The 72089-nt window shown below is 42.6% G+C and overlaps 2 protein-coding genes and 1 long non-coding RNA gene across 7 annotated transcripts; 1 reads left to right on the top strand and 2 right to left on the bottom strand.

The window, feature by feature from the left end:
* Nucleotides 1-17637: 17637 nt before the first annotated feature.
* Nucleotides 17638-33166, bottom strand: ankrd49 (ankyrin repeat domain 49). Of its 5 annotated transcripts, none has more exons than XM_036933476.1 (4): nt 33063-33166; nt 32066-32893; nt 22383-22632; nt 17638-20876 (listed from the first exon to the last, which is right to left on the bottom strand). In XM_036933476.1, the coding sequence occupies exons 3-4, from the start codon at nt 22590-22592 to the stop codon at nt 20409-20411; spliced, it is 678 nt and encodes a 225-aa protein (XP_036789371.1). In that variant the 5' UTR covers nt 22593-22632; nt 32066-32893; nt 33063-33166; the 3' UTR covers nt 17638-20408. The 5 variants fall into 5 exon arrangements, with proteins under 5 accessions (XP_036789371.1, XP_036789372.1, XP_036789370.1 ...); XM_036933477.1 differs by lacking the exons at nt 32066-32893; nt 33063-33166 and adding exons at nt 30300-30352; nt 31207-31227 and having other exon boundaries at nt 22383-22635; XM_036933475.1 differs by lacking the exons at nt 32066-32893; nt 33063-33166 and adding an exon at nt 31207-31325.
* A 4492-nt stretch (nt 33167-37658) lies between these two features.
* Nucleotides 37659-45823, bottom strand: LOC118936719. The gene is made up of 3 exons (XR_005034190.1): nt 45443-45823; nt 41985-42150; nt 37659-38075 (listed from the first exon to the last, which is right to left on the bottom strand). It is a non-coding gene; the product is annotated as an uncharacterized LOC118936719 (long non-coding RNA).
* A 30-nt stretch (nt 45824-45853) lies between these two features.
* On the top strand, nt 45854-49382 carry LOC110533159 (probable G-protein coupled receptor 83). The gene is made up of 4 exons (XM_036933470.1): nt 45854-46515; nt 46869-46994; nt 47698-47831; nt 48303-49382. Exons 1-4 carry the CDS (start codon nt 46078-46080, stop codon nt 49003-49005), a joined length of 1401 nt encoding a protein of 466 aa, XP_036789365.1. The 5' UTR covers nt 45854-46077; the 3' UTR covers nt 49006-49382.
* Nucleotides 49383-72089: the final 22707 nt, after the last annotated feature.

Below are 72089 nucleotides of genomic sequence, written 5' to 3'. Positions count from 1 at the left end.
GACGATGATGTTAATGATAACACACCACATATTGTTCTATTCAGATTTTCTGGACTCCAGAAACATCCCTACAACACCCAAGAAACACTGAACACAAGAAAGCTTGACACTGTTAGAGTTTGAGGCTGTAGTGTGTGTGTGTATTTCTAGTGCTGAGAAGATGTTATAGGGTCTCCCAACACCCAGTCCTGGAGAGTGCATGCTTTCGTTCCAGCCCAGCACTAATTCACCTGATCAAACTAGACCTGACTGAAAGACCATGGTTAGTTCATTACTTAAAATGGGTGTGTTAGTGCTGGGCCGGAGCAAAAGCCTGCACCCCAGGAGCGGCGCTAGAGAGACCCTGGGTTAGAGTGGGGGGGGGGGGGGGGGGGGGGGGGACGCCACCATCAATGTGTTGTGAAGTTTCTTTTTGGACTACCTGAGACACTATAGTCAGCATGGTGCTTTTCCGCTCCCTTCAAAATTGACACTACAAGACAGCAGTTGAATACTGCTTTTGCCTAAAATATACCAAGTATATTATTGTTGTTGGCATCATTCTTTTAATTTTGATGCTGTTGCACATGGGTTTTCTTAAAAGCGGTTTAAAGAGGCGCATTAGCCCGTGCAGAGTTCCGTATTTAACTTGGGTGTGTTCTATGTTACTAAGTGATTTTTGGAAGAGTGAGCATAGCTGAATACTATGCCACGTTATATATATCTTCTTTTTTTTTTTTTACATGCATTGTTGTTGCGTCGTTTGTTGATCGTTTTGTCTTTTCAGACTGACCAGTGTAGCAGACTTTTTTAAAGCTACTCTAGTCTCTATGGTTCATTGCAGTTAGATGATGGGCCGCTTGTAGCTCTAGTCCAGGGTGTTAGTGTGGCTTGCTGACTCTTAGGCCGGCATTCAATCCGATCATTGGTAGATTTGCGTTATAGCGCGCTTGACATGTGAAAGGTAATTTCCCGATTACGCCAACACGTGCAGAGTGGAACATTGCCTTTTAAAAAATGCATTGCCGACGAAGCGCGGTCGGGTTGAATCACGGCAGGAGCCTTCTCAGCTTCAGCAAGTCGCACTAACGCCCCGGACCAGAGCTAGGTTTCTTTGTAGGTTAATCAGAGCGCCAAGTAACCCGACATCTTGTCTTATTGGAATAAAACCCACACAACGCCTCTCGACAGATATGTTAAATACATTAAACTAATCACATATAATCTTACATTGTTTCACGCTATCATCTTGCCAGTTTCAGTGTACATAAAAAAAAGATCATTACGTAAACTGGTTAGTTTGTGCTATCCGTAGCTTTTATTTGTTCATTTGCGAGTTGGTATTGTACATAGGCCTATGGTTTTGTAAATATTCACAGAAACACATAAAGGGGAAAAAACTACACAATGGCTCGGTTTGTTTGTGTTATGTTTTATATGAGTCTGATGAAAAGTTCAAGTCATATTTCTGAAATATGAATCTTTCAATGTACTAACAATGAGTGCGTCCCAATAATATATTCTTTCTCCTGAAGTGTACACTTGTTTACTACTTACCACAAATCTAAATACATTGAATTGGTGGATGAATGGGCTAGTGGGTGTTTACACAATATTTATTTTCAAATTTAGTTTAATCATGAAGGAAAGTGAACAGGTGCACACTTTGAGAAGAAGAGATAATTGGGACACATTCCAAAATGTTAAGTGTTTTATTTTTCCACACCATACAGTTCACTAACTAGACCACCAGATGGGAGTGTTGCCCTGGAATCAAACAGAACTAGACCTCCATTCATAAAGCATCTGAGTGCTGAGCAAGAATCAGGTCCCCCCCAGTCTTTTTTTTTTTTTTACTCATATTTCAAACTGGGAACATTGCCTTTAATTGTCTATCGTGCTACAAAGCTGAATTTCCGCGATATGGATTGAATGGAGCCCTTTGAAACATATACAGTTAGATTTATAAATATTATTAGTTAAGAATGTTTGGTAAGGTTGTCAACAAAAGTTGCAACCTGGATAAGAACTGGCAGGTCGCTCCTGCCACCTGTAAGGCCTTTTCTTTTTTATATATGTTTTTACCCATAAACTCCTAAGTGCTGCCCACTGAGCTTTCATCCAACCAATTACATTAGATCTGCCCATGAGGCTGAGCTTCCCTCAGAACAAGATTGAAAAACATTTCCTAAACGAAAGAAAACCTAATGGAACAGGGAGGGACCTAACCTGAATTTGACCAATATAAACTCTTGTTTTGCTCTGTTTTCTTCCGTTTGGTTCTTAAACGGTCAACTGTTTCCGTAATGAATATACGCCCCCAGGATTCAATCCAAGACCTGTTATAGAGCAGCAGGATTGAAACTCCTACTTCGCTAGACTCATTCTCGTCATCAGGAAAATTATATTTATGGGGGTAAAATAAGGTAGTAAAAAGAAATGTAGCTAGTTGTGCTAGAAATGCTGTAAATACTACTTATATTATGTCATTTTTAAATGCGTACCCAATTGAGAAAAGGCCAAATTAATATTTCCTCCATTCCTTGTGTCTTCTCTCCTCACCTCCTCAAAAGCATTGGAGGGTTTGATTCTTCTCAGCCATTGCAGTCTGTACAGAGCCTAGCAAGCTGTTCAGAAAGGCAGCCCAATTCTGATTCCTCCCCCCGCTAATTGGTCTTTTGATGATCTGATGTAATTGGTCAAAAGTCTAATTAGTGGGAAAAAAAAGATCAGAATTGGGCTGCCTGTGTGAACACAGCCTAATTGTTTAAGAAAGGCTGTTCAACTGGCTTAACCTAACCCCATTTCCTTTATCTAGTCCCTTACCCTCAATTGCAAGTGGTCATGACATTCTATCGAATCTTCCCTTGTAATGAGTGCTTATGACGTTCCACAGAATCTTGACTTCTTTCAGTTTCTCAAATTTCTGTAAGAGCTCCAAAGCTAAAAAAAATACCAACATTACTACAAATTTACCAGCTTAAGTCAACTTGTCACTTGATTACTGCACATACTTGAAGTTAGAAACAAACATACATATTTTCAGTAGATGTGACCACCACTGCTTTTCCACATTTTCTAACCGTCGTTTCTATTGTACCTTCTGAAATATTGCCCTTTGTTACGAATTTATGACGTTTTATGCACCCTACTATCCATAATCAAGTAGCCTGCATCTACTGCTACATAACTCTGACATGACTACACTCAAACAGGCACACAACCCGTATCTATGTGTAACAATTGACTAGATTTAAAACATAAAATTAGCCTACTGTAGTACCACTCGTCCTGTCCATTTAAAATTACTACAACGACTATGCAGTGCCAGTCGAACATCATTTCACTCGACACTCGCCCCCTGGTGTTTACTACTGTATCTTGCTCTACGTTGACTTGCAGATGGAATCTATATGGAATATGCTGCTACAGGATGCTTCAGTTTTTGTTCTAGTATTTGCTTAGTCATACAACAGCTACAACTACCACAAAGAGCTTACAGATTGATGTAGAACATCTGTGTTTTTGTAATGATCATTATGTGCAGTCATCACCCCCCCAGGCAAATACATGCGGAAAACACACAAAGCAGAGATATTACCATTGCTATCTTGGCTGCACGGAGAGCAGTGTCCTGGCCCCTCAAATCTTTGTTCGGTTTGAGAGCATCACTGCCAATAAATCAATCAGAAAACTCACTTGCATCAAGGTATTTTTATTTGTTTTTACCCCCTTTTTCTCCCCAATTTCCAATGTTGCCTCATCGTTACAACTCCCCAACGGGCTCGGGAGACGAAGGTCGAGTCACGCGTCCCCCGAAACGGCAAACCGTGCTTCTAAACACCAGTCAGCTTAACCCGGGAAAATCAGCCGCACCAATGTGTCGGAGGAAACACCATTCCCCTGACGACCGAGGTCAGCCTGCAGGCGCCCGGCCCACCACAACGAGTCGCTGAGCGCAATGAGCCAAGTAAAGCCCACCACTCTGGCCAAACCCTCCCTTAACACGGACAAGGCAGGGCCAATTGTGCGCCGCCCGACAGGACTACCGATCACGGCCAGATGTGATACAGCCTAGGATTGAACCCGGGTCTGCAGTGACGCCTCTATTCTTTGGGTTAGATCAGGGATTCCCAAACTCAGGCCTCGGGACACCAAGGGGAGCACATTTTAGTTTTTTCAAATAATCAACTACTCATCAAGCTTTGATCATTTGAATCAGCTGTGTAGTCAACATAGAGAAGCTAACTTACTATTTATCTAACTTATCAAACTCGATTTTTGTACTCTGTGGCATTGTGTTGTGTGACAAAACTGCACATTTGAGTGGCTGTTTATTGTCCTTAGCACAAGGTGCACCTGTGTAATGATCATGCTGTTTAATCAGCTTCCTGATATGCCACACCTGTCAGGTGGATGGCAAAGGAGAAATGCTCACTATCAGGGATGTAAACAAATTTGTGCACAAAATGAGAGAAATAAGCTTTTTGGGAGTATGGAACATTTCTGGGATCTTTTATTTCAGCTCATGAAACATATTACATGTTGCATTTATATTTTTGGTCAGTGTAGATTGTTTTATACATAAGTTAGGGCCTCTATAAGCTACAATATGAGGTCCTAAACCTGGCATGAAAGTGCATCCTTGTAGCTGTGTGGGCTAATATAGTGAAAATGTTTGCCTTGGGGTAAGTTGAGCCAATGACCACCATACCGCATCCAAATTATGCTTAAATTTGGTCAGTTTTATGCAACGGGTCATGCATATGAATTCAAGTTAGTGCATTTTTATTGTTACAGAGCAGACACCAATCAAATGTATTTCTAAAGCCCTTTTTACATCAACAGGTGTCACAAAGTGCTATACAGAAACCCAGCCTAAAACCCCAAGCAGCAAGCAATGCAGATGTAGAAGCACACAATCATGCCTTGTGGATACAAACTTAAAACAAGCAAGCAGGGGTGTAGCCCCTGTATGTTGTATTGTACATTTTTTTTGGGGGGGGGGGGGGGTATATTATTTTATACAAAGTTGTTGGATGCATTTGCAGTTTAGGTAGCCGTTTCAGATTTTTTTGTGCCCAATAGAAATGAATGGTAAATAATGCAGTATCATTTTGGAGCCACTTCTATGATATTTGACACTCTAATTTCCCTCACTCATTATCATTCACGATTCAATCAAGATTATCCATAATCATGATAGCACCCACATTGTAGAAGTGTTTAGAAACATATTATATTCTTATTTACAATAAAATGACAATACATTATTTACTATTCATTTCTATTGGGCACAAAATTATCTGAAACACAACCAAAACAAACGGCAAATGCATCCAACAAGTTTGTAGTCACAAGCTTGATGTAATCATTGCATGCTAGGAATATGGGAACAAATACACTTTTGACTACTTTATTTATAAAAAAAATCTTTAGGGGTGTCAATCATTTTGACCCCTACTTTTTTTAGATGGTTTTTATTTCTTGTCAAATACTGCAACTTTTTCTCTACACCCCATAGCAATATACAGTGGGGCAAGAACGTATTTAGTCAGCCACCAATTGTGCAAGTTCTCCCACTTAAAAAGATGAGAGGCCTGTAATTTTCATCATAGGTACACTTCAACTATGACAGACAAAATGAAAAAAAAAATCCAGAAAATCACATTGTAGGATTTTTAATGAATTTATTTGCAAATTATGGTGGAAAATAAGTATTTGGTCAATACAAAAGTTTCTCAATACTTTGTTATATACCCTTTGTTGGCAATGACAGAGGTCAAACGTTTTCTGTAAGTCTTCACAAGGTTTTCACACACTGTTGCTGGTATTTTGGCCCATTCCTCCATGCAGATCTCCTCTAGAGCAGTGATGTTTTGGGGCTGTTGCTGGGCAACACGGACTTTCAACTCCCTCCAAAGATTTTCTATGGGGTTGAGATCTGGAGACTGGCTAGGCCACTCCAGGACCTTGAAATGCTTCTTACGAAGCCACTCCTTCGTTGCCCGGGCGGTGTGTTTGGGATCATTGTCATGCTGAAAGACCCAGCCACGTTTCATCTTCAATGTCCTTGCTGATGGAAGGAGGTTTTCACTCAAAATCTCACGATACATGGCCCCATTCATTCTTTCCTTTACACGGATCAGTCGTCCTGGTCCCTTTGCAGAAAAACAGCCCCAAAGCATGATGTTTCCACCCCCATGCTTCACAGTAGGTATGGTGTTCTTTGGATGCAACTCAGCATTCTTTGTCCTCCAAACACGACGAGTTGAGTTTTAACCAAAAAGTTATATTTTGGTTTCATCTGACCATATGACATTCTCCCAATCTTCTTCTGGATCATCCAAATGCTCTCTAGGAAACTTCAGACGGGCCTGGACATGTACTGGCTTAAGCAGGGGGACACGTCTGGCACTGCAGGATTTGAGTCCCTGGCGGCGTAGTGTGTTACTGATGGTAGGCTTTGTTACTTTGGTCCCAGCTCTCTGCAGGTCATTCACTAGGTCCCCCCGTGTGGTTCTGGGATTTTTGCTCACCGTTCTTGTGATCATTTTGACCCCACGGGTGAGATCTTGTGTGGAGCCCCAGATCGAGGGAGATTATCAGTGGTCTTGTATATCTTCCATTTCTTAATAATTGCTCCCACAGTTGATTTCTTCAAACCAAGCTGCTTACCTATTGCAGATTCAGTCTTCCCAGCCTGTTGCAGGTCTACAATTTTGTTTCTGGTGTCCTTTGACAGCTCTTTGGTCTTGGCCATAGTGGAGTTTGGAGTGTGACTATTTGAGATTGTGGACAGGTGTCTTTTAAACTGATAACAAGTTCATACAGGTGCCATTAATACAGGTAACGAGTGGAGTACAGAGGAGCCTCAAAGAAGAAGTTACAGGTCTGAGAGAGTCAGAAAGCTGGCTTGTTTGTAGGTGACCAAATACTTATTTTCCACCATAATTTACAAATAAATTCATAAAAGATCCTAAGATGTGATTTTCTGGATTTTTTTTCTCATTGTCTGTCATAGTTGAAGTGTACCTATGATGAAAATTACAGGCCTCTCTCATCTTTTTAAGTGGGAGAACTGGCACAATTGGTGGATGACTAAATATTGCCCCACTGTATATAGAATTGCAACAAAACAAAAAAGGACTGATGTGGATATGCAGACCCGCGAGAAACTGTGGCCCCTCACAATGAGTAAAAAAATGGTGGCCCCCACCTCCATCAAAGTTGCCCTTCCTTTATATAAGTAATCTAGGGACAAACCCTGAGTGTTAGTGTCAACTTAAGTGTGATGGTGCAATGCATCGGATTCTTGTTAATTCAATGTGTCAATGTTTAAAATAACAGATTACCAAAATAAATTCATAGAATTGTGAGCTGGAACCTACAAGATAGTGCTACACCATTGCTTGCCCCCCAAGACCCCATTCGGTACATAGCCACAGACTCAGATCTCTACCTCCCCCCCCCCCCCCCTAGAGGCCAAAGATATTAGACCTCCATCCCCCCTAGACTCTCACTCCTCAGTCTCCAGCCTTCCATCTACCCCGCCTCCCAACTATCCATCAATCTGTTGCCACCCAGCCTCCAAACAGCCATCAGCCTTCCATTCCCTAGCCATCCAGCCTCCTATTTAACCTCCAGTCTTTCATTCCCCAGCCACCCATCCTCATCCACCCCACCATGTTGCCTCCAGACAGTCACCTATGTACCCATCCATCCATCCATCCATACTCCCACCCACACACCCAGTCTTCTAGGCCACTCAGCTGTCATCCCCACAATAACAGGGCTTTAACTTCAGCATTTCTCAAACTCACATCAGCAGGAAATCACTGCAGATGCGTAGGGCTGTGTAGTTTGGCAAGTGTGCGATTATATCCAAATTGACCATGCTCACTATGAGAAGGGAGGCATCCGTTTTGTGTGCTGCAGTCATGCACACACTTCTGAGTTCTCACTGCCCTCTAGTGGGTAGGTTCCAATACAACGTCTCACATGGGGTACATCTCAATACTTTCAAGTGGCATCCTCTCCTTCCATGGACATTTTTTATTTAACCTTTATTTAAATTAGGCAAGTCAGTTAAGAACCAATTCTACTTTACAAATGATGGCCTACAAGGTAGACACACACCCTCACGTAAAATACTATAACTAGCTTTGGGAAACAACATTAGGAGTCTGTGTATTTTTCTGGTGGGTGGCGATAGAAAATAAACCTAACTCATTAAGAGAGAGTGTGGTAAGCCGTGTTTTACATTCAGCATCACTACATCAAGGGAAATATAGTATTCCTTCTAACAAAGATATCTACATATATTTCAGGATGTTGTGCATCCTTGGAAATAACCAGTCATGTAAACGTAACTGTTTTGAAAAAGTAGTTTGTCCAAAAAAAGTGGTCTCTTGGCACAACTTACACCGGGTTAAGTTGAGCCTCTTTGGGGGTAAGTGGGTGATTGTGTCCCGTGACAGTGGGTGATGGTGCTGGTAGGTTGAAGTTTAATTCATGGAATGGGGGTGTGGTATATTGTACAGTGGGTTCTGAAATTATTGACAACCTTGATAAAGATGAGCAATAATACAATTCGTATCAAATAAATTAATAAAATACTGAGCTATATTGTGTGCTCCAAAAATGTGGCTTATTATTTTACAGTAATACAATTGCTCAGCAAGTTTGCTGCAATTCTACACATTTTGCTATGGGGTGGAGAGAGGATTTTGCAATTTTATAATTAATTTCATGCAATTCTACTCATTTTGCATTATGGCAGAGAGGAAAATTTGCTGTTTTACCGGGCCTTCCGCCAGTTGCCCATCCCTGACTTACACTGAGTGTACAAAACAATAGGAACCCCAGCCAGTTCTGGACCACTCAAACTGGTACACCTGACACCTACAATATCCCATTCAAAGGTACTTAAATATCTTGTCTTGCCCATTCTCCCTCTGAATGGCACACATATACAATCCATGTCTCAATTGTCTCAAGGCTTAAAAATCTTTAACCTGTGTCCTCCCATTCATCTACACTGATTGAAGTGGAATTAAAAATGGTGACATCAATAAGGGACCATAGCTTTCACCTGGTCAGTCTATGTCCTGGAAAGAGCAGGTGTTCCTAATGTGTTGTACACTCAGTGTATATGGATAATCAAAGTTGGATAACGACTATGGATGAACCGACGCAATTTCTTGAGGAAAATCCATTCGAAATAATATTAGAATATGCATAGGATGCGGCATCCAAATATAACATCCAGGGAAATGTTACATCTGTCAAACACTAAGAATTTAAAGATTGGCTATCACTGACAAGCATGACAATTCTTGCATTTTACAACTGAAACTTGTCACTTCTAGATCAACATGGTTATCCATGTTTTTCATCAATCTCACAGGAAGAAAAGCTATGCATTTAGCCGTCAGTGTGTAGTAGCCCGCTGTGCATGCTTACCATTCCCAGGCACATTTCAGTTGGTTCCCGAGACTTGTTGTGGTTGAGTTTGTGATGAGAAAAGTGCTCTGAATGTTTCCGAGAGAGTTTACCATAATTGGCAAACAGTTTCCCAAAGAAACGTCAGACTGGTTGTGTCCCAAATGGCACCCTATTCCATTTACAGTACACTACTCTTCCATCTACCCAGCCTCCCAACTATCCCTCCAACTATGTTGCCAAAGTAGTGCACTGTAAAGGGAATAGGGTGCCATTTTGGATGCACCGTATATTCCATCTCAGGTCTGCTGCATGTATGATAAGTGGATTATCTTTCCATACAGTATTTACCTCAGGGACATACATTCATTACGAGAGATTGATTCACCTGAGAAGTGGTGGAGTGTATCTCCGAGGCTCTCTGCTAGTACTACCCCCTAGGGGGCAGTGTGTCATAGAAATAGAAACCAAGATTCTGTGTCTAGCCTAGCGGGAGATTTGTCTTCAAGTCTGGGTGTGTTTCCCAAATGGCGCCGTATTGCCTATATAGTTCCCATGGACCCCGGTCAAAAGTAGTGCACTATAGGGTGGTATTTGGAACACATCCTGGGAGTATGGAGAGTTGGAGGTGGGGGTTTGGGATGTGGGGAGCTGGGTCTGTGATGCTTCACCTGCTGCCACACTGATTAAAAGGTTAAGTGACTAATCAGCAAATACGTTTACATGCACTTTAATAATTAGATATTCATTAGATATTAAGGCAGAGCACGGCAATAGTCATGTAAACACTTTAATCTGCTTATCTTAATCAGCGTAAGGTCAAAATCGAAGTACGCATAGGCCTATTAAAACACCTGGTTTTCTGAGCAATTTTTTTAACTATTAGAACTATTAAAATCGGCATCCATCTGTGCATTTGATCTGAGCATGTGCCAGCACCGGTAGTGCAAGTCTCCCTCGACGTTGAGTTCGGCAAAACTGAACAAGTGCATCTTCCAAATAGTTTTCACAAACAAACGTCATATGCCCGAACTCAGAATCAAACAGGCATAGCAAAATAACATGGTCACTGTGGTAGAACGGGTTTTTTTAAAAAGGCGTTTACCTGCATTCATCAGGTAGCCTGATTTCAGATGTGTCCATGTAAACAGGATTATTAGGGAAACCGTTCTTTTTGCAAAGCATGTAAACAGTTTAAAACAAACTATTATATTCAATCTGACTATCCCCAATAATCTTATTGTGGGCATGTACAGTGGGGCAAAAAAGTCAGCCACCAATTGTGCAAGTTCTCCCCCTTAAAAAGATGAGGCCTGTAATTTTCATCATAGGTACACTTCAACTATGGCAGACAAAATGAGAAAAAAAAATCCAGAAAATCACATCGTAGGATTTTTAATGAATTTATTTGCAAATTATGATGAAAGTCTTGTATAGTCATGTCTCGTAAAAACCTAACCGGCTATTATTATTCCCTGTGCTGAGACACAGCGGGGTGTGTGAGGCAGGACGGAGTAGCACTGTCTGTCTCTTTGCTATGTAGGAGAGGAGCAGGAGTATGTGTGAGGAGAGTGAAAGGTGTAGGTCCGGAGGGTGTGATACAATAGAGTGGGAGGGCGAATTATGTGAGTGAAGTGGGAGTGTGTGAGTGTGTTTGGTGAGAGTGGAGTGTGTGAGTGTTCTGTGAGAGTGGAGTGAGTGTGTGAACACTCTGGCAGAGAGGTGTGTATCAGGTGAATGAACAGTCTGGCAGAGAGGTGTGTATCAGGTGCGAGTGGAGCATGTGAAATGTGTTTGTGTGAGGTCAGGACTTCAGCGCTGTTGAGGTTAAGCACAGCACTCTTACCGAGGAATCTCAAATTCTGTTTGGTTTTATCTATAAAGCTATATTTTTCCTGGTAAATAAATAAAATAGGCAGTCAATTGCAGCCATTATCACTCTAAGGGGTAGGCAAAATACTGTCCATGTCGAGAGAGGGAGAGAGAGGAGGTACATTTTTGTATAGACATCACATCAGCACCATTATCCCAGAAACCCTAGACCCACTTCAATTTGCATACCGCACCAACAGATGATGCCATCTCTATTTCACTCAACACTGCCCTTTCCCACCTGGACAAAAGGAACACCTATTTGAGAACACTATTCATTGACTACAGCTCAGCGTTCAACACCACAGTGCCCTCAAAGCTCATCACTAAGCTAAGGACCCTTGAACTAAACACCTCCCTCTGCAACTGTATCCTGGACTTCCTGACGGGCCGCCCCCAGGTGGTAAGGGTAGGTAACAACACATCCGACACACTGATCCTCAACACAGGGGCCCCTCAAGGGTGCGTGCTTAGTCCCCTCCTGTACTCCCTGTTCACTCATGACTGCATGGCCAGGCACAACTCCAACACCATCATTACATTTTCAGATGACAACAGTGATAGGTCTGATCACCAACAACAATGACACAGCCTGAGACCTGACCGTATGGTGCCAGGACAAGAACCTCTCAACATAATCAAGACAAAAAGAGATGATTGTGAACTACGGGAAAAGGAGGACCGAGCAAGCCCCCATTCTGTTCGACGGGGCTGCAGTAGAGCAGGTTGAGAGCTTCAAGTTCCTTGGTGTCAACATCACCAACAAACTGTCATGGTCCAAACACACTAAGACAGTTGTGAAGATGACAATGCCCCCTCAGAAAACTGAAAAGATTTGGCATGGGTCCTCAGATCCTCAAAAGGTTTTACAGCTGCAACATCGAGAGCATCCTGACTGGTATGGTAACAGCTCGCCTCCGACCGCAAGGCACTACAGAGGGTAGTGGGAACAGCCCAGTATATCACCGAGGCCCCAAGCTTCCTGCCATCCCGGACCTCTATGCCAGGCGGTGTCAGAGGAAGGCCCTAAAATTGTCAAAGACTCCAGCCACCCTAGTCATAGACTGTTCCCTCTGCTACCACACAGCAACCAGAGTGCCAAGTCGAGGTCCAGAAGGCTTCTTAACAGCTTCTACCCCCAAGCCATAAGACTCCTGAACAGCTAATCAAAGGGCTACCCAGACCCCTCTTTTACACTGCTGCTACTCTGTTTACTATCTATGCATAGTCACTTTAACTCTACCTACATGTACATATCACCTCGATTAACTGGTGCCCCTGCACCGGTACCCCCCGTATATAGCCTCGCTACTGTTATTTTACTGCTGCTGTTTAATGATTTGTTTAATTAATGATGTATTACTTCAATTTTTTTACTTAACACTTTAAGGACTTGTAATTAAGCATTTCACTGTAAAGTCTACCTACACCTGTTGTATTTGGCGCATGTGATTGATTTCTGATCTTTTTCCCCCAATTATTGGCAAAAGAGCTGATCTGATGAAAAAGATCAGAACTGGGCTGCCTCTGTAAACGCAGCCAGAGTCAAATGTTCTGAAAAATTGGCTACATTGTTCCGTACTCCACGGGACGGTTGAGCTTACGTAGGCTATTGTGATTAGCAAGAACAAAAGAAACAAAAACAAATCCCAGGTCATAAACATATCTGATATGGGCAGAAAGCTTACATTCTTGTTAATCTAACGGCACTGTCCAATTTACAGTAGCTATTAGAGTGAAATAATATAATGCTATTGTTTGAGGAGAGTGCACAATTATGAACTTAAATGTATGAATAAACAAATTAGGCACATTTGGGCAGTCTGGACACAACATTTTGAATAGATATGCAAGATTTCACTGAATCACTAAAACATTGCACATAGTGCTGCCATCTAGTGGCCAAAGCCTAAATGGTCCCTGGGCTAGAATAATACATTATGGCCTCTCTTTTGCATTTCAAAGATGGTACAAAAAAAATACAAAATAAGTTTTTTTTCTCTATATTATCTTTTACCAGATAAAATGTGTTAAATTTTCCTACATTCCTTTCACATTTCCACAAACTTCAGTGTTTCCTTTCAGGTAGCCTAGTGGTTAGCGCATTGGACGAGTAACCGAAAGGTTGCAAGATCAAATCCCCAAGCTGACAAGGTAAAAATCGTTCTGCATCTGAACAAGGTAGTTAACCCACTGTTCCTAGGCCGTCATTGAAAATAAGAAAAATTGAAAATAATCATTTGACTTGCCTTGTTAAATAAACGTTACATTTTTAAAAAATGGTACCAAGAATATGCATATCCTTGCTTCAGGGCCTGAGCTACAGGCAGTTAAATTTGGGTTTGTCATTTTAGGCAAAAAGTTGCAGATCCATAAGAGGTTTTAAGCAATTGATAAGAAACTTACTGCCATTGTATACAACTGGGCAGTTAATGTACACCATTATCTCTATCTTACGTTCACTTCCCTCTTCAAATAGCATCACACTAAGCTGTGTTGAAACTCAGTTCTTTCATGAATGGCTCTTGAATTCATGTGAATAGAGTGGCATCAATGACTAGTGCATCTTTCATACCGCTCTGCTAAATCCCAGTAAGTGTCTTAAAAGCAGGCATTCATCGCTTGCTGAAATGACGCATACAAAAAAGTATCATATAAAATTTGTCACGTGCGCCCGAATACAACAGTGAAATGCTTACTTACAAGCCCTTAACCAACAATACAATTTTACAAAAAATACCACAAAATAAAAAAATGTATAAACAAAAGTAACAAATAATTAAAGAGCAGCAGTAAAATAACAATAGGCTATATATAGGGGGTACCAGTACAGAGTCAATGTGCGGGGTAGGTTGAATTATTAGTGACTATGCATTGAGAGTAGTAGCAGTGTAAAAGGGGGGGGATGCAAATAACCTGGGTAGCCATTTCATTAGATCACATGACCCCAGGTCAGATTTTAGATTGCATTTCTGAAAGTGCAGAGATTCATATCAGGGCCCATAATAATATAGTGTTTCAGAGTAGGAGTGTGAATCTAGGATCAGGTCCCCCTTGTCTGCATGTAATCTTATGCATTATGATCTATATTATTGTGTATGATTGAATGTATGGCACAGAGTGCCCATGTCCCGTGTTTTGCCCTGCAGCCACTTGCCTACTGATAGGATCAATGTTCCATTGTGGTCCTCTACCATGTTCTACCTTTCCCAACTCTAATTTCATGAGATCTGTCTCCATGGTAACGTCAGCTGGCCTATGTCCCTTGACACCCTTCAAAGTCCTTATCCAAACCACAGCAACGGAAGGGCACACACACACAAGTTTAAATACAAGTTCTCGCTCGGCTTGGGCAGTACACCATATAAATCGGGGTATTTGGAAATAGCCACGGGATGATTCTTCAATACCGTCAACAATTTGATGTTTTTTTAATACATTTGATTATTTGTAGCTACTTTTTAAGTAAATACCTGCAGTCAACTTCTGTGATACGTTACATAATTTGTGTGATATGTGACATTTTTCATTATGAAGCTTACCGGTACTCCCCCGTTCACATGGTGTTTGTTTACAAGCACACAATAACGAGACCGGAGCCTTGTGAGTCACTCACTGTTGTGCAGCACACGCAAAGTGATCTGTTGCCGCCACCACGTTTCACTGTAGGGATGGTGCCGGGTTTCTTCTAGATGTTATGCTTGGCATTCAGGCCAAAGAGTTCAATCTTGGTTTCATCAGACCAGAGAATCTTGTTTCTCATGGTCTGAGTGCGCTTTGGGTGCATTTTAGCAAACTCCAAGTGGGCTGTCGTGCCTTTTACGGAGGAGTGGCTTCCGTCTGGCCACTCTACGATAAAGACCTGATTGGTGGATTGCTGCAGAGATGGTCGTCCTTCTGGAAGGTTCTCCCATCTCCACAGAGGAACTCTGCAGCTCTGTCAGAGTGACCATCGGGTTCTTGGTCACCTCCCTGACCAAGGCCCTTCTCCCCCACTTGCTTTTGCCGGGCGGCCAGCTCTAGGAAGTCTTGGTGGTTCCAAACTTATTCCATTTAAGGCCATTGTGTTCTTGGGGACCTTCAATGCTGCGGAAATGTTTTTGGTACCGTTCCCCAGATCTGTGCCTCGACACAATCCTGTCTCAGAGCTCTAAGGACAATTCCTTCGACCTCATGGCTTGGTTTTTGAGCTGATATGCCCTGTCAACTGTGGGACCTTATATAGACAGATGTGTGCCTTTCCAAATCATGTCCAATCAATTGAATTTACCACGGGTGAGTTCCAATCAAGTTGAAGAAACATCAAGGATGATCAATGGAAACAGGATGCATCTGAAATCAAATTCGAGTCTCATTCAGGGTCTGAATACTTATGTAAATAAGGTATGTTTTTTTATTTGTAATACGTTTGGGGAGGGGTGGTAGGCTTGGGGGAAATTAAAATAAATAAAAAATATAAATGGGGATTGGAAATTTTCAGACAATTACATTGTGTGTTCTGTCAATCTGCAATATTGAAGCTGAACTACCGCAACAACAAAAAAACCATGTATATTCTCACACAGACCAAGTCTTTTCATTCAAGGGAAACCGTGTCATCATCCGCTCCCCTGACATTCCGCAATAATCCCACCTGTCGCCATGGACACCACAAGGAGAAAGATGGCTTTGAGAAAATAAGAATACAGGGTTCAGAGCAATTTCCTCTATTGCCCTGGGTGACAGCCACTGAGCCAGGAGCCACGATCAGGGGTTAACTTAAGAGAGGTGTGGGAGTATATAACATTAAAGGACACACTTTTCTTTTCCCCACTGAATGAAAGTGCGGGTCTGAAGAGTTGAAAGGGCTACGGCTGCCGCACTGCAGTTAGTGGTCCTCCTGTGATTACTCTTCAAAGCCTCCCGCAGCCTGTTTGAAGTCAAGGATCTACATGATGCTTTATCACTCAAGGACATTAGGAATCTGTGTGTGTAGGGTTTTTATGTTTGAATTCGAGATACAAGTTATGCCAAACAGATCTAGCTAGTGCCCATTAGTATCCTGCAACCTTCCATGGGCTCGGTGGTTTAGTCAAGCTTTGATCCTTTACTTAGGAAACCTTTGCGATGACTTCAACCAACACAGCTTGACTGCTTCCTTTGCATGTCGTGGCTAAGGGTTTGCCCCAAATGGCACCCTATTCCCTTTTAGTGGACTTTTTTTAGTGCACTATTCACTTTTAGTGCACAGAGCACCATATGGCTTGTCAAAAGTAATGCACTAAAAGAAAAGAGGTGCCATTTGGCACACAAGGCAAACTTTCTACTAGCGTAGTTTTGGATCTGCTACATTAGAAGAGTAGAACTTTAAAAAGGGATACAAATCTGTCCAGTTTTGATGTGCTGCTCCTTTGAGAACAGAAGGATCTCTTGCATCTCACGGTCAAAGCATATCGGTCTCAGTCAGTGAAGGAACCAGACGAGGTTGATGCACTATGACGATTGAATAAACAGAGATTTGAACAAAGATGTATTTGTTTTTCCACAGCGAGCATGCATGACAACTTGTCATTGAGCAGCAAAATGTTCAGACATTAAACAACAATCAAGCTCGATTTGTCGTCTTTTCAAGTGTTTCGGTTTTAACATGGATATTCAGCAGTTGCTTTCTGAATGAGCACCTTGAAGAAGTTGCAGGGCTTCTACTGTTAAGCATTTCAGTTGCATCTCTTGGTCAAACATGAGAAGTGTATTAGGGCTGTTAGTCCATCTGCTCTCGCTCCAATGTGAAGTATCCTTTAGGTACAGAACTAGGATCAGCCCCCCCCCCCCACCCTAACCTTAACCATTTATGGGGAATTACTTATTTTTTTAAACTGACCCAAGATCAGCATCTAGGGACAACTTCTCTGCTCTCACACAGAAACACACAGGTGTCAAATAGCCATTGTGTGTATCTGTGAAGCCTTACTTCAACAGCAACAGGGTTGTATACACTAGGCCCAAAATGGAAGAAAACTGACAAAAATAGGGATCTACTATCTTAACTCGTCCATCAAGAAACACTAGTTTTCTATTGCAAAACATTTTGGTACAGTGTGCCCTAATTAATATGACCCGGGGTCCGTTAGACTGCAACTGCTCGATTCCAAATCCATTTTCAGTCCCTATCCCCCTAGTGCCCAGGCATTTGAAAGGCTAATGTAGGTACAAACAATCCTTTTTACATAAATACCCAAGGGCTAGGTTTGGGTGTGTGCGTGTGTGTGTGGGAGGAAACAGGACAGTGTGAGTATTTTAACATGGCTGCGCCCACATATGTACCGCAGAACAGCAGACTCTCCCAGTTCCCATGACAACAGGTAAGTCACTCAGATCTTCTTTACTTGCTACTTTGTGCACGGCATGTACAATTATCATACTTAAAAAAAAAAAGACAGAACAATTATCTTGCGATTGAACAACAACATTTGCATAAATAAAATCAGCCTCGTCACAGACATTGACGGAGCAGTGGAAAGGTTTTGAAGACATTCTGCTTAAAGGGAGACTGACTGAACACAATGACTCTGCGTGTGTTTTTCTGGTGCTCATTATGAATACATAAGATTTGGGTCTTGGCGGTGTGGTTCGATGTGGGTGTGTTATGTTTGTGTTTTGTCCCTCCCGAGTCACCGTAGCAACAACGGTCACTCACTTCCTCCAAATAGTCAGAATTAATCTAAGATAAATCAAGAAATCTGTAATAAATTGACATTTTTGCCAATGTCTTAATAGCACAATTTTTCATCTAGCTAAGCTGTTTGGTGCAGTACTTCTCAAGTAAAAAAATGTGCATGAAAAACTAGTCGGTGCCTTGCATACAGTTTATTTGTCAATGAAGCTAGTAGTAGCTAGCATGCACATTAAGCTGCCAGGCCACGTTAGCTAAATAAGCTTATAAAGTCACTTGCGATAAGCGATGTGTGCGCTTCGTTGCTGTTTTGTTTTATTTACAACTTTCTCACTATCCAGTGTGTCTGTCTGACAGTGTTTGATAGCGAATCATGATACAAAACAGGTCACGGCGGGACACAAGACGCTCGCAAATGGAATTTTGACAAGTGGCAGTGCATCATCTCAATTCTCATTTTGCCCAAAAATGTGGCATACTCGAGTGATCACTATCAAAAACATCAGCAATTGGCCACCCCATTAAAGGGCTTAGAGGCCAAATGTTCTTTCAACAACATAACACTGGCGCCGTGTTGTCTTATGTAAACAGGTCTGTGGCGCTGCGTAATGGGCAAGGCTGTCTCAATAGCCGTGCTCGAGAGCATCAAATCCATGATGCATTGTGGTGACTGATCTACAAATAATAATGAGTAGTTATTTATGCTGCTAAATGATTTGTAGATCAGTCGGCAGTTGCTTGCACTGTCGTCTGCAAATGTCGAACAAGCCCAATGTCTCTAGGTTCTGGCTGCTATGATTGGATAGAGCGCAGTCAGCACAGCCGTTTCTCTGGGCATGACAATTCTACCATCTTGTGTTAGTGAGAAAGTGGGCAACATTGTAATCCAAGCCCAACCCTCATGTAAGTCATGACGAACTCCATTACACAAATCTCACAAAACTCTGTTTTGGAATATACTGGCTTATATGACCAAAATGATCCTACTTACACTTCAGTCAATTTTGGCACAAACAAATGTTTGGCTAATATTGATGCTACATAGGCTGTTTTTAACCTTTTTAATCTGAGAAGTTGGTTATTAGATTCAGTTGTGCTTTAACGTTTTGTGGGTAGCCTAATATGGTATCTTAGCAATTAGAAGTAAAACTGTCACACTCAAAGTTGACCCTCAGAGTAGGGTGAAGTTGCCCCTACACACTGATCTTGGGTCAATTTCGCATTTACCCCAATAATGGGTAAATTAGGATAGAGGAAGGGGAAGCTGATCCTAGCTCTGTACATAGGGGTAAGCGTCAACGCCGGAGCATCGACTCTCCTTCTGCTTACCTCTAGTGACATCTTGATGACCATACTTCTATCCTTTGTAGCACGGCTGGATAGTGACAGGTCTGACAACCCATTTTAGCGCAAAATCAAGGTGATTTTTTATCAAAAACAACCAGAAGTTACAAAAACATGGCAGGGCACTTTATCCCAAGCGAGTTTGAAGCTGGGCATAGACACACTTCAGACATCTTCCCATGGACATCCCAGAGGCAAAACAAACATTTGAAAATGAACGCGGTTCTGAATAATATCCTCAGGTTGTGTTTGGTAAGCGCTATCAAAATGGCGGCCATTATTTGTAAAGGGAGATGGGACATTCAAACGTCGCTAAAGATTTAGACTGATTTGATTTTTATTTCTACAGCGAGCACGGATGACACTTGGATGACTAACAAATTAGCTGTAGAATTAGCATAGAATTTGAATAAATCATGACACATCTAAAATGGCCACAACACTCAACAATCAATTCATTAAATGAGATGAATACACCCCCAATGCTCAGAGACCAATGAGAAACATTACTCCAGCACACACAATTTAGCCTGGAACCCAGACTGATCTGCTTCATTTCACAATATTAGTCATACCACCGCTGAAACCCATTTGAGCCTACATCTGTAATGACGGGCATTATTAAAAAAATAATAATTAAGTCAGCAATTGGATCACCTTCACCCAATCACAAGATGAACTAATCCAAAGTACAGTCTGACCATGTGGGTTTCCATGCTAAAAATCACCCATAGTATCTGAGGATGCTAATTGGATCACTTATTTTCAACCCATTCCAAGTACCCGGCTATTAGGGTCTGCATCCCAAATGGCACCCTATTCCCTTACACAGTGCACTAGTTTTGACCAGGACCCAAAAGTAGTGCACTATGTACAGAATATGTTGCCATTTGGGACTCAAGACAAAAAGCATACAGAGAATATATGAGATAAGCTGTCATCATATTGAGAATTGAGGTTTCCTCCCAGGACTGCAAAGAAAGACTATGTGGTGGTGTACGTGACTGTTCACAAGACACTTCTTGGAACACTGTCTTGTCTTCCATGAAGGCCCCTGGGTAGAGGGAAAGAAGAGCTGATGTACGTGTGTGTGTGTGAAGGGGAGGGGGGGGGGGGGTCACCGGGGAGACCGCACACTGTTACAGTCCTCAACCATCTCAAACAGGAAGTGATGCGGTCCACTTCGGCGTGCGATTTCACTAGCCGTCTCCCTGCTATTGCTCTGAAGCTCCGCCTTGATGTGGCGCTGCGATAGGAGGAACTCCAGTGTGTGGGCGGAGCCCGGTCCAGGGTAGGAGGCAGCTAGATGGAGCGCTGTGAGGCCGCCGTTCGTCTGGGCGTTCAACTCCGCCCCTTGGCGCAACAGGAGGGACGCAGTGGCAACTTGGCCCCAGCGACAGGCACTGTGTAGGGGCGTCCAGCCGTCGGCAGTGCGGGAGTTAACTTCGGTGCCCGCTGCCAACAGGGTAGAGGCCGTGGCGGCGTGACCTCCGTAGGCCGCACGGTGCAGCGGAGTATAGCCGTCCTCGTCCTGGCAATGCGCAAGCAAGGGGTCGACCGAGAGCAGCCGCTTCACCGTTGGCAGCTTAAAGTGGCAGAGAGAGAGAATATTTGCATTTTAACTGACCTTTATGGAACTCTTCAACATGTCATGAAATAGCCGAAAGGCAGATGCATTTCATGAAGAATCTAAAAGCAAGGCCAGAAAAATAGAGAGATAAAACCCCACCCTGGCCCCTGTTATTGCCTCTGGATCCACAGAGAGAGATGGAGATGTAAAGTTATTTCTGCACGGGTTTGACAGGGGGAACAAACAAGAGCTCTAGGGGATTATCTTTCTTCCCCCCTTCCTTCCATTTATTAAAATCTCCCTAACTCTTGATACCAGTGAGACACATCATGACACTCACCCACACACAAGGACACACAAAGTAATCAGAGGCTTTCTGTGCTGTTCTGTTCCAATCTTAAGCAGTGATCAGACGTCTAAACGGAGACGCATTCATTATACTCTCACAGCTCATTCACTGTTGATTTGAACAAACATTTCTAGAAATATTGGCCCATGATATCAAACTCTTCCAGTGACGTCTCATGGTAGGCTGTGGTAAGCAAAATAGGTCAACTTTGAGCACCGGATTTGCAACAGAAAGATGTTTGACGAGACGCCAATTTCACAACAATTTGGCCCTGGAGGACCAGCTCCAGGATGGTCGGTTCAACACCAAATCTTGTTGTACGCTTTTAATAAAAAAGCTTTTCACGTTCACAAGTCTCTCTGGGTAAATTGCAAATCAATAATTTCAAATTCATCCATACTCAACTACCCTACATTATAGTGACTTTACGTCTACATGTCCCTTCCCTTGATCTTGGACACATGCCTTGACAAGACCAAAGAGCCAGGAAGTTAGTCCAGGACATGGGAGCGAAGGTAAAAGTGCTGGGTCGTATTCACAACACATCAAAGAAATAAATAATGTTTTGACAAAAACTGGGAGGGACTACCTGAACTTATTTTAGTTGAAAAAAGTTAGTTGCAAAACGTTTTGCTTCAGTGTGCCATATGTCTGCAGCAGAGGGACAAGAGAGAGGCATGAGAAAACAAGTCCTGATCAGGAAAACAGATCGTTTCCCTATTTAAAAAGAAGATGGAGAAGAAGCTATGAAGGAAAAATACTGGAGTTTTGGTGCCGGTACAGCCAACTAGCGCAAAAATTATACTGCGATATTGCCAAAACCTTTTTTCGTCAAGAATAATATACCGATATTTAACTGTATCGACCCCCCCCCCCGACCCCCCCCGACCACTTCTTCACATGCACACACATACACACGTTCAGATGACTTTTAGTTTCCAACTGGTACTTTGGAGCCTGGTTGGTGCTCAGTGCAGGATAGGTGAGCAATATGTTAGGAACATCAAATCCCAATTAAACCACAGTATATCAAATCACAATACATATAGAATCGTCAGAATCGCAATACATATAAATCGGCACCTAAGTCTCATGACAACATTGTATCGTGAGTTCCCTGGTGATTCCCAACCCTAGTGAGAAGGTGTGTGTAGTTTGCATGTCACACTCACTCTGTTATTCTCTGCCGCCCACAGCATTAGCTCCTCCGGTCGGTCTTTCAGCTTCTCCTCCTTCTGCTGACACCACTCTTCACTCCTTTCCCCCTCCTCCTCTTCCTCTCCTTCGTCTCCCGGCCAGAGGCTGCATGCTCCGCGGGGGATCAGGTGGTCGTGGGTCTTCAGCAGTTCCAGCTGGTTAAAGCTCTCTGGGAACTCCTCCATCCTGTACTAACTGCCCATGCACACTCAGTCTACTCAGAATCTGCTGACATAGAGAGGAGATATTGGGTAATTGATATTAATTATCAACAACTTAATTCACTTAGGAGAGAGAGAGAACAATACATCAATATTTAAATGTAGTCTACTGCGAGAAAGACCGACAGCTACTTTTTATTAAGGGATGCGATTTGACTGATCAACACTATATACTGAACAAAAATATAAAACCGTAACATGTAAAGTGTTGGTCCCCTGTTTCACGAGCGGAAATAAAAGATCAGAGATTTCACGTTGAATAAATTAATGTGAAAAAAAAAATGGTATTTCAGAATGTGGACATACTCGATATTTGACACGATAAGGAGGATAATGACTCCAAGATGTCTGTATTATGTACGGTTCACAGATCATAGAGTATTACAGGAGGCATGTACATGTCTAAAAAAGGGCCTAAAATGGCCACTTTCATCATGAGTTCCACAAAAAATAGTTTGTGAAACAAAACTTCAAATGAAGTTACTTCCAATTAAGTTACTATGTGAGAATTGCCAGAACAATCGGAGTTACCAAAAATATTTTTAGAGACTACTCTGGTGTGGAATCACAATATTCATTCTAAGTCATTTGTCCCCTTTTGATGTTAGGGATAGGCCCCTGTAATCATGGAAATGTTGCATTGAGAGATGGGAAGTGGAGAGAGAAGATTGTACAGTCATTAAGCATTAGCAACTTGATTACTGAAGTAGTGTGTGAGAGAGAAAAAGATCAAGAGAGGAAAGAGAGGAGATACAACAACTTAGAGAGAGAACTCTGCACTTGACATAATTATGATTTTAGACCAAGATTACTGAAGGTGTGTGTGAGAATGAGAGAGAGCGAGGAGACAATACATCAATATACTTAAACAAATCAACAACTTAATTATGGTACTGTGAGAAAGACCAACTGCTAGAACAAAAAAAAAATATGGTCCTCGTGAGAAATTTCATGCCAGCGTAGCCTAAAATATTTTTGATATCTCCGGTTGTTCCCGGCAATTCTCACATAGAAACTTCATTGGGAGGAAGGAGGTCTGACAATTTTCGGGAACAAAATAAATATATATAAAAATGTAGTTTCATTGAGGGATATTATTTTTGACGATATCGTATTATATTATTTTTTACAATATCACAATATTATTTTTGAGCTAGTCAGCTGTACCTTCGAAACTTATTCTCCATCTTTTTAATAAGGGAGCCAATTTGACTGATCAAAACTAATTTTCTCATGGCTGTCTTGTCCCTCGGGAGCTGACATATGGTGAGCAATATGTTTGGAACATCTAATTGCAATAGAAATCACAGTATTGAATAGCAATACATACTGTATAGAATTGTGAGAATCGTAATATAGTGTCGGCACATAAGTATCGTGATAATAGTGTGAGGTCCCTGGCAATTTGTATCAAACTTGTTTTTATCATGATGAAAGTGGCACTTTTTAGACGTAAACTTGGCTCCTGTAAAGACCTATGATCTGTCAACTGTACATGATACAGACAACATTTTGGCGTCATGATACTCCATATTTTAGAGCATACTATAAGGAGTATGTCTTGATTCTGAAATTAAATTAATGTGAACAATTTTTTCAACATTAAAAATATTAATAGTAATATTTCAAAACTAGCTGTTTGATTTTGTTAAATTTGAAGACATTGTTTGGAACAATATACTCTACAAGTACATCTCATTTCCAGAGTGGGCTCTCTGCTAAAACTGAAGGTATGATCAATTTATGAGCAACCACCACACACTAGGGTCGAGGTCAAGTTATGGGAGAAGGAACAGTTTATTGACAGTTATTTTCCTGCCTAGCAACAGATATGTAATGTTTAGAGAGGAGGAGATTCCACCCCAATACATATATAGTGGGTCAAAAAAGTATTTAGTCAGCCACCAAATTGTGCAAGTTCTTCCACTTAAAAAGATGAGGCCTGTAATTTTCATCATAGGTACACTTCAACTATGAAAAAAATCCTGAAAATCACATTGTAGGATTTTTAATGAAGTTATTTGCAAATTAAGGTGGAAAATAAGTATTTGGTCAATAACAAAAGTTTATCTCAATACTTTGTTATGTACCCTTTGTTGGCAATGACAGAGGTCAAACGTTTTCTGTAAGTCTTGGCCCATTCCTCCATGCAGATCTCCTCTAGAGCAGTGATGTTTTGGGGCTGTTGCTGGGCAACACGGACTTTCAACTCCCTCCAAAGATTTTCTATGGGGTTGAGATCTGGAGACTGGCTAGGCCACTCCAGGACCTTGAAATGCTTCTTAGGAAGCCACTCCTTCGTTGCCCGGGCGGTGTGTTTGGGATCATTGTCATGCTGAAAGACCCAGCCACGTTTCATCTTCAATGCCCTTGCTGATGGAAGGAGGTTTTCACTCAAAATCTCACGATACATGGCCCCATTCATTCTTTCCTTTACACGGATCAGTCGTCCTGGTCCCTTTGCAGAAAAACAGCCCCAAAGCATGAGGTTTCCACCCCCATTCTTCACAGTAGGTATGGTGTTCTTTGGATGCAACTCAGCATTCTTTGTCCTCCAAACACGACGAGTTGAGTTTTTACCAAAAAGTTATATTTTGGTTTCATCTGACCATATGACATTCTCCCAGTCTTTTTCTGGATCATCCAAATGCTCTCCAGCAAACTTCAAACGGGCCTGGACATGTACTGGCTTAAGCAGGAGGACACATCTGGCACTGCAGGATTTGAGTCCCTGGCGGCGTAGTGAGTTACTGATGGTAGGCTTTGTTACTTTGGTCCCAGCTCTCTGCAGGTCCCCCCGTGTGGTTCTGGGATTTTTGCTCACCGTTCTTGTGATCATTTTGACCCCACGGGGTGAGATCTTGTGTGGAGCCCCAGATCGAGGGAGATTATCAGTGGTCTTGTATGTCTTCCATTTCCTAATAATTGCTCCCACAGTTGATTTCTTCAAACCAAGCTGCTTACCTATTACAGATTCAGTCTTCCCAGCCTGGCACAGGTCTACAATTTTGTTTCTTGTGTCCTTTGACAGCTCTTTGGTCTTGGCCAGAGTGGAGTTTTGAGTGTGACTGTTTGAGGTTGTGGACAGGTGTCTTTTAAACTGATAACAAGTTGAAACAGGTGCCATTAATACAGGTAACGAGTGGAGGACAGAGGAGCCTCTTAAAGAAGAAGTTACAGGTCTGTGAGAGCCAGAAATCTTGCTTGTTTGTAGGTGACCAAATACTTATTTTCCACCATAATTTGCAAATAAATTCATTAAAAATCCTCCAATGTGATTTTCTGGATTTTTGTCTTCTCATTTTGTCTGTCATAGTTGAAGTGTACCTATGATGAAAATTGCAGGCCTCTCATCTTTTTAAGTCGGAGAACTTGCACAATTGGTGGCTGACTAAATACTTTTTTGCCCCACTGTGTGTGTGTGTATATATCACCATTGGTGGAGCCATGTTTTTGTCTGTTCAACTGTTAGATCCTTTGGGGTGAATAAACTTGATTTAAGCTTTCATAGTGTCCGTCAAGTTCGTACTCTGATATTTAGAATCTAACAATGTCAAAAAATAGGCCAAATTAGGGTCGTTTTTAGATATTCATATTTATAATGTTGAACCCATTTCTGAATATTTGTATTTCAGAATCTAGACATAATCCATATTTGAGAGAACACTAAGGAGTATGATGACACCAAAATGCTGTCCGTCTCATCAACGGTTTCACAGATCATAGAGCAAGGGGTTGCACGTTTTGTTTTTGGCCCTAGCACATCACAGCTGATTAATAATAATACAATTAAAATGAAATACCTATAATAAACTAATCATCAAGCTTTGATCATTTGAATCAGCTGTGTAGTGTTAGGGCAAACACCAAAACGTGCACCCCTTGAGGCCCCAAGTTTGAGAAACGCTGTCATGGGGTCTTACTACAGGAGGCATAGGATTAAAAAGGGCCTAAAATTGACAGTTTTATCATGATTTCCCAAAATGTGACACTAGTTTAAAAAGCATGTCAAACATCCTTCCTCCTAAGAAGTTACTACGTGAGAATTGCCAGAACAATCTGAGATACAAAAAAATATTTTCACACTATGCTGGTGGGAAATCACCCGATTCATTCAAAGTCATTTGTCCCCTTTTGATGTTAGGGATAGACCATTGTAGTCATGGAAATGTTGCATTGAGAGATGGGAAGAAAAGATAGTCATTCAGCATTAACAACATGATTACTGAGCGAGACAGACACTAAAGATATAGCCTAGGCCATGTTTGGGTAATTTGTCCCTATATGATGTTATCATGGAAATGTACCAATAACATATTCAGGGTAGTCTAGTCTAAATATCTGAGTTTTTCCCAAATGAAGTCAAATGGAAATGAAAGCATATTATGTCAAAAAGCCTGGCCTATCAGATTAGGGTATTTTAGGGTCTAAATCATGAATCCCCATGTGAAGCTAGCCAGAAGGATTAGACACACAATACTGTGTGTGTTCGTAAATTCCCTCTAGCTATCTACTCGGATATCAGTGCACTCTCGTTCGAGCAGGGTTGCCACGTCAGCAGTTTTCCCATATTTGGGCAACTTTGAAAACTATGTCGCAGGTGAAAATGTATTGGACGCGGGTTTTGGGGCTACTTCTAACCTGTTGGGGCTAGGGGGCAGCATTTTCACTTTTGGATGAAAGGGGTTCCCAGAGTAAACTGCCTCCTACTCTTTCCCAGATGGGAATATATGCATATTATTATTATTACTGGTGGATAGAAAACACTCTGAAGTTTCTAAAACTGTTTGAATTATGTCTGTGAGTATAAGAGAACTCATATGGCAGACAAAAAAACCTGATAAGAAATCCAAACAGAGCACTCTCGTTCGAGCAGGGTTGCCACGTCAGCAGTTTCCCATATTTGGGCAACTTTGAAAACTATGTTGTGGGTGAAAATGTATTGGACGTGGGTTTTGGGGCTACTTCTAAGGTGCAGCGCGGCCGAAATGGCATTTCTCTTAAAATATATAGATATTTCACTGAGACCTGCTGCTGACTATCAGGCAGTGAGTTGCTGAGTGAGTGAGTGAGTGGTGGGGAGGGCTGTGCGTGAGAGAGCACTGCAGCAGGCAGCTGAGTGAGAGGAGACAGAGCAGCAAGCGCGCACGTCGTGACAACTTTTTACCAGTTGTCGGTAGGCCATTTAGATTGTCATTATGGAGACACCTATTTTTAAACATTAACACGCTAGAACTGATACGCATAAAAAAAATGGCGCCAAAGCACTGGATAAAGACTTTGGGAGCACAAAAAAGTTATTTTTCATGCCTTTCAAATCAAATTTTATTGGTCACATACACATTTTTTGCAGATGTTATAGCGGGTATAGAGAAATACTTACGTTCCTAGCTCCAACAGTTCAGTAGTATCTAACAATTCACAAAAATACAAACAAATCTAAAAGTAAAAGAATGGAATTAAGAAATATATAAATATTAGGAAGAGCAATGTCAGACTGGCATTGACAAATACAGAACAATAGAATACAATATATACATATGAGATGAGTAAAGCAGTATGTAAACATTATAGTGACTAGTGTTCCATTATTAAAGTGGCCATTGATTCCATGTCTATAATATATGGGGTAGCAGCCTCTAAGGTGCAGGGTTGAGTAGCCGGGTGGTAGCCGGCTAGTGATGGCTATTTAACAGTCTAATGGCCTTGAGATTGAAAAACAGCTTCTGTCTCTCAGTCCCATCTTTGATGCACCTGTACTGACCTTGCCTTCTAGCAGGGTGAACAGGCCTTGGCTGGGGTGGTTTATGTCCTTGATTATCATTTTGGCCTTCCTGTGACATCGGGTGCTGTAGGTGTCCTGGAGGGAAGGCAGTGTGCCCCCGGTGAGGCATTGGGCAGACTGCACCATCCTCTGGAGAGCCCTGTGGTTGCAGGCGGTGCAGTTTCCGTACCAGGCGGTGATACAGCCAGACAGGATGCTCTCAATTGTGCATCTGTAAAAGTTTGAGGGCCTTAGGGGCCAAGCCGAAGTTCTTCAGCCTGTTGAAGTTGAACAGGTGCTGTTGCGCCTTTGTCACCACACTGTCTGTGTGAGTGGACCATTTCAGATTGTCAGTGATATGTACGATGAGGAACTTGAAGCTTTCCACCTTCTCCACTGTGGTCCCGTCGATGTGAATAGGGGCGTTATTTTGCTGTCACCACTCCGCCAGGGCCCTCACCTCCTCCCTGTAGGCGGTCTCGTCATCGTTGGTAACCAGGCTTACTACCGAGTGTCATCTGCAAATTTGATGCTTGAGTTGGAGGCGTGCGTGGCCACACAGTCATGGTAGAACAGGGAGTACAGGAAGGATATGAGCACACACCCTTGTGGGGTCACTGTGTTGAGGATAAGCGAAGTGAAGATGTTGTTTCCTACCTTCACCACCTGGGGGCGGCCCATCAGGAACTCCAGGACCCAGTTGCACAGGGCAGGGTTCAAACCCAGGCCCCCCGAGGTTAATAATGAGCGTGGAGGGTACTATGGTGTTGAAGGCTGAGCTTTATTCAATGAACAGCATTCTTACATAGGTATTCCTCTTGACCAGATGGGAAAGGGCGGTGTACAATGCGATGGCAATTGCATTGTCTGTGGATCTATTGGGGCGGTCAGCAAATTGAAGTGGGTGTCAGGTAAGGCAGAGGTGATATGATTCTTAACTAGCCTCTCAAAGCACTTCATGATGACCGAAGTGAATGCTAAGGGGCAATAGTCATTTAGTTCAGTAACCTTTGCTTTCTTGTGTACAGGAACAATGGTGGACATCTTGAAGCAAGTGGGGACAGCACCTGAGATAGGGAGATTGAATATGTCCCTTAATACTCCAGCCAGCTGGTGTGAGCATGCTCTGAGGACATGGCTAGGGTTGCCATCCTGGCCAGCAGCCTTGGGAGGGTTAACACGCTTAAATGTCTAACCTCATAAGAACGAGAGCAGGCCGTGTCGATGGCACGGTTATTCTCAAAGCGGTGTAGAAGGTGTTTAACTTGTCCAGGAGCAAGGCGCCGGCATCCACGGTGATCGAGTGTTTTACCAGAGCGAGTACTACAATCAATGTGTTGATAGAACTTTGGTAGCATTTCCCTCAAATTTGGTTTGTTAAAATCCCCAGTTACAATTAATGCAGCCTCAGGATACATGGCTTCCAGTTTGCATAATGTCCAGTGTAGTTCCTTGAGGGTCGTTGTGGTATCAGCTTGAGGGGGAATATACACAGCTGTGACTATAATCAAAGAGAATTCTCTTGGGAGGTATATGGTCGCCATTTGATTGTGATGTACTCTAGGTCGGGTGAACAAAAGGACTTGGGTTTCTGTATGTTATCACACCATGGGTAGTTATTCATGAAATATACACCCCCGCCCTTCTTCTCTGATAGTTCTTTATTCCTGTCTGCGTACTGTACTGAGAACCCAGCTGGATGTATGGACGGGACAGTATATCCCAAGAGAGCCATGATTCCGTGAAACAAAGTATATTACAGTCCCTGATGCCTCTCTGGAAGGAGATCCTCGCCCTGAGCTTGTCTACTTTATTATCCAGAGACTGAACATTAGACAGTAATATACTCAGAATCAGTGGACTGTGTGCATGCCTCCTGAGTCAGGCTTCAAGTCCACTCCAAATACCTCTTCTCCACTTGCAGCGTCTTGGGGTAGCCTCTGGGATAAGTTCAATTTTCCTGGGGGGTACGAACAAAGGATCCAATTTGGGAAAGTTGTATTCCTGGTCATAATGCTGTTGAGTTATCGCCGCACTGATTTCCAAAATGTATTTCCAGCTGTATGTAATAACACAAAAAACATTCTGGGCTAATAATGTAAACTAAATACTACAAAGTTGCATAGGAGCTAGAAGCAGAGCTGCCAAGTCTGTCTGCGACATTTCGCCTTTTGGGCGGGTTTTGAGTGGTCATTGCACTACAAATATCAGTTACACCTGACAACCGTGCATCTGAGTATGCCAGAGCGCAGAATAACTAATGAATTTACAAATGCGGCATAAAAAAAAAAAACTCAGTTATTGCCAGCAGCACAGTTACAGCCACCGACGCTCTAGATAACATGAACACTGCCTAACCAGTTCTGCTTGAGCGAGTAAAATGGTCAGAGTGAGTTGTTCTCTTGTTTGTGTCTGGAAGTACTATAGCTAACAAGCTAGCGAACGTTAGCTTGAGTGCGGTTGTGAGGTCAGAATGCTCGGATCAACTCTACTCCTCGGCCAGTGTCTGCTCCGACACGGACAATCTCATAAAGCTCTAAATTTACGAACGGCCAAAGCGCACTCCAGAGTGAATTTACTTATCACCCAATGATTCTAATTCAAAGCATGGTCGTAATAATAGCAGTAAGTATCGTTCCTTGTTAGTTTAACAAGAGAGCAAGACCGTTAACGTTAGTAGTCAAGAAGAAAGCATGAGCTACAACATTTAGAGCCTCGAATGGACAGTGATAGCTCGTAGATGACAACTCTGATATTCGAAAGTTGCTATACCAAAAACAAAGCTTAAAACCTTACAAATACGACTTGACTTACTGTGGTAGTAGCTTTCAACAAAACCCTCATCGAACAGCACTTTACCCCTTTTCCGGGTTTCTCTGGGATATGTCGTCAGTATTTGTTGCATCTAGCGTTTTTGTGCAGAGCGATTTTTAACATATAAAACTACATTTCCCATAACCACTTCGTAGCACGTGCTAGGAAGTAGAAACACAACTGTGGTGATGTTCCATGTCGTCTATCGAGTATTTGCGCTGCGCAAGTTAAAGCCAGACAGAAGCCCCAACAATGACATTCATAGATTATATATATTTTTTTTAGATATGTGCTTTTTCATTCATCACTCGTATAAAACAAACTACAACCAAATGCAGAACACTGTACCAGCATATCAGACATGTAGACTAAGTTGTTGTTGTATACTTTATATCATTACCCTTATAATGATCATAGTTTAATGGAAATAAAATAATTGAAATATTTAATTTAACATAAGTAGTAATTAAATGTAACAATACTAACTAGCCTGCATTGAGTGTGTGGGTAGGTTTGTGTGTCTATTTGCTAAAGCTGGGTAAATGTGCTAAAAAACCCAGTGTTTGCATTCCGTGTCTTTCAAAGCTGTCACAGAGGCTGGATATACCTAGTAGTCAAAGGGTGTATTCAGTGAGGAGAAATGTTCAGAATATTACAGAAATAAATGTAATTTTCCCTAATATACATGACAGACAATCTTGTTGGTTATACACATTTACAGCTGAACGTTCTGCAGCCTAACGTTACACCCTCCCGATCCAACCCATAGAGTTACAGATTGCAGTGAACTTCCCTTTCCCCAGATGCATGCACACACAGGCTTCACACAGACAGACAGACAGACAAACGTTTTACATACTTGAACATCTTCAGATTCATGGTAACCATGACTACCCGATAAAGAAAATGAGAGCCTCACACTCTAGTAGCGCAGATGCAACAATTTAATAACCAACGTTTCACCAGACAAGCTGTCTTCATCAGGGTATAATGACAAACACTGCGGGTTACTAATTTATATAATTTGGAAGGACACACAGGTGTCTGTAATCATGGCCGGGCGTGGCTTGATGTCACTGGTTGATATATAGATATAAATAGAACATATAAAAAGCATGAATGGATATATGATCATAAATACAATGTAGGCCTACATAGGCCTACAAAACATTTATAATCAATAGAAAAATCACAAGAATGGCTTCAGGTCAAAGTCTATGTTGAGACCAAAGGGAGCAAGTGTCTTTAAATTAAATATCCAGGCAGCCTCTCCTTTTAACAATAAATTGTCAAGGTCTCCCCCTCTCCTAGGGGACGTGTTAGATGCTGATATAGCGAAGGGACGAAATAGAGTGGACCGCTTCCAAAAAGTGGGCCGCAACTGGGTATATCGAGTTAATTCGCTCTTAGTTCCACTCACATAATTTTTACCACAAGGACAAGTTATAAGATAAATAACTGCCTTGGTGGAGCATGATAACACCTTTGATTGGGATCTGTTTCCCTGTTTGAGGGTGTTAGAAGGATATACGTTTGTAAATGCCATGACATTGAGCACAGCAATAACACTTGTAGTTTCCATTCAGTAGAAGAGCAAATAGAAGTCTTGTAGTGATGCGTCATTCGCGAAGAGCCGGCTCTTGTAGGTGAACGTTGGGAGCCGACTTGCATATCAGAAGAGACAAATCTGTTTATAACAATATACAAAAATTAAGATATGAATAATCAAAAGATTTAAATCAATAGAATTAATAAATTCAAAGAATGAAAAAATAAATAAATAATATTTATATAGGCTTAAATGCTCAAGTGCACACACATTCCTTCTGACTGTCTGCTCAGACTAACAGCCTCACCTGTTGTTCCTGTCAATCAGACACGCAGTGTCAACCAATGAACCAAAGATGCGTGAGGGAGGGCCGAGCCAAATCACTCATTGTCACAAACTATGAGTGAGAGAGAGGAGAGAGAGGAAGGACAGCTGTGAAAACAACAGCTGGAAAATGAGTCGGAAGCGCAGTAGCATTTGGATGCATTTTAATAATGTAGATAAACAATGTTAGAGCACAGTGTAGAATTTGCCAAAACAAAATCTCATATAAAGCCGGTTCTACGCACAACCTACACCGGCATATGCGAACTGTGCACCCAACTGTGAAGCTAGCTGTAGTGGAGCTTCGAGAAACTAGTGGGCCTACTAGTGATAGTGGTGGAGCCAGCATCTCCGCACATGTATGCACTCAGTCAAGTAGGCCTACTCCGCGACCCACAGCAACGCAGTCTTCTATGGACCAGTTTATGCCAAAGTCTATGTCTGTAGCAAAACAAGGCCAAAATGATATTGCATTGGCTACAATGATTGCCACCGATTTCCAGCTATTTTCGATCGTGGAGGACAGAGAATTTAGAAATTATAGCAATAGTCTAAATCCAATGTACACAATTCCAAGCAGGAAAACCCTTTCAAAATCACTTATTCCACAACCGGTACGAGAGCACACAGGCTTGAGTGCGGGAAAGAGTCCAAAAAGCTACTACAGTTTCTGTGGCAGGTAATATTAATGTACTTATCCTCTACAGCAGAGGTAACCCTGGGTTTTCCATTCTTGTGGCAGTCCTCATGTGAGCCAGTTTCATCATAGCGCTTGATGGTTTTTGCGACTTCACTTGAAGATACTTTCAAAGATCTTGAAATGTTCTGGATTGGCAGACCTTCATGTCTTAAAGTAATGATGGATTGTCTTTTCTCTTTGTTTATTTGAGCTGTCCCTGCATAATATGGACCTGATCTTTTACCAAATTGGGCTATCTTATGTATACCCCCCACCTTGTCACAACACAACTGATTGGCTCGAACGCATTAAGAAGGAAAGAAATTCCACACATTTTTCCACAAACTTTTAACAAGGCACAGGCATGATTCCATATGTGTTATTCACTATTATTCTACATTGTAGAAAATAGTCAAAATAAAGAAAAACCCTTGAATGATTAGGTGTGTCCAAACTTTTAACTGGTACTGTATATATAAAAAATGGACATGACCGGGCCTGTTTTTTTTTTTTAAAGACATTTGCAACATTTTTCTTTGTAATAATCATCTATATTTAGCATTTGGCTGACCAATGGGCAGTGACTGGCCCCTCTACCAAGATGGACCAGCCGGATTTCTGATTGGCTGAGCTGATGTGGCGTAAATTCACATTCAAAGTCAAACGCAAATCATCGACGAGTGCGAGACCCGCTCTGACTCTGACAAAATAGAAAAATCGGGAAGGTGGTGCAGAAAAAGTTAAAGAGACCAATAAAGGTATCTCGAGGACAATGCTGCTAAATGTGTGAAGTCAACCAACTTATTTGCTGAAAGTTCTGGTTCTGCTGGTCCCAGTGCTGTCTCTGTGTCTCTGAGAAATGACAGATCAGCTGTTGTGCAGTCAAGGTAGGAAGAAAACAGAGAATGACACACTCACGCACACTGACACAGCTCATTTAGGGCTAATATTTTGGCTGCATATTGTAGGAAATATATTCATACTTAATTTAGTAGGCTAATTAGGGAATGGGGATTCGGGGGAACATTTAGACACTGGGCTACTTACGATATAGCCTAAGGTCATTAGATTGTTTACGGTGCATTCGGAAAGTATTCAGACCCCTTGACTTTTTCCACATTTTATTACGTTTCATTTTGTTACGTTACAACCTTCTTCTAAAATGGATTAATCGAGACATAATATCCCCATATATTGATCTATACACAATACCCCATAATCACAAAGCAAAAACACGTTTTTGAATTTATATGAATTTAAAAAACTGACAATTGACATTTACAAAAGTATTCAGATTCTTTACTCAGGACTTTGTTGAAGCACCTTTGGCAGCGATTACAGCCTCCAGTCTTATTGGGTATGACGCTACAAGCTTAGCACACCTGTACTTGGGGAGTTTCTCACATTCTTCTCCAGAGATCCTCTTAAGCTCTGTCAGGTTGGATGGGGAGCGTTGCTGCACAGCTATTTTCAGGTCTCTCCAGAGATGTTCGATAGGGTTCAAGTCGGGGCTGGCTGGGCCACTCAAGGACATTCAGAGACTTGTCCCAAAGCCACTCCTGGGTGTGTGCTTAGGGTCGTTGTCATGTTGGAAAGTGAACATTCACCCCAGGCTGAGGTCCTGAGCACTCTGGAACAGGTTTTAATCAAGTATCTCTGTGTACTTTGCTCCGTTCATCTTTGCCTCAATCCTGACTAATCTCCCAGTCCCTGCCTCTGAAAAACATCTCCACAGCGTGATTCTGACCCACCACCATGTTTCACAGCAAGGATGGTGCCAGGTTTCCTCCAGATGTGAAGCTTGGCATTCAGGCCAAAGAGTTCAATCTTGGTTTCATCAGACCAGAGAATCTTGTTTCTCATGGTCAGAGAGTGCTTTGGGTGCATTTTGGCAAACTCCAAGCTGTCATGTGCCTTTTACTGAGGAGTGGCTTCCGTCTGGCCACTCTACCATAAAGCCCAATTGGTGGAGTGCTGCAGAGATGGCGGTCCTTCTGGAAGGTTCTCCCATCTTCACAGAGGAACTCTGGAGCTGTGTCAGAGTGACCATCAGGTTCTTGGTCACCTCCCTGACCAAGGCCCTTCTCCCCGATTGCTCAGTTTGGCTGGGCGGCCAGTTCTAAGAAGAGTCTTAGTGGTTCCAAACTTCTTCCATTTAAGAATGATGAAGGCCAATGTGTTCATGGGGACCGTCAGTGCTGTAGAATTTTTTGATACCGTTCCCCAGATCTGTGCCTTGACACAATCCTGTCTCGGAGCTCTACGGACAATTCCTTCAACCTCATGGCTTGGTTTTTGCTCTGACATGCACTGTCAACTGTGGGACCTTATATAGACAGGTGTGTGCCTTTCCAAATCATGTCCAATCAATTGAATTTACCACAGGTAGACTCCAATCAAGTTGTAGAAACATCTCAAGGATGATCAATGACAACAGGCTGCACCTGAACTCAATTTTCGAGTCTCATTTACTTATGTAAATAAGGTATTTCTGTTTTTTTTAATTTTTAATACATTTGCAAACATTTCTAAAAACCTGTTTTCGCTTTATCATTATGGGTTATTCTGTGTAGATTGATGAGGATTTTTTTTAACGTAATCCATTTCAGAATAAGGCTGTAATGTAACAAAATGTGTAAAAAGGGAAGGGGTCTGAATACCTACCGAATGCACTGTATAACACAAGGGTAAAGCAATAGCCACCTACTAGACATTTATACCGTGCTTTTTACTATTCACAAGTCATTATTTACATTTTAGTCATTTAGCAGAAGCTCTTATCTAGAGTGACTTACTTGCTTTCGAGTGCATTAATGTTAAGTTAGCTAGGTTGGACAGAAACATATCACAGACATTGCAAGTACACTTTTCCTACATAAAGTAGTTATCAGCAAAGTCTGAGCTGGGGGGCGGGCGAGGGGGTTAAGTGGAAGTGGTGGTTCAGGAAAGTAATAATAAAAAATATAAAAAATGGGGTGGGGGGGGGGGGGTCGAGAGGAGGAGGAGGATTATTTAAGATACTCTTTCAAGATGTAGGGATTCAGGTGCTTTCAGAAGATGGGCAGGGACTCTGCTGTCCTAGCTTCAGAGGGAAGCTGGTTCCACCATTTGGGTACCAGGACAGAGAAGAGTTCAGACCAGAGGTGGGAGAACGGAGTGCTTGTGATGGGGTGTAAGGTTTTAGCATAGCCTGAATGTAGGGAGGGGAAGTTCCTCTTGCTGCTCTGTAGGCAAGAACTATGGCCTGCTAGTGGATTCGAGCTTTGACTGAATACCAGTGGAGTTTGTAGAGGAGAGGGGTGACATGGGAGAACTTGGGAAGAATGAAAACCAGGCGGGCTGCAGTATTATGGGTAAGTTGCAGGGGTTTGATGGCACAAGCAGGGAGCTCAGCCAACAGTGAGTTGCAGTAGTTTACACGGGAGATGACAAGTGCCTGGATTAGGACCTGCACAACTTCCTGTTTGAGGTAGGGTCGTACTCTACGGATGATGTAGAGCATGAACCTGCCGGAGCGAGTCACTGTTTTGATGTTTGCAGAGAACGACAGGTTGTTGTCCAGACAAGGTTATTTTCAATCTGGGAGGACGACACTGGAGTTGTCAACCATGATAGATAGGTATTTGAGCAGGCAGGCCTTCCCCGGGAGGAAGAGTAGCTCTGTCTTGTCGAGGTTGAGCTGGAGGTGGTGGGCCGACATCCAAGCTGAGATATCTGCCAGGCACGCAGAGCTGCGTGCTGCCACCTGGGTGTCAGAAGGGCAGAAGGAGGATATTCTTTATCCCTTTACACTTGTGTGTATAAGGTAGTAGTTTTGGAATTGTTAGGTTAGATTACTCATTATTACTGCATTTTCGGAACTAGAAGCACAAGCATTTCGCTACACTCGCATTAACATCTGCTAACCATGTGTATGTGACAAATACATTTGATTTGATTTGGATTTGGAAAGTAGTCGAGTGTCATCCACATAGCAATGATAGGTGAGACCACGTGAGGATAAGATAGAGCCGAGTGACTTGGTGTATAGAGAGAAGAGAGAAGAGAGAGAGGCGCCTAGAACCAATCAGTGAGAGTACGTGGTAGGAGCGGCCTGGCAGGTAGGATGCAATCCAAGAGTGTGCAGAGGCTGAGATACCCATCCCTGAGAGGGTGGAGAGGAGAGTCTGATGGTTCACGGTGTACAAGGCAGATCGGATAGATCTAGGAGGATGAGTCAGCTTTGGCAGTTCGGAGGGCCTTCGTGACACAGAGAAGAGCAGTCTCGGTTGATTGACCAGTCTTGAAGCCGGATTGGTCAGGGTCAAGAGGATCGTTCTGAGAGAGATAAAAAAAATAGTTGATAAGAGACAGTGCACTCAAGTGTTTTGGAAAGAAAAGAGAGAAGGGATACAGGTCTATAGTTTTTGACGACAGATGAGTCGAGTGTATTTCAATACAGGTCAATTTGAGGACAGTGTGTATTTTAATTGTTTAATCAATGTTTATTTGCTTTTGAATATCAGTCTCTTCAGCCCAGTGAGTGCGTTTATGAGCTGAAGTAACAAGTGACTCTGGTGTCGGATTACACTGCATAGGCACTGAAAGGCGCAGCATTGTCAAATTAAGTGCAATGCTGGAAATCTATCTGCATCCAAATAAACTAGTCCTGGCACCGTTCTTTGGCAAAACACAAAAGGTTGTATATTGAATTCAATAGGGGGGGGGGGGGCATTAACCTGGCGCACACAGAAAACACATGAATCACAGTTTCACTCAAAACACCGAAAGGACACCCCTGTCCGACTCCCGGTTCAACCCGTGCCAACCAGCTGTTAGTGGCCAGGGCTCCATGTAGAACCCTCCACTGGAGGTCCTCCATCTAAAACCCACCATATTCTCCGCCCCACCGCCACTGATATGCCTTCACTCCTTTTAGGCTCCTAATATTCCTCACCTTAATGCAGAGGTTGTAGACGGCTTTACCTCCCACCCCCTCAAACTCCCCCATGCTCGGAGTGTTAAAATCTAAGTCCTCCCGACCCGCTTGCCAGTCCCCAGTCTCTGCCGTCACCTGCAGTGGCGGAAACATTGGTGGCTCTCAGCATCGCAGAGTAAAAGTCTGAGAGACCTGCTGTCCTCAACCTCTCCAGCTTTATGAGGAACAGCCCTAATCCGCTAGCCGCTGATGGCGGGGATGGCCCGACCATAAAAAGTCCACCAGCTTGCATTGCAGGTCTGCGAGCAGACCAGCAGGGGGAGGATTGAGGACAGTCAGTTTATGCCACAGGGAAGATGCTACCAGGTTGTTGATTATCAGTACCCTCCCTCTATATGACACTTGGGACAGAAGACACCTCCACCTGGCCAGTCTTAACACCACTGCTTGTGACTGCCCCTCCCAGTTCTTCCTGACCCACCTCTCGGAGCCCAGGTACCCCCAAAATGTTAAGCCCTTCACAACCCCACTGCAAACTCCCTGGAAGCAGAAGAGGGGCCATATCCACCCATGCACCACATAACAGAGCTTTGCTCTTGCCCCAGTTTACCTTAGCTCACAAAGCTCCCTCGTACACCTTCAGACTAGTCTCTAGTGCCTGCATATTCTGACCATCCTGGATACGCCATTTGCATACACTGACACTGCTATGCCTGTCAACACACCCATGCCTGTCCAGCACACTCCCTGCAGTCTCCTGTGTAGCAGGCCCAAAAAAGGATCCATAGCTAGTGTATATAACTTCCCTGATAGAAGGCATCATTGTCTGATGCCCCATCTCACCCAGACTGGCTTACTGAGCCCCCCCCCCCACCTTGACCATATATGACGCCCCAGCATACAATATCTTCACACAGGTCAAAAACATTTCCACAAACCCAAACACAGATATCACATTAAACAGATAATCATGGTCCACTCTATCAAAAGCCTTCTCTTGATCTAAAGAGACCAGTCCAAAGTTCACCTTAGAACCTCTTGACAAGTCCAACATGTCCCTGATTAAGAACAAGTTGTCCGTGCTTGAGCGTCCCAGTATACAATGTGTCTGGTCCTTGTGTACTATAGAGTTCAGATGGGACTTCAGTCTGACCTAGGCAAATATATTGTAGTCAGCATAGAGCAATGCCAAAGGCCTCCAGTTCTTAAGTTCACACAAGTTCCCTTTTTTGGCAGGAGAGTCAGTGCCGCCCGACGGTAGCTCATTAGCAACTCTCCTACCCAGACGCATTCACGAAAAAGAAGTCTAGTCCAACTATTCCCCAGAATTGTGTTTAAAACTCCACTGGGAGTCCATCTACCCCCGGTGCACGGCCGGGGGACATCTGGGTTACGGCCTCTGCCAGTTCATGGGATAACAGAGGAATGTCCATTTCATCCCTCTGTGCCAGAGAGAGCTTAGGGAGTTCTGCAAACAAGACCTGAGCACACATAGGATCACACATTTCTGCCCTATACAACTCAGTATAAAACTCCACAGTCCACTCCCGCATCTCCCCCACCACAGAGGTCACCCGCCCATCAGACAGCCGTAGACAATGCATGCCCTTGACTTCACCACTCTGTCTTTCCAAACCAAAGAAGAAGGATCTGGGAGTGTCCTTGAGCATGGAGAACATAGCTCTTACAAGTGCTCCCTTTGCTTTAACCTGGAAAAAACTTCCCAGGTCTCGACGTAATTAACTAAATTAGCCTGGAGGACTACATTTCCTTGCCCCACCATCTCTACCTCCATCTCACTAATACTATGCTCGAGTTCCCTCAATACTTTCCTACCCTCTGAGGATGAGAGAGCTGTAGACTGTTGACAGAAAAGCCGAATTTGTACTTTTCCCACATCCCACCATTGACTCAGACTTATACTCCTGTCTTTGCTGCCCCAACCTTTCCCCAAAAAATCTGGAAATCTGAGAAAAAAGTGTCATCTTGTAAAAGCTTTACATTAAACTTCCAATAGGATTCATGCCGAAGCCCTGGTGAAATAGACAGCCTAGCCATGGTTATGTGGCGATCCGAAAACCCCACCGGGAGAATGGTAGCGCCCAACAGCCTATTGCTCTGATTCCTGGACGTGTAAAAACTATCAAGTCGGGCTGCACTCACCCTAGCCCCAAATACCTTCACCCATGTATACTGTCTTGTGTCAGGATGTCGAGTTCTCCAAACATCCACGAGGTCGAACTGATTAATGATGTCCCTTAACACTCCCTCTGACCCTGAATGAGGCTCTTCCCCATTTCTGTCTTTCTCAAAATCCATTGTACAGTTCCAGTCCCCGCCGACCACCAGCGTCTCCTCATGCGCTACCTGTGAGAGTTCCTGTCTAAGACACTCAAATAGAACCCCCACTCGTTCTCCCTGTGTTAGGCGCATACACATTTATAAAGAATATGTTTTACATATTCGCCCAACACACTCCTCTTTCTGGCGCCATTTATATTGAACGATCCTACCCGAAGAGTCTCCATAAGAAGTGGGGAAAAGAGCCAGCAAAGAAAGACACCAATAGCAAAACTCAAAAATCCCCAGTGCCAGAAAAAACATATTCATCTAAACAACATCTGAAGGTAGACTTCCTCAACCTAAACCGTTTCTTGGGTGAGAGGACACCATGCCCCTCATTTGTCATAGCATGTTGTACTGACCTTACAAACTTTCTCGGATCAGAAAAAAAGATGAACTTTTTTCCCCTTGTTCCCATTCAGGAACCTTGTCAGTCCCCTCACGGTGTACTTTGACAATTCTGCTTGACTGTACCCTCACCTTGTCTACGGCCTTTATGTGGGCACACAAAGCTCTTATGACGTAAATCCCCTCACTCAAAACACCATAGACTATCTGTGCTGGCAAACCCTGTGTAGAGCCTCTCCCCATGCCTCACTTTCAAATGCACATTTAGCTGTTGCTCATTGTTAGAAACATGAACATAGAAACATGAACACTTGCCTCCGGAACGAAACAACATGCTTAACGGCATCTGCCTGAAAACCTGCCAACAGTACACGAAAACCACTAGCAAACTTACCAAAACAACTCAGCTCTTTCCTGATTTGATCATCCACAATAAACAGAGCCACATTTGCAACTACCACCCTGGTCGAAGGGGTAGAAAGAGGCAAAATTGGCACCAACACACCCCTTACAAATATTCCACTAGCAATGAGCCTACACACCAAATTTGCTATTTTCATGAACACAACCACAACTTTGTTCATTCTGGAAGCAGAATGTATAAATTCAGCTCTTACCTGCTCACCGACCGCGAGCAGAACCTCCTCCACCTTAACTCCATTCTCAGGAACACACCTGAATCCATGCCGTGTCGACAGAGTCTCCTCCGCGCTAGGCTGAGAAGTCATCACGCACACCACACCTTCCAAACCCCAGGAAACGAAAACTCTGTCCTCTTCCACCCTTTGAAAAAACAGTGGGTACAGCTAAAACAAACGGTGCATTAACCCTCCACCACAGAAAACAAACAGTGCATTCACCACAGAAATTAAAATTGAAAGAAAAGACCAAGGAGAGAATCAAGAAAATAAGTTAGGAGAGAGCCCTCCACAGCAAACACCCAAACTCACACAAATAATTCCCAGCATGCACTGCGACAGAGAAAGAGAGAGCGAGGAACTGGCAGTCTCTCCTTGTCTCTCACTGTTTTCTTGTATTGAATTATATGTAGCTTAATATTTAAACACTTAGCTAAATGGACAGGGGGGAACACTTGACATGTACTCATTTGAAATGTGTAGTTAGGCTGTTATAGATGCCCATAGGCTCAGATAATACCTTTCTTTAACCATTACTCCCACATTAATAAACCATTTACTAATCATTAGCAAAGTCATTTTGCAGTCCCTAATCTAAAGTGAGTGCTATTTATACTTTATGTATACTTTTGAAGTGTTTTGAGTCACCTGTCTAATCTCTCACAAAAAAAAGATGGGCATACCATTGGTAGACAAAAGGTAGGTGTGGCTGAATTTTTTGTCCCAGTCCACCCCTGGGCAGAGTAACTTCCACTGTCCGGCTGTGGCTCAACTTACCCCAAGAGACCACTTTTTTTTGGACAAGCTATGTTTTCAAAACTGCAATGTTTCAATGAGTTCTGACTATTTCCAGGGATACACAACATCCTGAAATATTTGTTGATGTATATTTGTTGAAAGAATACTATATTTCCCTTGACGGAGTGATGCTGAATGTAAAAACAAAATGGCACAACTCACCTCACTCTCCCCTACCATTCTTAACCTGTTCTTGATTACAGCAGCCTGGCCAAGAAGCCAAAAGACAGCAATAGAACCATTTTTTTTAAAACATAGGAAGTACAGAAATCACTGGTTGCTTTCTTCTAAATACATTTGGTCGAGCTTATCTTAGACTGCCTGGTGTAAAGCAACACATTGACAAGTCCAAAAAAAAGAGCAAAACCTGCCCACCCAGCACATCAGGTAAGCCAAAACAAGCACAACAAATGTATTGAAAGAAAACAAATAATATCCCACCCACAACTGAAGTGCACAGCCTCCCTTGGGTAGATATTCCTGCAGTACCTGGTAAAAGGCTGGTGTGGATGACATTCCAGGGCTGATCCCAGTCCACCCCGGGGTGGCTTAGTCCTGCTGTGGTAATTATGTTTATCGCTGGTTCTCTAATTAAGTATCTCTGGCTGAAATTACATTTCTCAGAGCAGGAGAAAATTGCAAGTGACGCAGCTCACCTCAGTCCCCTCGATAAACACACACCTCTACACACACACACACACACACACACACACACATACTCTCTCTCTTAGCACGCATACGCACGCACACACTTATTATGACTCCTGCTGTCAGTCGTATAATTTACATAATTAGGTTAACATTTATTCCAGGTCTAATTGAGCCTTTGCTTTTCTGAGCGTGAATTGAATGCCGTGCATTCGTGCGTCACACCTTCGCATAGCCTACTTTTTCAATTTTCCCGGCACTTGGAAAGGCGTTTTCAGTAATCCTCAGCTTTTTCTCCATGTGTTTACCCTTTAGGTGATTCATGTAAATTTGTGCATCTCAAATGGCACTTCTAAAGGGAAGTCGCCAGGGGGCCTTTAAAAGGGGAGTCACCAGTTTCCCAACCCTGATGTCGGCTACACCTGCACTGTATCTGCGAGCTGTTGGCTAGAGCGCACGTGCCAATACCAGAGTGGGCACACTACCTATATAACGCAAAAAAAAAATTGAAGAAAACTATCAGTAGAGTTGAACATGTGAAGTTCCATTTAACTTGTATTTTGTATTCGGTACATGGAATTTACTATGATTCCTTATCACTTGTTGAATCCACTTCAATCCGTGTAGATGAAGGGTAGGACCCGGTTAAATAAGGATTGTTTAACTGTAACGGTGCTGGGTTTTTCATGCTCAACAGTTTCCTGTGTGTTTCAAGAATGGTCCTCCAAAGGACATCTAGTCAACTTGACACAAATGGGTGAAGCATTGGAATTAACATGGGCCAGCATCCCTGTGGAATTCTTTGTACATATTGTAGAGTCCATGTCTCAACAAATTGGGGCTGTTCTGAGGGCAAAGGGGGGTGCAAATCAATATTAAGAAGGTGTTCCTAATGTTTTGTGCACTCAGTGTACGTGATCGTATACTGCACGTGTAAGTGTTACAGTATAGCTTCCGTCCTTCTCCTCGCCCCAACCTGGGCTCGAACCAGGGACCCTCACTCACGAAGCATTTGTTACCCATCGCGTCACAAAAGCCGCGGCCCTTGAAGAGCAAGGGGAACGACTACTTCAAGGTCTCAGACCGAGTGACGTCACCGATCGAAGCGCTATTAGCGCGAACCACCGCTAACTACTAGCCGTTTCACATCGGTTACATAAGCAAGGTTTGACACCATTATGTTTTAGTCTAATCTGTTTGGGTTTCTTGTGGTCAATTTGCAGTCTCCAAATTATTTGTAATTATGTTCCAGTTCCTCGACCATCTGCTCAAGAAAAAAATCCTCCCGTGGCTGAATCTAATTGATGATCCCTGCCATAGAATCCGGCTCTCTGACAGACTATGTTTAACACTTTACGTGCGTGTGTGGGTGGGCTGTCTCAATCATAATAAATGGGTGGCCAATAAATCTTGCTGATTTAATTGCGATTAGCTATCAAGTTCTCTGCCAAGGGGTGCTTTGAATTTTAATGAAATTGCATTTTAATAATTCAGAATCTTTCTAACAAGCGAGAGAGAGAGGTGGAAACTGAGCTGCATTTCCAAACCTCCTGCCAAATGTATGACTATATTAGACACATTTCCCTCAGATTACACAGACCCACAAAGAATTTGAAAACAAATCAAATGTTGATAAACTCCCATATATATTGGGTGAAATATCACAGTGAGTCATCGCAGCAGCAATATTTGTGACCTGTTGCTACAAGAAAAGAGCAACCAGTGAAGAACAAACACCATTGTAAATACAACTTATATTTATGTGTATTTATTTTCCCTTTTGTACTTGAACTATTTACACATTGTTATAACACTGTACATAGCCATTTTATGACATTTGTCTCTATTCCTTTGAAAATGTTGTAAGTTTAATGTTTACTGTTCATTTTTGATTGTTTATTTCACTTTTGTTTATCTATGTTTCCCATGCCAATGAATCCCTTTGAATTGAAATTAAATTGAGAGCGAGAGAGAGAGAGGCAGAGACTAACCTGGCTCTTCAGTCACTGCAAGGAAAGGAAATGAACCTTCTCCGCCCCTTAGTAATCAATTTACACAATCAGGAGAGGAGGGCAGAGATTCCACAACCAGTTTAAACCCTAGAGTCGATGCCCGCGGACCGCGGAAGTTGAATTAGAATAATAAAAAAATCGCCATATAAATCTGTCAGTTTGAACTAGAGATATTTTTTTGTTGCATTGGATGTCTCTCAATCGACCACACTTCCGGATCGGCGGTGAAAGGTGAAATAGCTAGAGCTGTTTTATCAGACCATGAGCAACAAAGAGCCACAGAACACTGCTGTGTACCTCATCGATCATTGTAAAAGTAAACATGTAAGCGTTCATACTTTGACCTCTCTCACTCTATCTCAATGCTTCGCTTCTCTTCTCTCTCAGCGTGAACAAACAAGCATTGAGCCGCCAATATCTGACACAAACACACACACACTGCGCGCGCCTGCAGCACCGGTTTAAAAGTGCTGCCAACACATCGCGCGCAATTACATCTCCTCCAGTATCTGCACAGAGAAAGCAATGTCCCCCTCTCCTCGCGCCGCTACTGATGCGCTCGAGGAAGTCCGGTGATTGGAAGTCCCAATTGGAAGTCCCAATCACCCGCAGACATGCGAGGTGCGTGTCTATGGCTGTCCCTCACCTATTTGGCCGCCAGCCCCGACGGGTTGGGGGCACGGGAATACAGCAACTCAACCGTTATCGGCGGGGTTCTATTTGTGGACGCAGAAGGGCTGTTGAACCTCTCAGACCCGTACACGTCCAACCTGACAAATGTCTTCTCGCTGGACCTGGACGAGGGCACGCTCGCGGACTGGCACTCCATGGCGGGTAAAAAGCGCTACGGGGGAGAGTCCCAGAACGCGACCGTGAAATCCCTACTGGTCGTGGCTTACTCTTTCATCATTGTCATCTCGCTGTTCGGAAACACGCTGGTGTGCCATGTGGTGATCAAGAACAAGCGGATGCACTCCGCCACGAGCCTGTTCATCATTAACCTTGCGGTGGCAGACATTCTCATCACGCTGCTCAACATGCCCTTTACTTTGGTGCGATTCGCACACAGGCACAACACACATCACAGATCATTACACACACACACCTTCGATGTTTTGTTGTTTTAAGAGCGCCTGAGATTCTTGCGGTATAAAAATGTAATATTTTACTGCTACCTTTTTCATCATGGTAGATCAGTGGTTATCTCAGGAAGGGAAAGAACGAATAGGTTTTAAAATCCATTTTAACCAATTATTCACAGATGGTTTGGATGATGTGTGAGGGGTTATCTGTCAGTGTTAAATCGATCTATTACGCGTATGGATAGGAAAGCTCCAGCCTTTCATCACACCATCATGCCAGTAAAAAAACGCACTCGACAACATGCCTGTGTGGTCTCCCTCAGGTTCGCTTTGTGAACAGCAGCTGGGGTTTCGGGAAGGGTATGTGCCACATCAGCCGGTTCGTCCAGTACTGCTCCCTGCACGTATCCACACTCACTCTCACGGCAATCGCGCTGGACAGACGTCAGGTAGGCCAACAGTCATGCATACAATTGGTGAATGTCGGGTATGTGCTTCGTCTAATTAAAGTGTTGCAGTTTGCTTAGTCTAGCAAAATAACATCTGTAAAGGAAAGCTGTTAGGAAAGTGGGTCAAGCGTCAGCACGCAAAAGCGCAAAGGGGAGCTGTCCACGCGGCAATTCTGCCTTTGCTCAAGCGGTGAATCAAATAGACTCGCTAATTGTCGGCTTGTTACTAGTGAATCACCAGGCTGACCGTTCGATACAGGCAACGAACAGCTAACTATTATGATGTTGTGTCCACATAGAAATACATTTTTAGGGATAGGTCTATTTCAATGAAGCATGACAATATATGTAACATACATTTATTGGTTAATGGTCATAGTTTGAGGGACAAGACTGCTCCCAAGCTATTTTCTGGCGTCTGCTGTAGTCTATCCTTTCAATATAATTCATATTTGATGGTTTTCACATTAAGTTGTTTTTCATAGAGTTGTATTGGATATGAGTCTACTATGTATCAATGAGCTACAGAGCTCAAGCTGAGTTTGAGTACGATTTTTTTTTTCTCAAACTAAAAGTGTAGCTTGTACGGGAGGAGTGTGTAACAGAGAATAGCAGCAGGTGTGTGTAATGGAGTGTGTGTCTTGGAGAATGTCTGGTGTGTATAATGCGGCCTGATAAAAACACTTTGTTTGTGTGTGTGCAGGTCATTCTCCACCCTCTGAGGCCCCGCATGTCCCCGACTCGCGGGGTTGTGTGTGTGATTCTCATCTGGGTCATGGCCAGCTGCTTCTCCTTGCCTCATGCTATCTACCAGAAGCTCCTAACCTTTGTGTACAGGTACACACACAAGTACACACACACACTTTACCTTTGTGTACAGGTACCCCCCCCCCCCACCACACACACACACACAATACATCGATAGAACAAACACTTCACTATCATGCACAGGTACACACACGCACACTATATTGATCAACCAAACACCACCTTTGTGTACACAATACCCACAAGGTATTTTTCTCTCACACGTCTCTCTTCCCTCCAGCCTCTCCCACTCTCCCTCTCACTACATTTCTCATTAGACTTTTTGTTTTGGGGTTTCCAATATTGTTCCAATATTGTTGACTTTTCACGAGTGTATTCTTCCCTGTGCAATACTCATAGCTGGTTATGGGGTCTCTCTCGTTTTCCTCTCTCTCCCTCCTTTCATTCTCCTTCTCACTCTCCCCCATCTTCCCCTCCTTCTCACTCCCTCTCCCTTCTCTCTCACTCCCTACCCCCCCCCCCCCCCCCCCCCCCTCTCAGTAAGGAGAAGGTGCGCAGCCTTTGCGTCCCCGACTTCCCCGAGCCCTCTGACGTCTACTGGCAGTGCATCGACCTCCTCACCTTCATCCTCCTCTACGTCCTACCCCTCCTCATCATCACGGCCGCCTACTCAACCGTGGCTCGCCGCCTGTGGCGCCGTAATGCTATTGGGGACACCACCACTGCGCAGTTCGCTGTGCAGCGGCGGAAGCGGCGGCGCACCCTGGCTATGTTGTTGGCGGTTGTTGGGGTGTTCGCGGTATGCTGGTTCCCTCTGAACTGCTATGTGGTGCTTCTCTCCAGCCAGGCCATTCAGTCATCCAATGCCTTGTATTTCTGTTTTCATTGGCTGGCGATGAGCTCGACGTGTTACAATCCCTTCATCTACTGTTGTCTGAACCCCGCCTTCCGCCAGGAGCTAAGGCAGCTATTGGGCATGTGCCAGAGGAGGGGGCGTGGAGGGGTGGGGCCGGTGCTGGTGGCTCCGCCCTCCTGCGCACCCTGCCACAGAGCCGCCTGGCCGGAGAGCCGCACTGGTTCTCGGCCGAGTCACGCCTCTTCACACCCGAGCCACGCCTCTTCTCGACCAAGCCACTCCTCGTCCTCTCACCAGCCCCCTAAAGACAGGCATGTCCTTTTCTCCGCTAGACATGCCAGTAAAACAGACATCCTATCAGTGGAGCCTATAGTAGCTGTCAGTTAACTTCAACTACCAGAATGCATTTTGGTTGGGATTGAGTGAATGATTGAGTTTATTTGACAATTAAAGACGTGTAAAGTTGCTGCATTAGGTGGTGAGTCCTGTTGAAGGACTACGTTGTTAGCCAAAGACAGTGGGGGCTCTTGAACAGGAAATGTGAGATCTTTCAACTTTCATGACAGCGCCACTTTCAGGAAGAAATGTCTCACATGGATAGGAGTAGGGGTTGGAGAGGTCTAGCAACAAATGCAACACCCAAACCAGCAACTACTCTGTCAGCACATACTGTATACACTGAGTGTACAAAGCATTTAAGGACACCTTCCTAAAATTGAGTTTACCTTCCGAACAGCCTCAGTTCGTTGGGGCATGGACTCTACAAGGTGTCAAAAGTGTTCAACAGGGATGCTGGCCCAAGTCGACTCTAATGCTTCCCACAGTTGTGTCAAGTTGGCTGGATGTCCTTTGGGTGGTGGGACATTCTTGATACACACGGGAAACTGTGGGTACTACCATACCCTGTTCAAAGGCACTGAAAGGGACACACACAATCCATTTCTCAATTGTCTCATGGCCTAAACATCCTTCTTTAACTTATCTCCTCCCTTTCATCGACAATGAATGAAGTGGATTTAACAAGTGACATAAATAAGGGATCATAGCTTTCACCTGGGGAGTCTATGCCATGGAAAGAGCAGGTGTCCTCGATGTTTCGTACACTCAGTATACATTAGCAGAACAGTATTGTCGCGGCATAGACAGTTCTGCTTTGTCTCGGGACCGCGTTGCACCACAACCTGCGAAACTTCTCTGCCTCTCTTTATGTTCTGGCTCTGTCTAGTTATTTTGTCTCGCTTTCCGAATAAGTCACGGACATTTATATCCGTTATTGGACATCAAAAGGCGGTGGAATTTTGTCATTTCACCAGCTGCTGTTCATTCCAAAAAAATAATATTGTCATTCCCACTTCATTCCCACTGCACACAGATTATTAAGTGTTGTGGTGGGTCCCTGACAGCTTTTCATTTCATTTTTGTTGAAGACAGAACTATCTAACCAGTGGGGGTGAAGACTGTGAGCGCAATATTCCGCTCCCCGAGTTTCACTGCTGCTGTCGCGGAGTTGCAGGAAGGCGAGGGGCTGATGGAGCTAGAGTTTGAAGGAACAATCTGTAACTTTCACTTCCAGCCGGAAGTGCTATCCCTGCACATTTGTGTACTGTGGCATTGGGTCTCGCTCGGCAAATGTAACTGAAGGTGACCCACAGAATTTCAGTAACTCTGTAGCAGGTTCTGTGCATTTGCCAAGATCCACTCCTAATGTTTGCAAAAATGTGGAGGGACAGCGCTTTTAACCATGGACTGTAAACAAAAGTAACAGACCGAACCTTTAAGATCTGATAAGAGTTCAGGACCGTGGGAAAGAGGAAAGGGGTAAGCTTTTGTGGCCCCCGAAAATGCCCAGGTATGTGCACCATGTCATTGCGGTCTCTCGCTCTGCTGTGTGGATTCTTGCTAGCTGTCACTCAAATGGTGAGGGGCTGAAGCTCATTGGCCGGAAACTGCTAGAGGGCTGGCCCACGTGGGGGTAAATGTAGGGATTTCGTGGCTAATTGACATAAAATCGTAATTCTGCTCCTAGATTTATGTATTGTATGTATACATATTGACACATCCAGCCCAAAGCGGGAGGTAAAAAAAATAAAATAAAAAAATACTAGTTGCCAAAGTACCAGAGCATAAATGTCTAAATGGGCTCCCGAGTGGTGCAGTGGTCTAAGGCACTGCATCTCAATGCAAGAGGCATCATTACAGTCCCTGGTTTGAATCCAGGCTGGATCAGATCTGGCTGTGATTGGGAGTCACATAGGGCGGCGCACAATTGGCCCGTCTGGGTTTGGCCGGGTTAGGCCGTCATTGTAAATAAGAATTTGTTCTTTTAACTGACTTGCCTAATTAAATCAATATTAAATATATATTTATTTTTTTCAGTTGGATGAATATATTAAAGAAAAAAAGTGGTAAACTATACTTGACGGAAGGAACCCTATAGGCCTGGTCAAAAGTAGTGCACTAAAGTAGAACAGGGTGCTATTTGGGACACTTTCTATAATGAGAATGGTACTGGTTATATTATGCATTAGCTTGTTGGAAATGAGGCACCGAGTAACCTCGTTCGAACCATGAACCAAATACATAGAGAGAGGGCTGGTGGACAAGATGAGTCACTCGTCAAAGGGTTCTGTAATACTGTTGATGGAACTGGTAACCAGACCTGGGATAACATTTTATTTGTTTTAAAAAAAATACTTTGTATCCATTTCATTTAGCTGACCAGGAGTGTCGGGTGGGTGAGGTTTGCACATTTGGGACTATTCTATTGTAGGTTAAGCGAAATCAAGTGCATCTAAAGTACGTGAAAGAAAACAAGCAGCGTTTTCACCAAGACCTGACAGTGATATGAATGACAGATTTGCACGTCTGTGTCAATGTTTACTTCTTAATTCATTTGAATGTTGAGCGAACGGGGTAAAAGTGTGAGCATCTGTGACATGATGTTCACGTGTACAGATGATAATGATGGTGGTTTAAACCTGACATTCGAACATGCTTGTGTTAATGTTTGGTTTCATGGAAGTTGTTCTCGTTTTGAACGTTGACGCTAGGGTATTGTGCGAGTTGCTGGTAACGTCAGGCATGAGCATCTGTAATATGATGGTTTTGTGATGTAAATGTGATGTGGCATCTGAATTGTGAATTCTTCCGTCTCTCTGTGCTTTCTGAGATCCCATTGCCTTAACTCATAGTGCACATATCTTTGTGTACACGCCTTTCTCATAAAAGGCTGTACTTTCCTTTTGCGATATTTATCCATTTGTTCATGAATTAGGATTCTCCACCAAATATTGTGTTACAGATGTGTTTGTAGAAATAGATATGTGATTCTCTTTTCAAAAGCCATTAAAATATGCGACAACGATGGGTTGGTGTGACTCATAGACAACGGTATGGTTTTGTGCACTGTTATTTCTGATCTCCCTTTCTTCTTCCATTAAGAGTCTCTGTGTGTGTGTGTGTGTGTGTAGCTAATCTTTCTGAACTCCAACTCTGCTACTATTCATGAGAGTGTGGGGGGGGGGGGGGGGGTCATTGTGTCGAGGGAACGTGAGGTCCAAGGTCAGTTACATGAATGAGTGCAGAGCATTTCACGTACGGCACATGAAACACCTGAAAGACGGAAATGTGGGCTCAAAGAAGCACAAATAAGGTGACGTCTGTCTGATGACTTCAAGCAAGTCCCAAAGGAATGTTGATTAACCTTCTCTGCCCCTTTGGAATCAAATGACACTCAGGATACGGAGGTATTTACGGAAAATTTGATTTTAGTCTTGCCGTAACGAACAAGTGTACTGACATTTACAATGCCTGCTAGGCTGCTATGCACAATCTATTCCAAATTGGGATTCACACATTGTGGTTGAGGGGTCAATTTCAGTTTCTGTTTGAATTGTATTCTGAATGAATCCTCATCCAAATGCAGTTAGTGCCTACTCAGTGGTTCTGAGAACCAGATGTTTCTTCGAGCTTGGTAGGAGCGTGGTTGTTCTATGGTTGTTATGGATACAACCTTCCCATAACCTTTCAGGTTTCCTCAAGGATCTACTTAAAGTAATGTTCTCAAAATGTTAAGAGAACGTTAAGAAACAAAATGTTCTTCTGTGGGAATTTTGGTACTTCAGCATAACCTTTTTGTCCAGTTTTCTCATGGTTCTATTTAAAGTCATGTTCTCGGAACGTTAAGAAAACTTACCATTAAAACCACAACAAAACATTAGTAACATTCTAGGTATATTACTGAAAACCATGTACATTCCGTTCTTAGCATCATCAAAACTCTCTCCAGCCTCTATCTTGTTAGGTGTGTTGGCCGTGCCCACTAATTGGCCACATCTAAACATAATGAGTGCTTGTTTCCTTTGAAATAGGGTACGTTTGAATAGACTAAAATGACAAGCTCTGTATGAGTTACAAAAACATGGCATGGTAGCTCCATCCTGGTCCCACAGTTGACTAATTCCATGGGTAGAAAGGAGAAGTTCATAGGTTCAAATCTCACTGACAACATGCTGCAATAAAAAATAAAAGTGTTGTCCTGATTAATGCCTAAATCCAGCTGCTTCTCAAAATACAATCTCAAGCATTCATTTGGTTGCTGTGCTCTGCATTTAAGAACTGATTTCAGGACTGTGGGAAAGAAGAAAGTGGTAAACTATACTTGATGGAAGGTACCCTATAGGCCTGGTCAAAAGCAGTGCACTAAAGTAGAACAGGGTGCCATTTGGGACACTGTCCACGAGAAGGCTACTGGTTATATGCTACATTATGCGTTCACTTGTTGGCAATGAGGCACTGAGTAACCTCGTCCGCAGGCTCAATTACAGAGAGGGCCGGCTGGTGGACAAGATGAGTCACTCAAAGGGTTCTGTAATACTGTTGATGGAACTGGTAACCAGACCTTGGATAACATTTTATTTGTTTTCTTAAAAAATGTTTGTATCTATTTTATTTAGCTGAACAGGAGCACCAGGTGGGTGGGGTTTGCACTTTTTGACAATTCTATTGTAGGGCAACGTAATCAAGAACACCCAATTCATGTGAAAGAATACAAGTAGCGTTTCCACCAAGACCTGATGGTAATTTGAATTACAGATTTGTAAATGTTTGTGTCATTTCGTTCTTAATTCATTTGAATGTTGAGCGGACAGGGTGAAGTGTGAGCATTTGAACATGCTTGTGTTAGTGTTTGGTTTCATGGAAGTTGTTCTCGTTTTGAACGTTGACGCTAGGGTATTGTGCGAGTTGATGCTAACATCAGACATGAGCATCTGTAATATGATGTTTTTGTGATGTGGGATCTGAATTGTGAATTCTTCCCTCTCTCGATCTGTGCTTTCTGAGATCCATTGCCTGAACTCATAGTTCACATATTTTTGTCGTGTACACGCCTTTCTCATAAAATACTGCACTTTCCTTTTGAGATATGTAGCAATTTGTTCATGAATTGTGATTCTCCACCAATTATTGTGTTATCTATGTGTCTGTGTTCATAGTTCCACATAAGTGATTCAAAGTCCTGTTCTTCTTTACAAAAGTGTAAAATATATATTTCTACTTTACATGGTCAGCCGTGCACCAGCCAGATTGTGTTTGTGTGTGCGCATGCATGTGTGTGCGTGAGTGTGTGCAGATGCTTGCATGCGTGGGACGGTATTGCCAAAGGGTTTGAGTTCAGTTTCTGCTCTGGTTTAGCTCCTTAGTAATGGATTGTGACTGGCTGATTGCTCTGTTAACATTTGGCCAATATGTTATTGTCCAACCCCTTTAACTTTTTCTCTTTTCAAAATCCATTAAAGTATGCGACAACGATGGGTTGGTGTGACTCATAGACAACGGTATGGTTTTGTGCACTATTATTTCTGAACTCCCTCTCTTCTTCCATTATGAGTCTCTCTGTGTGTCTGTCTGTGTGTGTGTGTGTGTAGCCACTCTTTCTGAACTCCAACTCTGCTACTATTCATGAGAGTGTGGGGGGGGGGGGGGGTCATTGTGTCGAGGGAACGTGAGGTCCAAGGTCAGTTACATGAATGAGTGCAGAGCATTTCACGTACGGCACATGAAACACCTGAAAGATGGAAATGTGGCATCAAGAAGCACAAATAAGGTGACATCTGTCTGATGACCTCAAGCAAGTCCCAAAGGAATGTTGATTAACCTTCTCTGCCCCTTCGTAATCAAATGACACTTTCAGGATACGGAGGTATATACGAAAAATGTCATTTCTGTCCTGCTGTTGCGAATAAGTGTGTGACATTTAACATGCCTGCTAGGCTGCTATTCACAATCTATTCCAATTTTATATTCACACATTGTGCTTGTCGGAGACAATTTCAGTTTCTGTTTGAATTGTATTCTGAACAAGTCCTCATCAAAATGCAGTTAGTGCCTACCCAGTGGTTCTGAGAACCAGATGTTTCTTGGAGCTTGGTAGGAGCGTGGTTGTTCTATGGTTATTTTGGATACAACCTTCCCATAACCTTTCCTACAGGTTTCTTCATGGATCTACTTAAAGTAATGTTGTCAAAATGGTCAGAGAACGTTAAGAAACAAAATGTTCTTCTTGGGGAATTTTGGTACTTTTGCATAATGTTTTTCTTCCCAGGTTCCTCATGGTTCTATTCAAAGTCACGTTCTCAGAACGTTTAGAGAACGTACCATTAAAACCACAACAAAACATTAGTAGCATTCAAAGGTCCCTCTATCTTGTTATGTGTGTTGTGTGTTGGCAGTGCCCACTCATTTCCCACATGTGATCTTAATGAGTGCTTGTTTCCTTTGAAATAGGGTCCGTTTGAATAGACACAATTGAACAGCTTTGTATGAGTGACAAAAACACGGCACGGTAGCTCCATCCTGGTGGCGCGGTGGACTAATTCCAATGAAAGAGACCAGAAGGTTTGAATCTCACTGGCAACATGTCACCATAAAAAAAGACCATGTTTTTCATGATTAATGCCTAAGCAAATGAATGTCCATGTGTCCTATATGTGCTTGGAGTTCAAAACAATGTACTAAGCCCAAACTAAGCCAGAAGTCTTATTAAAAGTATTATTGAATGTTATTTAATTACCTTCAAATAACCTATCATTTCCATTATCGAAACTTTCAGGTAACCATTGAGAAACGTTCTCAGAACCTCCATGCAAACTAAAAACTGAGCATTACCAGAACAGTTAAAATTTTCACTATGGCTCTCATAACGTTTTGTTCCGTTTTAACGGTCAGGTTATATATAGGAAACCAAAAACATACGTTCCCACAACTTTCAAGGAACCAAAATTGGTGTAAAAAAAATTTGCAAAGTAATCCTTTTTTAGATTAAATTTTAAGGCAACAAAATGTGAAGACTGTGAAAGGTGTATCTCTTGATCCATTGCCTTAATTCAAGGTGCACATATTTTTTGTAGACCCTACCATGAAATGCTTACTTACAAGCCCTTAACCAACAATGCAGTTCAAGAAATACAATTAAGAAAATAGTTACTAAATAAACTCAAGTAGAAAAATATAATAAAGTCAAAAATGAACTAAATGCATTGAGATAATAACGAGGTTATATACGCAGGGTACCGGCACCGAGTCAGTGTGCGGGGGTACAGGTTAGTCGAGGTAGTGTGTGTGTGTGTGTGTGTGTGTGTGCAACTGTGTGCACATGCTTGTATGTGTGGGTTGATATTGCCAAAGGGTTTGAATAAAGGTTCTGTTCTGGTTTTGCTCTTACGACTGGCTGATTTGTTAACTGAGCAATTGGTCAATACATTCATTATCCAACCCATTGTTGGTTTTAACTATTTCTCTTTTCAAAAGCCACGTGACAAGGATGGGCTGGTGTGATTCATAGATAATGATATGGCTTTATGCACTTCCTCCATTAAGTCTATGTGTGTGTCAGACAATGTTTCTGAATTCCCACTCTGCTACGATTCATGTGAGTGGGAGTCATTGTGTCCAGGGAACAAGGTGTACTAGGTCAGTTATACACGATTGAGCACAGGTAATTCAATGCACAGCGCTGAAAGATGTCATTGGAAATGTGTCGACAAAGAAGCACTTAACACGGTGACTTGGGGTCTTTCATTGTGCTGCTCTGTAAGATCTACTGCCACTGAGAGAGTGAGACCAGCGGTTAGCTTGTCCCTTCATAGCCACGGGAGGTATGGGTACTGCAGCACCCCTTGACAAATCTGAATTTTAAAAAGTGCCCTGAGCCTTTACTAGTCCTGTATTAGCAGACCGATATAGCCGTCTGTGGTGCGGGCGACAAAGACAAATTCTGCCCCTCGCACAATAACAAAAAAAGCCCCAAAACGCCTTCCTGCAGCTACAGTGCATTCGGAAAGTATTCAGACACCTTGACTTTTTCCACATTTTGTTTCATTACAGGCATATTCTAGAATAGATTCAATAAAAATCAAAAACTTCATAAATCTACACAAGATACCCCAATGACAAAGCAAAAACAGGTTCCTAGACATGTTTGCAAATATATATCACTTATTATTGATGGGCCTATCTACAGTCGTGGCCTAAAGTTTTGAGAATGACAAATTCATTTTCAAAAGTCTGTGGCCTCAGTTTGTATGATGGCAATTTGCATATACTCCAGAATGTTATGAAGAGTGATCGGATGAATTGCAATTAATTGCAAAGTCCCTCTTTGCCATGCAAATGAACTGAATCCCCCCAAAACATTTCAACTGCATTTACAGCCCTGCCACAAAAGGACCAGCTGACATCATGTCAGTGATTCTCTCGTTAACACAGGTGTGAGTCGTGACGTGGACAAGGCTGGAGATCACTCTGTCATGCTGATTGAGTTCGAATAACAGACTGGAAGCTTCAAAAGGAGGTTGGTGCTTGGAATCATTGCTCTTCCTCTGTTAATCATGGTTACCTGCAAGGAAACACGTGCCATCATCATTGCTTTGCACAAAAAGGGTTTCACAGGCAAGGATATTGCTGCCAGTAAGATTGCACCAAAATCAACCATTTATCGGATCATGAAGAACTTCAAGGAGAGCGGTTCAATTGTTGTGAAGAAGGCTTCAGGGCACCCAAGAAAGTTCAGCAAACGCCAGGACCGTCTCCTAAAGTTGATTCAGCTGCGGGATCGGGGCACCACCAGTACAGAGTTTGCTCAGGAATGGCAGCAGGCAGGTGTGAGTGCATCTGCATGCACAGTGAGGCTAAGACTTTTGGAGGATGGCCTGGTGTCAAGAAGGGCAGCAAAGAAGCCACTTCTCTCCAGGAAAAACATCAGGGACAGTTTGGTGACGAATAATGCCTTTTCCAGCATGATGGAGCACCTTACCATAAGGCAAAAGTGATAACTAAGTGGCTGGCTCGGGGAACAAAACATCGATATTTTGGGTCCATGGCCAGGAAACTCCCCAGACCTTAATCACATTGAGAACACGTGGTCAATCCTCAAGAGGCGGGTGGACAAACAAAAACCCACAAATTCTGACCAACTCCAAGCATTGATTATGCAAGAATGGGCTGCCATCAGTCAGGATGTGGCCCAGAAATTGATTGACAGCATGTCAGGGCAGATTGCAGAGGTCTTGAAAAAGAAGGGTCAACACTGCAAATATTGCATCTACTTCATGCAATTGTCAATAAAAGCCTTTGACACTTATGATTATAATTATTATTATTGTAATTATACTTCAGTATTCCATAGTAACATCTGACAAAAATATCTAAAGACACTGAAGCAGCAAATTTTGTGAAAATTAATATTTGTGTCATTCTCAAAACTTTTGGCCTACGACTGTAGCGTATTGCTGTGACTCAAACTGCTGCTCTCATTTATTTGCGCCGTACAGATTGTGGTTACCATTTAAGAACCAAACTGAAGCAAACAAAGCAAAATGAGAGTTTCTATTGGACAGGTCCCCATATTGGTCTCTGTTTCGTTACGTTTAAGAAATGTTTTGCAACAGATTCGGAGTAATGAATACGCCCCGCCCCAGTGGCCAGCCAGTGACAAATGTGGTATTTCAACAGCTGCATAGTGTGGATCCCAGCCTATGGAATACAAGTTTGAGTTCCTCCCTTCTAAACTCCCTTGTGGTATTGTTCAATTTCAGAAGACCATGAGTGGGGCTTTTATTTTCTTAATGGAAAATTACCATCTAGTTTTTTACTTTTCGGTAGTGCTCCAAGCATGCCATTCCGAGAGCAAATTCCTTTTAAACTCGAAGCAATGAGACCAATCAACCCTTCATAACCCCCCCAAAAATTAACAAAAAACAAAGTAGGCTAATTTGTTCTTAGTTTTTGGGTGTTGCTCAGGTCAAACAATTTTGCTAATCCACAGTGAGTGCACAAAACATTAGGAATACCTGCTCTTTCCATAGCATAGACTGACCAGGTGAATCCAGATGAAAGCTATGATCCCGTATTGATGTCCACTTGAATCAGTGTAGTGAAGGGAGAAGACTGGTTAAAGAAGGATTGTTAAACCTTGAGACATGGATTGTGTATGTGTGCCATTCAGAGGTAGAATGGGCAAGACATAAAATGTAAGTACTATTAAACGGGGTAAGTGCCAGGCGCACCGGTTTGTGTCAAGAACTGCAACGCTGCTGGGTTTTTCAAGCTCAACAGTTTCCCATGTGTATCAAGAATGGCCCACCACCCAAAGGACATCCAGCCAACTTGACACAACTGTGGGAAGCACTGGAGTCAACATGGGCCAGCGTCCCTGTAGAGTACTGCCCTGACGAATTTATGCTGCTTTTATGGAAAAAGAGGATGAAACTCAATATTAGGATGGTGTTCCTAATGTTTTGTACACTCAAGGTATATTTCCATATGTCCTATTCTTAAAGATCAAGGGGTATTAAATGAATTGGAATGACTGGAAATTTCACAGAAATGTAAATATATTGCCTAATCATAGTAGATAGCAATGGGTTAGAACAAGCCTACATAACCAACCCATAAAGTAAAATGCAACATTCATTTATCCTGCAATAGATGTCATTCAATTGGTAATAGACATTTTTGTCTTATTCTAATGCCTCTTCAGTAGGTTGATGTTTATTGGGATGAGTCTTGTCCTGAAGGCAGAACTGAGCAATTTCTGATAGGAAAAACTCCCTAGAAAGGCAGGAACCTAGGAGGAAACCTAGAGAGGAACCAGGCTCTGAGGGGTGGCCTGTCGTCTTCTGGCTGTGCCGGGTAGAGATAGTATATAGCCAGGGGACAGCAGAGGGAGCGCGCCCCTATCCACATCGACAGGACCACTGTGGAGAAGGTGAAAAACTTAAAATTATCAGAGTATACATCACTGACAATCTGAAATGGTCCACCCAAGCAGACAGTGGGTGGACAACCTCAGGAGGCTGAAGAAATTCGGATATGCCCCTAAGACCCTTAAACTTTTACAGATGCACAATAGAAAGCATCCTATTGGGCTGTATCACCTCCTGGTACGGCAACTGCACCGTTAGCAACCGCAGGGCACTCCAGATGGTGGTGCTGTCTGCCCAACGCACACTGCCTGCTCTCCAGGACCTACAGCAAAGGCCAAAAAAGATCATCAAGGACATCAACCACCCGAGCCAAGGCCTTTTCACCCTGCTATAATCCAGAAGGCGAGGTCAGTACAGGTGCATCAAAGCTGGGACCGAGAGACTGAAAAATAGCTTCTATCTCAAGGCCATCAGACTGTTAATTAGCCATCACTAGTCGGCTACCACCCGGCTACTCAAGCCTACACTTTAAATGCTGATGCCCCATATATTATAGACATGGAATCATTGGCCACTTTAATAATGGAACACTAGTCACTATAATGTTTACATACTGCTTTACTCATCTCATATGTATATACCGTATTCTAGTTAATGCCACTCTGGCATTGCTCGTCCTAATATTTATATATTTCTTAGTTCCATTATTTTACTTTTAGATTTGTGTGTTTTGTTGTGACTTACTACTACTACTGCACTGTTGGAGCTAGAAACACAAGCATTTTGCTACACCCGCAGTAACATCTGCTAATATGTGTATGTGACCAATAACATTGGATTTGATTTAGGGTTAGGTTTAAAATCAGACTTTATGACTGTGGATGTGCCAGCTACTAACCTGCGCCTCTTAAGAGGAAAGTAATCAAAAAGTAACTGAATGTCAGATTACATTACTGAGTTTGAGTAATCCAAAAATGACGTTGCTGATTACAATTTTGGGACAGGTAACTGGTAACTGTAACGGATTACATTTAGAAAGTAACCTACCCAACCCTGCTTTTCTCTGTTATTTAAATAGAAATAAATGTGTAAAGCAACAACCCTCTAAACTAACAACTTTAAGAGGTGGATAATTATCTACTCTTCTTTTGTGCAAAGTTACAGCTAGGATTGGGGTCAATTCCATCTCATTTCCGCCAGAGGAACAAAATGTTCCTGTGTGTGATTGATCAGATGTAATTTCATGTAGAAATAGGACGTTTAAGTACCTGAGCTTTCAATCACTGTGGCCCCCATTGCCATGGCAACGATTGACAGAGATGAGCAAGGATGGTAAGGATGTTTATCTTTGTGGTATGACATCACACTGACATCTTCTATCGATTACTTCCCTCAGAGAGGGTGGGACATTGTCAATCATCCAGCACATTATTTAGCACATTATCAAACCATTTTCATATATCTTGTTTTGAGATGAAGTGGTGAACAAGCTTATTGCAGCCAAGTTGTATCTCTGATCGTATGCTATTGTTAGAGGTTCACCTAGGGGTCATGATTGGGGCTGTACCAAATGATGGACGTATTAGAATAATTGATTACGCTTATGTTGTATTAATAGAAGGGGAGGAGTTATAAGACCCCTCCCTCTTTACATTTATAGGGTCCTAGACTACAGATTAGCAATGTATATACATTATGAGGTTTTAATATTGTTCCACAGTTGTTTTCTAGTTCTCGCTCTGCCTCTTATAAAGAGACCCCTCTGAGAAATGTGTGACTGAGACAGAACTCTGCAGGGGAGTGTAGGAGATAAGACTAGTCAGACATTCCACTATAAATCAACTTGGACATTTACTGCTAAGCTTTTAGATAACACAATAAAAGCCTTGTTTATATAGCTGTGTAAGCATTGTTTTGGTCTCACGAGTAAAAGATAATGACGTAGGCCGTGACATCACTTCGGGTTTAATAAAATAACATGGCACCTTTTCTTTGATGCAGAACTTACTCGGAAACATGCGTGCTATGTTCCCGATTGTCAAATTCTGTCTGCAATTGCATTAATAAAGGTTTTTGAATGATTTAATTAAAGATATTGTCATAATGCTAATTTCACCAATGAGCCAATGATTGACAAGGGCAGAGGAACGAACCCTAACACTATCCATGTTTTTTGTATGTTATTTTAATATCTGAAGATTAATCAATGATATCAGGCCACACACGGCCATGATTACACACACCTGTGTGTGTCCTTTGACACTATATAAACTAGTGACCCGCAGTGTTTGTCATTATACCCTGATGAAAACAGCTCGTCTGTCGAAACGTTGGTAATTCAATTATTGCGTCTGAGCTCCTAGAGTGTGCGGCTCTCCTTTAATTTTTCAAACATGCTTATTGGAACTGCTGTTGTTCATTAATAATTTACAGTTCACAAGCATCTGATTCGCTAAGAGAACTCTCCTCTGCGTCATTATGATGAAAAGCAGTAAAGTGAGCTCCAAAAGTATTGGGACATTGACACAGTGAATTTGTCTTTACTGCTATAGCCCGTAGAAACACATTGAATAACACATTCATGAATGGCAAAACAGAGTCAAAAATTAAATCATAAGTAACAAGGTTTTAAAGTGTATGTCCTACTATATCTAAGAGATATAAGAAGAAAAAAAATGTAAACTCATGTTTGGTCACATTATTTTTGGGACATTGGACCCCTTACGCAGTTTTTACATTCTGGTACTGGGTTACCTTCAGACGACTCCCCTGAAGCTTGTGTGCGTCATAGAGCAGAACCTTCATGTTTGTGAGTCTCCCCTTTCGATACTGGTTACATATTAATTTGTAGCTCCAACGGTTCAGTCTGGACAATAGGTTTTGTGAGAAGACCTCTTCGAAATGAAGACGTTCGCGACAGAGAATTAAGACAACTGCTGTAAAGCTTGTGGATGTTGTAGGAGTGAGTATCCCCTTTCGATATTGATGAAATATTAGTTTGTAGCTGACACTGTTAAAACCTCTTGGGCTAGGGGGCAGTATTGTGACGTCTGGATGGAAAGCATGCCCAAAGTAAACTGCCTGTTACTCAGGCCAAGAAGCTAGAATATGCATATAATTGGTAGATTTGGATAGAAAACACTCTAAAGTTTCTAAAACTGTTAAACTAATGTCTGTGAGTATAACAGAACTGATATGACAGGCGAAACCCCGAGGACAAACCATCCACCCAAAAAACGTTTTTCAGCCTACCACTGTTTCATATGGCTGTCATGTTTATTATCAGGCAAAATCCTCCCATATTGCAGTTCCTAGGGCTTCCACTAGATGTCAACAGTCTTAGAAAGAAAGAAAGAAAGAGTTTCAGTTTTTGGAAAAATTTGCTAGAATTTGTAGTTTTTCTAAGTGGCTCCCATTTTGGCTGTAGTGTTTTCATGTGCTTGGATGAGAGTGCGTTCTTTGTTGTTAATCTCCGGTAAAGACAATAACGATTCTCCTTCTTAAATTATATTGTTTATTTACATATTAGGGTACCTGATGTTTGATTATAAATGTTGTTTGACTTGTTTGGAGAAGTTTATTGGTAACGTTTGGGATTCATTGTGTATGCATTTTGAAGGAGGGAAACTGGTGGATTATTGAATTTAGTGCGCCAGGTAAAGTGAGTTTGAGGTTATAAAGAAGGACTTTATCAAACAAAAGGACAATTTGTGATGTAGCTGGGACCTTTTGGAGTGCCAACATAAGAAGATCTTCAAAGGTAAGGCTTTTATTATATTGCTATTTCTGACTTTCGTGGCGCACCTGCCTGTTTGAAAAATGTTTTTAATGCAGGACGCTGTCCTCAGATAATCGCTTGGTGTCCTTTCGCCATAAAGCCTTTTTGAAATCTGACACAGCGGCTGGAATAACAAGAAGTTAAGCTTTATTTTGATGTATGACACTTGTATTTTCATGTATGTTAAATATTTCCAATTCTGTAATTTGAATTTCGCACTCTGCAATTTCACCGGATGTGGTCGAGGTGAGTCGCTTGCGGAACACCTGCGCCAGAAAGGTTAATTAATAAAAAAAGTGAAAGCGTAGTTTTGGTGCTGTAGTTCTGGATGACTTTTCACTGGACAGAATGACAACTGTCAACATCCAGCTCCTTAATATTCTGCTTTACTCTACAGGACCATGGACAGCTCCTTAATATTCCGATTTACTCTACGAGACCTTGGACAGCTCCTTAATATTCCGCTTTACTCTACAGGACCATGACAGCTCCTTAATAGTCCACTTTACTCTACAGGACCTTGGACAGCTCCTTAAGTCCACTTTACTCTACAGGACCATGGACATCTCCTTAAATATTCTGCCTTACTCTACAGGACCTTGGACAGCACCTTAATATTCCACTTTACTCTACAGGACCATGAGAAATCCCACACTCTGTTGTACTCTACAAGACTGTGACAACTCCTGCACTCTGCTCTTCTCCACAGGACCATGACAACTCTGCAATCTACAGGACCCTGGACAGCGTCCTCCTGACGAGGCAGTTTTACAGCACTACCCTCCACCCTCGCAGGACCTTGGGCAGCAGCTAACCACTCCACTCTAGAGGTCTTCCAGGATCCACATGTATCCTAATACCAGAGACCAGATCCAGGACTTGAGCGGGTCCGGGTCCAGAAATTCTGTATAATGTCACAGGTCTGGGTCGGATCTGATATGATTTTTACAGGTCTAGGGTATGTGTAACTTTACTGACTTATCCAGAATGACCTGTACATATCCAAATGCGACAGCTGCAGTAGAGAGAGACATGTAATAATTGCTGCTGCTCTTTTCACGAGAGTGGCAAGTGTAGCTCGTTGTTGGCCAATCATAAGTCATTAAAGCGTCATAGAGCATCCTTGTGTGGCAAAAGTTAATTAAGAAATCTAGTCAATGGAAGATGGGATTAAAAATAAAAAATGACAGAATTAAAAGTTAAAGGAGAAGGACTGGGTACAAACTGACAAGAGCCAGCAGGTAGGCTGCTACTTAATATTCTGAATGGAGTTGTTGTTGTTTGTAACTGTAGGATGAGAAAGCACATGCAGCCTCAATTAGCCTAGCTAGCTACAGTAGCAGAACTCCCGGTTTGATGCAGTCTCGACAGGTACTACTGAATCATATTACATGATAAATAACCTCTCTCTGGCAGCTATTAGTCTACTATAGCACGAGTCGTCTTGGTTGGTTGCCATCTCTCGTCTCTCCCTCCGTTCTCCCTGCTCCCTGTGTCACTAGCTAAAAGTAGCACGCCCCCTCTGCCACCTGCTAGAGTGGCTCTTCTCTCCCCCTCCTCTACCTTGCGCTTTATCAGCTCTGGTTAATAAAGCAGATTAAAAACGTGACTTTTCTGCTGCTTCCCTCATTCGGATTGCGTCTGGATCTGGCCAGGTCTATACAGAACCAATCTAGTTATCCTTGGGTTCGTCTGGGACAGTGCTCTCTATTTTAAAATAGATTTATGCATATCAAGTCCGGGTGGGAAAGTCCCAGGTCCATTTCGGAATGGGTCCAACTTTTTGGACCCTCTACAGGACCTTGGACAGCTCCGAACCACTCCGTACCACAGCACCTGAAGGCACTTGGTAGTGCAATCACCCAGCTTCAGGGTATTGAGCAATCACATAACAGATATAAAATCCTGCCTCAAAAACTGCACCAATCAGTAGTTTGAAAGCCAGCATCCTCTGGCCAGCAACTGCTGGGGTCCATTCCTCTGTCCTTCTCCTCTCTCTAAAGTGTTCAATCATGGACTGACTCATATGAAATATGGTGAAAACACCTCTGATAAAGTATAAGGTCTTTCCATGTGGCAAAAATAAACCCTTTTTCAATGCTTTAGGTTTGGAGTTGTGCTACAAAGCAGAAATGATGGTATAATGGTTTGTTATCACTATTCCCAATGCCACCAATATAAATACAAAGAAGAGCAGGAAGCTCATAAAAGTGAAGTGTATTCAGAAACAAAGAGATGTTATGTAAATCAACCACAATCCCCCAACACTAAAATTAAGTTAAAATCCAAGCCCCCCAAAAAATCCAGAGACAATGCCCAATCAATGTAGACAGCGAGCAAATACAACCAGTCGAGCAAAGGAAGAACGATAATTGCTCTTACCACGTCATTTCAGATGACTCTGTCGTGATGTGTGTTTTGTCCTATATTTTCATTTATTTTTAATCCCAGCCCCCATCCCCGCGGGAGGCCTTTTGCTAGGTCGTCACTGTCAATAAGAATTTGTTCTTAACTGACTTGCCTGGTTAAATGGTTTAGAAAAATACAAAACTAAATAAGTATTCCAAACAAAAGTCAGCCATAGAAAGGAAATTGCCATCCAATAGGCCGTAGAAAAAGTCTGTAATCTACAATGGTAGTCCACAAGAACTTGATTCATGTTATTGAAAGTTTCCCAGCCTCAAACAAATCAGTTTTTATTTGACTGTTTTCTCCCCACCTGCCACGCCCCAATACCTATTTCACAAACCAGGAAGTGATTTAGGGTGTTACTATAGTAGAGAAGGGAGTGACCAGGCAGCTCCAGGGTTGTCCCTTAGGTACAGATCTAGGATCAGCTTTCCCTTCCCTAATCCTGACTTTAAATGCAAAAGTCACCCAAGGTCCCTGTCTAGGGTGTAACTTCCCCCTACACCGACCGAACAAAGCCTACAACCTACACCCACTGTAAAGTGTAACTACAACCCCAATTCCTTCCAGCCTTTTATTTTACTTCCTGTTGGGAAACCTGGAAAGTGGGTGTTTCATAAGAAGTCATATTTCAATGACTCATTAATAGGCACAAAACACTCTCACCCATCCTAACAAGCTCTGCCATAGTTGATACTGAGGCAAAACCTTGTCATCTACTTCGCTGTCTGACAGCCCTGTCATTTCCAGCCCACACACAGTCAACCTATTTACATGCTTACATACATATTTAATATGCATTGCAAAGTATTTAGTCAAGGTAATGTATAATTGCAACTGAAGACTGGTACTAACAGTTTTATAATTAGGAAATGTGGTGACCAAATCACAGTAAGCCAATTATCACAGTAAAGCATGATCTGTGTGTTATCATTATATAAGCGAACATGCACGCACACACACACACACACACAGTGACGTATAATGCAGAGTTCACTCTGATTTACTCATTTGGCGTCCTGTAAGAATATAGAGCTACCACTCCGCCTTTCATTTTACAGTGAATGGGAAATGTATTATTCCCCCCCAGAAATTCTATTCTGTCATTTTGAAGGACAATGGGTTAATGTATCCCTGAGGTATTGTACTAATGTATTTGGTCCTGCAAAGTTACTGTATCCATACCAACATGATGGCTTGTAAGCAAAGTCGAATGCATGGCAAGTTGTAACACGTTTTTTTTTCGGGCCAGCTGAAACAATCTCCTACATTTGCAAAGTTGGCTAAGTAAAATACGTGTCGAATCCCAACTGTGCACATGCAAGTATGGCTTCTTTGCTTTTTTTCTGCATTTCAATATCCCCAATGATAGTAGGGCAGCTGACCCTTTTGGCTGAATATTCACTCCAGAATATTCCCTCCCTCCTTCAACCAGCCCATCCTCGGTAACATTCTCAGTCACAGCATGCTTCAGTCAGACCACAGTGTGCGTCCCAACAAGTTCTCCTGAAGTGAACACTTGTTCACTACTTCCCATCCTATTTCTTATATCAGTCATTTTTGTTCAGTGAAGTGATCAAGTGCACACTTTGGGAGGAAGGAGAGATAATTGGGAAATAACCACAGCATCCTTACAGCCAACTCTGACATATGCTTCGTTTAAAAGTGAGAGACAGGGTTAACTGGCTCCCAGTCCTCATTTGTTTTTTTTCTAAAAGATAAAATTCAAAAACAAGCTTGAAGGCTTATGTGGAGAGATGCTGCTGAGCCATCTCATGCATACTGGATTTTGATCCAATATCTCATTACAAACTGAAGCTTGGAATTAGACGAACAGTACTGTTGCGGGCCTGCGGCAATGTCAGCCAAATGATGTCGCTTTACGTTCTGTGCACTGCATATTTTGAACTGTTGCCACAGGAAACCAATTTGGTGGCATTTTAACTACATACCTGGTGACATTTTAACGGAACACAACCGCCAGACCAGAACACTGAAAGTCTCACAGGTAGCTTCACTTTCAGTTTGGGGGTTTGCCTTCAAACCCATCGTCAGGGTAGACCTGTAATCCAGCCAACATATCTTGCTGCCCTCAACGGCGGGTCAACCTTGAATGTGATTGTGCCCCAAAAATAGCTACACTAATAGTTTGTCATGTATTCCTGTAGTCTGATTCTTCTTATTTTACTTCCCATGTTGTTCAGTCACCATCAGTGGTATGTATTCATGGATGCCAAGGGAAGCCAGGCTTTCCCCCAAAAATGTACCAATAACAAAATACATCTCTCAGTGTTTCATAATTGTCCTTCAATTCACAAGAGACTGAATGTATCTCACTGGAGAAAGCATCTGAGTGAGTGAAACAGCGCCCCTCTGTCTGTCTATGTGTAGCCCATCTATCTGATGCTGTCTGGTCAAAAAGAGTATGACATTGTTGCCGCCCGCAGCATTGAATGCAAGGGAAGCCAGCGAGCATTTGGCCTCTCTTGATTAAAAAAAAAAGCATAATAACCAGTCAGTATTGAGCTAAACTGAGTGAGCTCAACTGTGAAGGGTCCTGGCGCACTGAAAGAAAGTGTCAAGGGAAGCTAGTTTGGATTTGGCTTCACACCAATCACATCACATCAAGCCAAATATCATTGTCAGAAGAAATCTTGAATCGTTGAATCTCGTTGTGTTGTTGTTCTCTGGTGGCTGGCTAGCTAAAATTGGCCATTTCCTAAATTAGCCATGGACGGAAATAGGGATATAGACTTGTGGTTTTACTTAACTCTCCTTAATGGCCAATGATTATAACAGTGATTCTTATCCAACCATAAATGTATACATTGTGCTTCTGACCACAGAGAATAGAAGTTCAATATGTGGCTAGATGTAGTAGGCTAATCGTTGCCCATGAAATGCTAACAAGCAATCATTTTAGCCAGGTAGCCTTGCACAACAAAAACTCAAAGTGTGTACTGTATGACAGAGTCATAGACCGTTTCAGCAACATGAAAGAGAAGACAATGGCATTGGCGTTTTTCTACAAGTAGGGTGAGTCATGTTTTTTTCCACACACACACACACACACACACACGGACAGGCACATGATATTTACAGTGCCTTGCGAAAGTATTCGGCCCCCTTGAACTTTGCGACCTTTTGCCACATTTCAGGCTTCAAACATAAAGATATAAAACTGTATTTTTTTGTGAAGAATCAACAACAAGTGGGACACAATCATGAAGTGGAACAACATTTATTGGATATTTCAAACTTTTTTAACAAATCAAAAACTGAAAAATTGGGCGTGCAAAATTATTCAGCCCCTTTACTTTCAGTGCAGCAAACTCTCTCCAGAAGTTCAGTGAGGATCTCTGAATGATCCAATGTTGACCTAAATGACTAATGATGATAAATACAATCCACCTGTGTGTAATCAAGTCTCCGTATAAATGCACCTGCACTGTGATAGTCTCAGAGGTCCGTTAAAAGCGCAGAGAGCATCATGAAGAACAAGGAACACACCAGGCAGGTCCGAGATACTGTTGTGAAGAAGTTTAAAGTCGGATTTGGATCCAAAAATATTTCCCAAGCTTTAAACATCCCAAGGAGCACTGTGCAAGCGATAATATTGAAATGGAAGGAGTATCAGACCACTGCAAATCTACCAAGACCTGGCCGTCCCTCTAAACTTTCAGCTCATACAAGGAGAAGACTGATCAGAGATGCAGCCAAGAGGCCCATGATCACTCTGGATGAACTGCAGAGATCTACAGCTGAGGTGGGAGACTCTGTCCATAGGACAACAATCAGTCGTATATTGCACAAATCTGGCCTTTATGGAAGAGTGGCAAGAAGAAAGCTATTTCTTAAAGATATCCATAAAAAGTGTAATTTAAAGTTTGCCACAAGCCACCTGGGAGACACACCAAACATGTGGAAGAAGGTGCTCTGGTCAGATGAAACCAAAATTGAACTTTTTGGCAACAATGCAAAACGTTATGTTTGGCGTAAAAGCAACACAGCTGAACACACCATCCCCACTGTCAAACATGGTGGTGGCAGCATCATGGTTTGGGCCTGCTTTTCTTCAGCAGGGACAGGGAAGATGGTTAAAATTGATGGGAAGATGGATGGAGCCAAATACAGGACCATTCTGGAAGAAAACCTGATGGAGTCTGCAAAAGACCTGAGACTGGGACGGAGATTTGTCTTCCAACAAGACAATGATCCAAAACATAAAGCAAAATCTACAATGGAATGGTTAAAAAATAAACATATCCAGGTGTTAGAATGGCCAAGTCAAAGTCCAGACCTGAATCCAATCGAGAATCTGTGGAAAGAACTGAAAATTGCTGTTCACAAATGCTCTCCATCTAACCTCACTGAGCTCGAGCTGTTTTGCAAGGAGGAAAGGGAAAAAAATTCAGTCTCTCGATGTGCAAAACTGATAGAGACATACCCCAAGCGATTTACAGCTGTAATCGCAGCAAAAGGTGGCGCTACAAAGTATTAACTTAAGGGGGCTGAATAATTTTGCACGCCCAATTTTTCAGTTTTTGATTTGTTAAAAAAGTTTGAAATATCCAATAAATGTCATTCCACTTCATGATTGTGTCCCACTTGTTGTTGATTCTTCACAAAAAAATACAGTTTTATATCTTTATGTTTGAAGCCTGAAATGTGGCAAAAGGTCGCAAAGTTCAAGGGGGCCGAATACTTTCGCAAGGCACTGTAGCTCACGCTGATTGGACTAAATAGTTTTTGGAATGTTCTAGTTGTCACTTTAGACTAAGTAAGCATAGGTGATTTGATGATGTTGAAACGTCGAAGTTGAAATGGTGCTGAAATAATGGACGCAGCCCTGTTTTCTTTGCGACTTGTGGTAACTCTCCTGGTTTCTAAATCAATACTTGTTTAGTATTCCAAAAATGTCAGAAACATTAACTTGATTGACCATGCTGTAGGTCATGTAATTGTTTGTTACATTCAATATGATTTTTGGACTCCACCGGACAGACGTTGCTCTCCGGTTTTGTGATGAAACAAAGGTGTGGTTGAATATATTCTACCACTGTGTCTTCCTATTGTCTCTGCCTTAGGCATATATATCACGCTAGCAAGGAATGTGAAATAACTGGTTATAGAGAAAACAACGCAATTATCACAACGCATAGGTTGCAATATGACAATTTTTCCTGGCTTGGCTTCCCCAGTGATTTTACCCACGCAGCACCACTGGTCACTATCTTTACCACTAGGTGACGGGTATTGCACTGGCAACTTGAATTTGTTTTGTCTTCTCTTCATTCGGATTTGGACGGACGGTTTTTAGTCAACCGATTATATAAGGTAACAGAGCATACAGCAGAGTGCAAATTATACCTTGACATTTCATGGGACTTCCTATGTGCTTCCTATGTGCTAAACATTTTTGTGCGACTAATAGTAAAGACGTATTTTAACGGTAAACATCTAATACCTTTTAATGTGGCATGAACACAACCAGTCATGATGTTTTCTTCTGTTTGTCAAACAAATCACCTCTAAACAGTGCGCCGTGCACCCGCCATTTGATGAAGGGAAAGAGACACGATCGTCTGTTACAAAACACCAAAAAGTGTAATGGCATTCAGCGATTCTCATCAGGCCAAAACTCCTGTAGCCTGAATGAATTGATGCTTCTTGCTCACAATTGTATCTCTTTTGTAAAAAGAAAAGCCGGGACACCCGAAAAGGGGCTGAAATACTGGACACAAATACAGGTGTCTATCCTGAGCTCGTCAGCGCAGGAAACTCGGTGAGAGACCAGTTGAAACAATGTTGCAAGTTTGCTTGCAAAAGCTAAAGACAGACAGAGAAGATTAACTGTCATGGGTTTAACCCATGACAGACAGGAAGGGTGTTCGTTTAATTTGGAAATGAAACGAACACCCCTTCTAGCAGTACAAAATTGCATTTTAAACAAAAAAAAGGCATAATTAAATTGTTGCCAGCAGCACAGTTCCTGTCACCAACGCTCTGGATAACATGAAAACAGCCTAACCAGCTCTGCTATCCAGAGCGTTGGTGACCAACTGTGCTGCTGGCAATAA

This window comes from Oncorhynchus mykiss, chromosome 10 (genome assembly GCF_013265735.2).
Source record: "Oncorhynchus mykiss isolate Arlee chromosome 10, USDA_OmykA_1.1, whole genome shotgun sequence".
In the NCBI taxonomy this organism is placed as follows: domain Eukaryota; kingdom Metazoa; phylum Chordata; class Actinopteri; order Salmoniformes; family Salmonidae; genus Oncorhynchus; species Oncorhynchus mykiss.
Note: the sequence above shows the minus strand (reverse complement) of the source record. Positions and strands in the feature narration are given on the sequence as shown.

What these genes read in the sequence shown, in the direction of transcription:
- ankrd49 (XM_036933476.1), bottom strand. Translation starts at nt 22,592, where the DNA reads ATGGAGGAGTTCCCAGAGAGCTTTAACCAGCTGGAACTGCTGAAGACC. An exon ending in GGGCGGCAGAGAATAACAGA is followed by an intron (nt 20,877 to 22,382) that starts GTGAGTGTGACA and finishes TGCCACTTTAAG; the next exon opens with CTGCCAACGGTGAAGCGGCT.
- LOC110533159 (XM_036933470.1), top strand. Translation starts at nt 46,078, where the DNA reads ATGCGAGGTGCGTGTCTATGGCTGTCCCTCACCTATTTGGCCGCCAGC. An exon ending in TCAACATGCCCTTTACTTTG is followed by an intron (nt 46,516 to 46,868) that starts GTGCGATTCGCA and finishes GGTCTCCCTCAG; the next exon opens with GTTCGCTTTGTGAACAGCAG. An exon ending in TCGCGCTGGACAGACGTCAG is followed by an intron (nt 46,995 to 47,697) that starts GTAGGCCAACAG and finishes GTGTGTGTGCAG; the next exon opens with GTCATTCTCCACCCTCTGAG.